The 65010-nt window shown below is 40.2% G+C and overlaps 2 protein-coding genes across 2 annotated transcripts; one reads left to right on the forward strand and one right to left on the reverse strand.

Moving 5' to 3' along the window:
• Nucleotides 1-36087: 36087 nt before the first annotated feature.
• Nucleotides 36088-37624, forward strand: lbx2 (ladybird homeobox 2). Its single transcript, XM_070913652.1, has 2 exons — nt 36088-36412; nt 37161-37624. Exons 1-2 carry the CDS (start codon nt 36088-36090, stop codon nt 37622-37624), a joined length of 789 nt encoding a protein of 262 aa, XP_070769753.1.
• A 5506-nt stretch (nt 37625-43130) lies between these two features.
• pcgf1 (polycomb group ring finger 1) lies at nt 43131-49326 on the reverse strand. The gene is made up of 9 exons (XM_070913560.1): nt 49240-49326; nt 48041-48146; nt 47752-47904; nt 47569-47640; nt 46794-46899; nt 46560-46602; nt 44440-44526; nt 43647-43727; nt 43131-43263 (listed from the first exon to the last, which is right to left on the reverse strand). Exons 1-9 carry the CDS (start codon nt 49324-49326, stop codon nt 43213-43215), a joined length of 786 nt encoding a protein of 261 aa, XP_070769661.1. The 3' UTR covers nt 43131-43212.
• Between the last annotated feature and the right edge of the window lie 15684 nt (nt 49327-65010).

A 65010-nucleotide genomic window follows, 5' to 3' on the forward strand; every position in this document is an offset into this window, starting at 1 on the left:
TCATACAGTCTTGGCAGAATTCTGGCAGAGGTGATAAATCACATCCTTTAGTATCCTGGATTCTTTTCTTGCCGCAGGTTTCTTGTCGCCAGTCTTTAGCAAGCCAAATGTGAAAGCTGTGACCTCGCCGTTGCCCTCCACACCTGTTGTGGTGAATCTCGCTCCCAGTCGAGGTATTAGGCAAAGACAGGACACAAAGACGACACTGAGGGTGAGATGGTAGCTTCATTCTGCCTTTGGAAGCTGCAGCAGCGATGATGAAAATGTTATCTGATGACTATTTTCTTTTATGGTCTCTGAATTTGTAGTTTAAAACAGTGCAAAATCAAAATCAAATTAATTATTTGAGATTTTTGGATTCTGTAACTGAAAAGAGACCAAACTGTATATGAAAGGCTGAATGTTTCCTTTCCTCTTGTCGTTTTTTGGAAAGTTTAGTGAGGCATATAATGCCCACGACTGCAAACTGAAGATTTATCCATTAACATCATTAACACTCACCATTTTTCAAGACTTTTTTCGGTCTCTGGGAAATCAAATTCTGTTTTCAGCGTCCGACGACGAAGCTGTCAAAATAAAACGGTGAAATATTCCCCCTTCTGTTTTTCACACTTTCATACATCAAAGTCATAGAAGGAAGTCTAGTCCGAAGAGGTCATAACCATCTAAACGATTTATCAGAGTGAACAATGGTGTGACTTCATCGAACCAACCAATGCCACATTTGCTGTCATCGCCTCAGCCTTGGTTCCCACACCTCCAAGAAGAGAAAGAAAAGAAAAATGAGTCCTTTGACACATTTTACAGAAAAAAGCGGGCCCAGATTTACAGAAGTCCTCATCCTTCTTTAAGCATATCCTGTTTGGGTGAGGGGGGTCATGCACATTTTGACCCTTGTGAGCTCTCAGGGTTCCTGTCAAGGCTTCTGTTAGGAACTGAATGGCAACAGTGGACATCCCAGTCTGGTATCTCATGTTAAACCCATCCCAGCCATGGATTACAGCATCATTTGTCTTATTTTTAGTTTGTACGAGAAAGGACGTCTGAAGTGCTCTAATTAGTACACACACGAGGACAAAACACTGAATTGCAACCCCATTTATTACGAAAACCTCTATTCTTACATGTATCCTGTAATTAATCCTCTTGTTGATAAATCTTCCTGTAATAATTACCATCACTAGTTTATCAGACCTTAATTACACGCATTTAATTTTCAGACACGCAACGTAAGGCAAAACGATCATACTGTAAATTACCTGGAAAAACTTCTATGGGCATCATTTTGTCCATTTCACAGTTTCCAAGTATCCCTCTCTTTCTCTAACAGCTTCAATTTACATAGAAATGAGCATGCCTCGTGCGAGAGTGATGCAACATCTGTGCTGATCAGAATTAATTGAAATCTGTAATGTTGTGCAGCAGCGCTAATTCGCCGTGTTACTTGCAGCATATAAAGAAGCACTATGCTGTTTAGCTACGTCCATTCACTACCCCTGATTGAGACGCTTAACTGTACTACAGCAGTGATGGCTGCTTCCTTTGTTGGGTTTGTAGTAACGATCACCACGAATAAGAGTGTATGAAATACATTTTCAGTACCATAGACTCTATAATGCAGTCTCATTACTTTAAGGATTATCTGTCATGTTTTTCCTGCAGTGTTTTCAGGAAAAGATGCCTTGTTTCATATTGTCAGAATAATGACTTGCAGCTCATATATAGAATGAACTACACTTTTAACATCTGTATTGATCGGACAGTAGAACAGTAACACTAACACCTTTCCATTTGTCTCATGATGAATGAGATCCAGTCACAATCATTCTTACTCTGCCATTATGTACATAATATGCCGCGCACATGTTATCTGATACTGCACACTGTACTCAGTCTTTGAGAATGGATTAACATTGTCAACAGTGGTGTTAATAATAGTTTACTTGCACATGACAGTGAGACAGGCACTCGTGGATCTTGTATAATGAAAATAAACCTGTCTTCCTTTCTCCCTGGATCATGTGTATGTGTGTGTGTGTGTGCAGAAGCTCAAATGTATTAGTTATTAGCCTGTCCTCTACGAGTGTTAAGTATTACAACAACCTGCTCTTTCTATTTCTGTTCAGATAGATTGTTGCATGTGACTGTCAAAGCAACAATGCCTTGTCATGACTGACTAAAATACACTGTATTTTACAACAATACAGAGAAACACAGGGTGGCGTTTCTTTGGCTGAGTGTAAATCGTACAGACATTGACTTGCAGAGAGCAAGACTGGATTATCAACCAGGTAAATCTGGCAAATGCACCTGAAAGATTCAGCCTTCAATTAGTTTGTGCTAAAATAATTGTAATATATGTATTTTTGAATATGGCACAATATCAACTGACATGATAAAAGCCTTAAAGCGGGTCCTGGTTTATTTCTTAAGAGGGTCAAAATCTAGTTCTGAGACTTATCATTTGATTGTTATATGATTATTTTAGTTTTGTTCTGTCATGCTGTGAATTCTTAAATTAAATCAGACATTGCACATGAGGTCGGGAGGAACGCTGGATTAATGGGCGCCCACTTGCTCATTTTTGCCCCTCCAGCCAAGGCAGAGAGCGTATTAACCAAAAAACAGCCAAGACAAGAGTTTCTTTTTTTCCCCTGGGAAACTTACAGAATTAAGATTAATTAGCTACAGGTGTAAAATTCTGCCAGACTCCACCAGCGAAATTGACAATCCTGTAGCCTAAATGTCCTGTACAATGTTCCTTATTGATGAGAATAGAGAAGAGATTTGATAAAAGACTCATTAGAGCTTGATGAATCTGTATGTTTTACTAACTTGAAACCAGATCCAAGATGGAAGTGTTGATCAGAACGCAGCCCCACCTGTGTTTTAAAGACTTCCATACTGACAATTATAGAATTTTATTTTTACACTTTTTTTGACATAAAAATGCTTTAATGTGACTGCAGCCTTTAAAATAATAATCTATCAAACCCCAGTTCAATGACAAGCCTTCTGGTAATTGCTTCAAGCAGCATATTCATAGACGCACACCAGACACCACAGTAGCGGCAGTATCTATGACACTGTAACACTGTAGGGTCAATGGGACAATTGCACCTTTTATTCCAACTTAATCGGGAGAAGGGGATGTGAGAGGGGGAGTAGAGGAAGGAGGGAAGGGGGCCCACTTCAACTAACCAGATTTGACTCTTAACCCACGTGTGCATTAGGTGGGCGCTGATCTGTAAAGCTGCGCTCCGCTGGGGTACGCTAGCGAGTCTCTTTTACGCCGTGATCTATTGCCCCGCTTTAGCTCCGACGATCTATCACATGGAACTGGCAGTAACGGATGAGAATGATCTGCTGGAAAAACTCTCTCATTTGTCTCTGTCGCAGCCAGTGAACTAGAGGAGACGCTAATACAGGGAGACGGCCCGGGGAGGGGATATAATTATGTCTCGGCACTCTTCTGGTATGGAAGGCATATTAGGGTATCATAAAGCCAGGCCTCGCTTCCCTTCTTTCTGCTTTTTTTCCTCTTTGATTTATTTTTTTCCACTATATTTTCTTTTCACTTGCCATCTCTTGACCTCTGTCTATTTATGTGTCTCTTGTCATTCTCTTACTGTGACTGTTTCCCCTTTTCTATAATCCCTCTCTCAGCCACGAGCACCACTCCCCACTTCCACCGTCTTCCCCTCACTCGCCCTTCCACCAGCGTAAATGGCTTTCCAGTTTAGCTTTTTTATGTTTTCTATCTCCAGAAAAACCTATTTCTACATACTGATAATATTATACAACAAAAACAAAAGCTACAGTGATTCAAACTGTCTTCTCTGGGACTGTAACAAAGTAAAAAGCAGAACAACATAAGTTAATGTGCTTACTCCTCATGCTGTTGTTTGTGTATGTGTGAACATGTGACCTCTCACAGAATAACAAGACAGTTTTTGAATTGTCCAGCTTGTTGCCAGGCTTTGACTTCACAATGCAAACATAATTTGATAATTAAATCATGTGAAATGGTCAGTGATTAAGACAGATCTGAGAAAAACTCATGCTTTGCCGACAAAATGTTGTTGGTGTTTTCAACATATGAGGTCCAAATGTCTAATTCAAGCCACGAATATGTGTCAAGTGCAGCACAGATAGAAGAAGCTTGTAGAAACAGATCCATTCTTGGCAGTGATTCTAACCAAAAGCATGGAGCATTGAGCCAGCTCACATAAGGTAACCTGAGATCTGTGTAACACAGAACTACTAGATAGTCATTGAATCTTAAACGCCATGAAATCTTTTTGCATACAGATGATTTCACTTAGATTGCAATGAATTTACTGCAATAAACAGATAGACTTTTTTTATTTTTATTCTATCACTTTAACTGCATCAATCTTTCATTACAAGATGACATTAGAGGAAGAAGAAAACTACAGCAGAGATTCTGAGCTCTGTTCGGAGTGGAAGTCTGTTATCACTTAAAAAACGGAATTACAGTGGAATTTTTAGTTTACAGATTCCAGACATGACAGATTCACAAATGAAATAAATTCATGACAATCGTAAAGTATTTGCAAATCGCTGAGTGTCTCCAGGTGACCCTGCTGCAGCATGAATGAGGTTTGAGTCAACAGGCTTTTTGGAGAGAGGAACAGTTACACAGGACTTGCAGCCAGCCCTCCTCTGTGTCTGGCCATCCGGCCCGAATTGCATTTCTCTCTGGGTTCCAGTTTGGATTTGGTGATAACTGCTGTAGCCAGGCAGCACTTGGACTCTGACTGTAGGCTGACGGCTGAGCCAGAGCTGTTGCCTCCCATCTGTGTTGGAGTAGACAAGGCTACAGGCATCGCCTCAAACCCAGAGACCAGGCTGAGTCGCGTCAGCTGCAAGCCAAAACACAGTCACATTTTTATAATTTAAGCAATAGGAAATAATTGATAAAGAATTTTTTACTTTTTCTTGGTAGCTGATATGACATTTTTCATGAAGGTTTTTCAATTTGGTGTTCCAGACACATTTTGTGGGTCTGTTCTTCCTCTGGTCCGAATAAAGTGATGCACTTCAAGGAAGAACAAGAGAGCCATATGTCTGAACAGACCAAAGATCCCAATACAATGTTCCCACAGTGCCGCCCAACCCAACAAACTGATAGGTGATCCCATGCAGAAACACCAAGGCAAAGAGCACCAAAGATGTCATCACAATAAAAAAACACAATTCTCACACAGTATCACTGTATGTAGTAAGTTATCCCCTAAAAGCCTTAGAGTTTGCAGGTGTGGATGAAATAATACAAACATGTTGTTGGACTTTTTTGTTGTTTTATAAAGTGCAGTTACTGATGCTGTATTTGGTGTTGCCACATTATCCTCAATTCCAAATTATTTCGCGAATGTTTACTCTCACAAATTATTTAATTTACTCACAAAATAAAATGCAGTTTCTATGGTTACAGAATATACAAAAAAAACCACAATCTGACTGATCTTATTGTTCAACTTCATACAAAACCTAAAGTAAATACAGTGATCTGCCTCTTAACCTTCAAACAGACTAAGTGCCTATTGTAAGTGTCATGTTTGAGGGAAGACATCCGCGGCTTGCCTGGTGAGTCAGCTACCCTGTCGCCTATTAAAGCTCCTGTAGGCAGGAAACAACCACTGTGTTATGTGTATAGTTCCTTCCTAAAGCATGGCACAGAGGCACACAGGAGATCTGCAGGATGTGTGTGTCTATGCATTTGTGCTCAGACCGTTTGCATTTATATGTGTGTATGTGTTTTTCCATGCATACGTGTGTGTGTGTGTGTGCGTGTGTGTGTGTGCGTTTATGTTCACTTCTTCGGCTTCGTAGTCATTCATGCACTTATTTACAAATGATTGCTTTGGGTTTTAATGTGTTTTCAGTGTGTGGGTGTTTCTGCGCAGTATGACTCTAAAACTATGTCCACATGTACAGTACATGTACAGCAACGTCCGTGTTGTTTCTGCAAAATGTTCAATGTTCATGTTTCTTTACTAGATAGTCCTGTATAATTAACCATACTTGGAAACAGTGAAGAGACTGTATCAACACCTACTTGGAAACTCGTCAAAACAAAACATTTTTGGCCGGCATTTCCTCCTAATTTTAATTACTAATACAAAATTGTTGCACATCAATTTGTATGAGACTGAGTTAGCGTGTGTGTGATCAAATGGAGGATATCCTGTGAATCAAAGGAAAGTATGTCACCCTGCCTCATCTGTCATTTCAGTAACAAGGACTGATCTAATCCCCCTGCACTGTTTGTTCAAGTGGCCAATGTCACTGTCAAACTATTCTGTAAAACATGTACTCTATATGTGTATGTATTCCCACAGATGTGTGTGTGTGTTCACAGAACGAGATAGAGATTGTGAGTGAAAGCCAGAGATATTGAAGGCTGGCATGTGTGGAAATGAGAAGAAGAAAGCACACAATATTGAGGAAAACATCAACAAAAAGAGAAGAAAATGGCAATAGGTGTTGAGCTAAAAATGTGTTTCCCCTGGAGTTATGTTTCCCTCAGTGTGTCTTCACCTCAGCTTCATGCCAGAGAAGAAAGTAACTAAATCATCTCAATTTCTGTGGATTTCTGTTCCCTATTTCTGGCTTTTCACACACTTAAACTGCATTTCCAAAACATTTCACGGGAATACTAAGAATGAAAGGAGACTCCAAAAAGTAACCTCACAGGTGCCTTATAAAAATCTGAGCTCCTGCTAGTCGGTGATCTTATTATTTCAAACCATCAACTGATTCTGCAAGAACGTCAGACTATAAATTAGCTTTCTTGTCACTTATTAATCTTATTTGCTGCATGATAATTTCCATGAACGGAAGCTAAATAATAGCGTATACAAAAGGCACATTGAGGACAAATCATTATTTAAGAGATAACATTTTCTGGTGCAACAAATTCATTAATTGTGGTTGCTTGCGTGTCAGAAGGAGAAAGGGGTCAAGTGAGAGTGAAAGAGGTGAAATTAACCAAAATGCCAAAGAGTAGATACAGCGAGGGACTGTGAATCAGAGAATGGAAATACGTTTCAGACAAAGTCAGGGTGAAGAGGATCTACAACTAAAGAGAAAGTGTGTGTGTGTGTGTGTGTGTGTTCGACCTGTTAAACAGCCTTGTTATGCGACCAGCACCGCTGTGTGACAGTTTGTTTGTGGAGTTGTAAACACTCTGTGGTGGTGGTGGTGATGACGGTGGTGGTGATGACGGCAGTGGCTTGCTGGTGGTTTGGAGGCGACGCTATAGACCACCAAGTAACCGCCTGCCTGGAGGCATGCTACCTTGAACGCTCTCCGCTGGATTACTGACTTATGTGTCATGTTCCATCATTCATCTGCATGTCTCACTCTTCTCCAAGCTGTTTTTCTTTCTTCACCCATAAACACCCTCCACATCCCCCATTTCCTTAGCTTGCTGGCGGACTGATATGATTAGTTCATTGGGAAAGTCCTGTATGAATCAGGTTTTGTGACATTGTTAAGTTCTTTATGATGTTTTCGAAGTTACTGCAGGTTTGTTAAAAGTGTTTTTCATTCTGAATGAGATTGAAGACCAGTTCTTCATTGTTGCTGGGAAGGTTGGACATCCAATACTTCCAAGGTGGTACTTGTGTGTACCTTTTTCTTTCACTTTTATCCGAATGAGTACTGATAATAAACATGGATGTCCTGCAAAATGAGGTAACACACCTCATTATAACATGTTCAGAAGAAGGGTTAACCTGATTTTACAGGGTCTTCTATATTCTAGTTTTTATAGGCATCAGCTGGAAACATTAAGACAGAGTTTTGGAGCTCCTGGAGCTAACGTTAGCTTATTTAACTGGCTACAGTTAATAAAATCTGCCAGCAACAGGTGTCCTTTCAGTTGGCAAAGTCAACGGCGGTTGAGAAGCTGCTTTTGTCTACTTCTATCTAAAAACCTATTGTTCCAAAAAATTCAAAACATTTTGAGTAATCTGCCATTGTATTGTATTATCATTGTACACTACCACCATACAAGAATAGAAAGCTTGGCTGGTATGGCAACAGTAACTGAGGGAGACGAGGCTTAGCGAATAGTGGCAAACTGCCACCGTTTGAAACAGAATGCCACTCTAAATTCAGACTCAGAAAGCAAAATGTGACAGTATTTACATGAAACATCTTTTTTGTAAAGTACAATTACAATTGTGGTTAGCACTCTCACTGCAAGAAGGTCCAGGATTGTGCCAGCGCTCCGGTCTGGTCTGTCTGAGATAGATTAGCGACCTGTGTGGACCATGAGATGACACGACACAAGATCAGCAAATAGATAAGAGACGGGTGGATGAAAGGAAGTACAGTCAGTGCAAGGATAAAATAAAGTGCATCTTAACATGGATTTATTCCAACTGAAAGACATAAACAACCAAACATTTCTGTAACTGAACAGAAGAAAATCATATTTCTATGACAGCGCCACATGTGAACCTCACACTGACAAAAAGATCTTAAGAAGAAAAACTGAGCACTACACGAACACATGTTTGGTTGCTAGTTCAACATTGTTCCTGAAGAGGCAACAGCTCTTAGGTAACATGGATCCTCAAACCACATCTCCACGCCTCTGCACTTGACCTGAATGTGTCCTCAGAGATCGACAGTCAATTAAGTTCCCCTTCATATTTTTTTTTATTTTTTTTTGTTGTTTTACCCCGAGAGTAGAGAGGAGCTCAGTTTAGCCTTCTGCACTGCTACTCCGCTAATTGGAACCAGGATCTGTAAAAATGGGAACTTAAGTAAAACATGCCATAAAATTCTGAAGGCTAACCATAAACTAACCAATTTCTTTCATTCTTTTAAAGGGAACTCTAACTGAAACCTCCACGTAAACTTTTACGAGGATCCCTGGGGTCACCCGTAAACCCGTTAATAGAGATGAGATATGAGCGGGGCGCTTGGGCCTCCCATTTCGTTTGCATTTCTTTCTCTCTTTTTTTTCTTCCTCCTGTTCCATTGCATTCTTGGAAGGGGTCAAATGCTGTTCGGAGGCAAACACTGCCAAGACTCCACTATCGTTTTTATCAAAGGGCAAAATGAAAATTCGATCCACGTGGACAGATTTGAGCAGACGAGCACCGACGCGTTCAAGCTGTTGGTCCATTTCGTTCTCCTCACCCTCTCACTTTGACTGAGGCTAGTTTGGTGCAGAGGTGTGAAAAGGTGAAGCTCACACTGTTTTAGTGGCCATCGTGCAGCGAGGTCTTTCTTTCATGTTCAGCTTGAGACAATTCATTAGCTTCACTTACCATGTGATTGACAAACTAACATTTTCAATGACTCAGAGTGTTCAGATTTGTATTTTCGGGATGAAATGTAAAAACAATTTACATTTACTTGCAAATATGATAAGAAGAAACCCACGAACAGCACATAACATCCACAAATAAACACACTAGAACTGCTTTTTCTAAAATGCAACGTATCACATTGTAGCTCAAAATCTGATGGTTAGAATTTTAACTTAAGCAGATCACATCCAGCTAAATGAAAGTAGTGTAAAAGCTCTCCAGACAATAACAAAAAAATAGACAAAGATCTGTGTCTGACTGTTCTGGCAGGCCTGTAATCCTGCTAAAAACACTCTTAAGAGAGCTAATCAGTCTTTGTGGTAGCTTTTGTTGAGTAAAGTCCATTTTGCAATATCAAACACATATTGTGATTTGCAGTTTTATTATCAAACATTGCAAATGTAATTACTGTGACATTTTATTAGTGCTTTATCAAAGATAATAAACTCATTAACTTGTGGTCTCATGGACCTTACAAAATCTCTGTCCAAGTAAAACACATAAGACAGAAAAAAAAAGGAAAATACAAGAGTCCTGGACTGAGTGCAGTGTTGGGAATCATTATCTACTTAAATGCTCCAGCCTTGGTCTCTTTGTTGCTTTACTCAAAGCATGAGCTGTGTTTCATATCCCGTTGAGACTAATGAGAACAGTCTTGGGACCCGTTGCGGTTATTTTGACAAATTGAGCCTGTAGTTGTTTTTCCTTTTACTCCCCTATATATTGCAATCTAAATCACTACTCTTACTGTAATAGAGATGATTTGGATCTTTAGTTTTGTGCTTTCCGGGGCCGGATTATAATACTGAGCATTGTAACCGCATATCCTGGGAGTGAAGTAAGTGGTCACTGACTCATAGCAAATCTATTAGCGCAGGAATGATGGCGGTGCTGAAAAATCTGACAAAACAATTGGTTAATTTTACAAATGATAATGATTTCTTTCAAGTCAGATGGCCCCTCCGGGCAACCAAAATATAGGCCTCAGTAAAACGTCATGTCATGAGAGTTCATGAATCTCTGATGCCTTTGGTCAACAAGACAGACGCCCACATTTTTTAGTGCAGCGCTAACGTCTCAAGTTACGCTGTAGCCCGAGCCAAGCAACGGCCTGAGACCACCCTTCAATTAATCTTACCCTTGTAGCGGCTTATAATTTGCCATTACAAAAGCCATTAAACCTGGGGGCCTGATTCGGAGCTCCTGGGACTGCTTGGGAGGAGGGGACGCGGATCGGACAGGCCTCCAGTTGGCCCCTTGGACCCTGGACGAGCTCCTTTCCAGAAAACAGACAGGTACTTAAAAACAGGGTGAAAAGATCACCTTAAAGAAAACAAGGATGATTAATGGGGAAAAACGAGGGCCCTTTAGGTCGCTTTCATCTGGGTCTGATTCAGGTCTTCAGTGAGCCATTAACCCAAAGGACAACTGTCCACCGCCAACGTGAGAAATGAAGTCCCCCTGCGCCGGTTCAGACAAATGTTTGAGACGCTGCAGAAAATTTGGAGTGGGTGGGATGCAGGGTTTAAATGTGGTTACGTTTGTTCCAAAATCTACTGATCTAATCAGTGATTTAGTAAAATAAAATAAAATTTACAATGATATACATCTTGCTTTCTGTACTTGTATCTTAATCCAATTACACAGACATTTTATATACTGTAAACACATTAATTTCATGGGACTACAGTAGAAGTCAATGTCAAACACTCAACATACTGGAGCAGAAGAAAAGTGGAGTAAGTAATGAATCAGTCAATTCCAGCAAATATCTCTGCCATAAGGAATACACTGTGTGTTTGGAAAAGCTCTTCAATGAGGGACTCGTCTCTCTGCCTCATCCTGTTTTTGCAAACACTTCTCCATTTAGTCCACTCCAGTGCCAAGTGAGGAGGTTTTTGCCACATCAGGCAACCTAGTGCCAGAAATCTTGACAAGTACATGGACGTGTTCAGAAGTCACTTTGCTTCGCTTTTCTGTGATTAATCACTTACTTTGCCTGACACAATATGAAACACAGTGATGCAATAAATCTCAACCATCTGGTGCTACAGCAGGTTCACACAAACACTCAACATATTTCTCAGAAAAATACCATTTCACCTAGACGGAAGCACCACTTAAGCTGTTGTAGTGAGGAGTAAGTTTCTACGAAGTTAGTTAAAGTAAACTATTCCACAAACACATAATAAAAATATTTGAAGAGCTTAGAGTCTGGATGATTTGAGAGAGTACAGGGGCAACTTTGTAAGAGCAGAACAAACTTTTAGGGTAAGCAATCGCAAGAGCGGAGGACTAATTGTGTCTCTACATTTCAGCGAGCAGTAGGGCTCTTTGCCGTCTTCAAAGCTGCTTCCTCTCAGTTTTGGCAGTTTGTATTCTTTATATTAGAAATGAGAGCAGAAAAAACTCCTCCAGATACGACCTGGTAGCGAAGTATCATCCTGTCAGACCTACATAACATCAGGCTACTACTTCCACGCATGGTCATGTGACCACAGACATCACTGTGGACTAAGTTTGGTTAGCATGTGGCTCTCATGTTCTCAAGGGCTAAGAATCTGCCAAAACAGCTGGACAAAATTATGAAAGCAGATTTCAGAATGTGTGAATGTAAAAACTGAATATCACAAATGTGTGCTCTTGAAGCTTGGCTCGCAGACTGGAAATTTTTGTGCTAGCTCATTTATTCATCAAGAAACTTCCATACAGGTCAAACAAATGTTCTACATCCTGTTTTGTCTGTAACATAGATACTTTTGCCATGTATGCATCAGGTTTTGCAGGAAGTGGTATGGTGGACATCCCTTCCTATGCACTTTTGATTTAGGCGTTAGCAATTACGTTGTCACGCAGCCTCCAACGGTGGGTATAAATAATACAGCACTGGATGGGAAGGCCGGAGCGCCGGTACGGTTCGTGGCAAGTACAAAGCCCACACCTGGCCCCGGAGTGAAATCAAATCTATCCTGAACTCTGTCTCTCTTCTCATTTTGCTTTTGCAGTTTTCCGTGAGCGGAGTTCTGGGTCAGGAGTCATGAGGAGTGATTTGAGTTCAGGTCACACTCACAGACAGTTTCACACAATAATGTGTTTCAAAGCTGTTGCATCACTGGCGTATAAGGAAACCACATTAAAATGCTTTTTATTTTTTTTTAAATCGTTTAGATCCCTGTTTTTTAACATAAATACAGTAGCTCACTCCTGTTAATCCACTATTTTTCATAGGGTGAATCATTTACTGTTACAAAGGCGGGACCTTCGCTGATAATGCGCAGTAATCACTGGCCATTAAACCACTTTCTATGGATTAACACCCACTGAATCCTCTGCAAGTCATTGTGTTTTTTCAAGAGGATCAATAAACCAATTCCTCTTGGTTATGTTTTCCTTGTCTACAGCAATCAGTTCAGTGCTGATTAAATCACAGCAAATTATCTCCTTGGGATTTATCTTGCCTAAATTGAGTTTCTTTCACCCTCCTGGCCACGGGAGAGTGGGCAACGCCTGCTGGGAGAGAGAAATAATCATTCATTAACCTCTGACCTGGAAGGAGTGTCAATTGAGTCACTCGACTGTGTATTTTTTTCCCCCCGCACTCCCTGAGCGCCCAGCCAAGGCAAATTGACAATTTACACGCTGCAGCCCAAACTTTATTAACCTGCGCCGCGGTTTGATGCAGTCACTTGATCAGCTGGTAAAGCTGGTGGAACCAGACCAAAGGAAAACAGTGGGTGAGTGGAGGGTTTGCATATGAAAACATAACTTGAGCTTAATTTATGGAGTGTGACGAGCTCAAAGGATGGACATGTACATCATCTAATCTGTCATTATGGTTCTTAGCTGTCTTTCTCTCTTTCTTTCTTTCTTTTTGAACATCACATGGCTGCTGACCCAGTGTGGAGTTTTCAGCCTCAGTAGGGTTTGATGTCTTCATATGGTCACAGTAGGAGTGATAAATTACACAAGACCTTTTTTTTTTCTGTTCACCACATGGATGAGTTCATGTGTAGGCATGCATCTGACTTTTCCAGCTTCAGAAGTGTCCAAACACAAATCACCCCCAATCACTTTTGTCACAGTAAGTTGCGAAAAAATGTTGCGCAGCACTAACTTTCTTTTGATTGAAACTCAGCACCTTCTGTCTAGACTTTACAAAACAAAGGAAAGCAGACCACCAAAAAACTGGAAGGCTGTAATACATACATCTCTGAATAAAACTGCCAAGACTGGGAGCGTTACTGCCGTCGTACATGTACTGAGGTACACGGGAACACGACATATTTCAACATCAGCGCACCAATCAACATGCATGAAAAAGAAAAACAGAAAGGTAAGCCAGAAGAGGTATTCCCTCAGACTTTAAAAGCATTACCTGACATATCGATTGTGCGGCCAGTGGTAGTCTTGTGATATGAGTCATAACGCTATTTCTGTCTCTGCACGGTAGCAATAAACACAACCAAGCTGCCCCGAGATCTTTCCCTCTGACATTATTAGGAACTACAACTGTGTGAGATTCAACATGGTGTAAAAACAAACCAAATGTCAGCACCGTTGCCCAAGCGCCTCTGCTATAGCCAACAGCAAATGTAATGAAAGCTTGGAAGGGTCTGTTAGTACGCCGCTGACCTTTTATACATTTATTGTTCTCCTGACATTTCTCCAAGATGGAGGAGGTGAAAAACAGAATGAGGTGCTAAAGCAGAAATCAGCTTTTTCAACTTCCATCTGCCCCCGTTAGAGAATGACTTTCATCGATCCGAACTCTTGGACTTTACTGAGGGTCGATGCTGTGATTGCCAACACTAACTAACTTGCTGCTGCTCTCTCTGTAGGCGTGATACAGTTTTTATTAGCTTTTGTGTCACTGTGGCGTTACTGGAAAGTGAAAGGGGAAGAACTTCTCAGGCTCTGTTCACCGGCCTGTTTTTCTTTTCCTTTGGAACAAAATACATTAAATTGGCTGGTGTTCTTGTAGGTCTTTCTGTGACATCACTGTAGTGGAGGTTTAGCAGAAAAAAAAAAACATCAGTGAGCAAAACCAAGAGCAGTGACAGTAAGAGAGTAGATAATATTGTGAAGCACACATACACTCCTGCTAGTTTGCGAGCCGAGCTGACCTAGTTAAAATTAGCTGTGCGCAAATATTCTGGTGTAGATTATATTGTTAATCATAAAATATATAAACTATAAAACCTTACATATTTAGCAGTGTCACCTTTCTCAAAAACAAACAACTTTCATGGTCAAATAGCCAACCTTTGTGTCAGACAACATCAATGCTGTTGTGCGTCCATTACCATCCTCTGCAAAAACCTACAGCACCAGTGAGGTTTTGCATCTTGACTGACATAAAGCTACAGTATAAAGGGAGGCTAGCTGGCTCACTTGCTAAACTCCCAAGAACATGAATATTACAGCTAATGTTTTCATATCTATTATAATTTTACTGACTCAAGTTTTGTCAATGCCATTTTTTATCATATATTAAAAAAAGACAAAAGTTGCTGCACTGATATTTTAACACATTTCAGCCAATGAGATGCCGCAATCAGGATTTTACTGTATGTTTGCTTTTGAACACATTTTTGATGTTCCTCTCGTGAGAAGGTTGCATTTATGTGAACATGTGTCTCAAACATAGTCAGACATGTTGGTCTTCTGCAGTATGATTGTGTTTTGTTGAAAGGTAAAGCCATTAGTCCAAAATTGTGATACACAAATGTGGTGTGAAGTGGGCAGTTTTTGTTTTTGTTGTTTTTCTTAACAACCTGTGGTGGATAACGGTGTAACAAACATAATTATTTGTTTATACTGGAAGATTTTTTTTTTCAATAAAAGAAAACAAGAAGTTTGTTCCTCTCATGGTGTCTAATTTTCTACCATATAGACAGTTGTTGTGTTAAGTGTAAGTAGTACATTTTGAGGGCTGGTCTTTATGTATTGGAAGATTTAAATGTATTGTGTGATGTTTTAAACACTCATGGGTGAGGCTTATGTCAGAAAACATCTCGTGCCCGTCTGCTGGCGCTGGGCGGTCGGCCTCTGAAGAGGAAGTGATCTAGCGAGAAGGGGGAAACAGCTGCTTAATAATTCAGGATGCTGAGATTAAAAAGTGAATTTGCTGGGCGTGTTATTAAAAGGCGGAGTAATTACTTCAGAACTCCATGTCACCGCTTCAATAAGAGGCGCCTAATGTGGTTACTGCCACCTCACGTGTAATTGGTGAAGATGAACAATGCCTTGCACACAAAGAGAGGTCTGACCGCACAAAGACCCCACTACACTCCAGATTCAATAAGAAGAAACCTCGGAAAAAAATGATAACTGATTTCTTGCCTGTTATTTGACACAGTGTTAGAGACGATAGCCTGCTTGTGCATGTATGTACAGATCCCTTTATTAAAAGGGAGCATCTTGTGTTGACATCTTTCTTAAGGATGGTGATCTCATTCCGTTAATGTATAGATCTTTTATTTCAATTTAAAAGTAAGCTTTACTTTATGGGGGAAACTTATGGAGAAAATGCACTCACAACTTTGATTTGGAGGATACCGAAGGATTCATTTATTTTTTTAAGGTAATTAAGATAATGGTTAAGGTATTTGTTTATCTAAATGTTGTATAGTATTTTGGAAATGAGCTCATCAGAAGTGCATCACTCAGGCCGGCTGCTTTACTTTAGCTTGACCCTGTCAAATCATCAGTATATGTATGTGTATGTATGCATCCATATTGGGACTGGACTCCTTCCCTCCACAGGCACTCCATCACAAAACAGAGGGAGTTGCTACCAGATGGTTAAACAAACACATCGCCCAACTGCCCATAACTCAAATCCACTTAGCACCCTCTTGTCAACATGTCTCTCACTCGTTCACTACCTCTCCCGTCTTTGGTGTATGCAGAGGAGAGGCGCGAGGAAGGAAGGAAGGGAGGAGGACGGGAGAAAAAAAAATAAATGCGGAAATAATGAGAATCAGCAAGAAATTCCTGGGGGGTGTGTTTAATTTTAATCACCAAGACTATCCATCCTCAGTAGCTCTCATCTCCCCCCCCTCCGTCCCTCCCTTAGGTGTATTGAAATGAAGGGGAACAGCGAGCACCTGGAGTGACAGCTCGTGTAAAGGTCACGGAGACAAAGTCCAAATGTGATGTTTGACTCAGGCTTTTTTGAGAGCTCTCAGGGAGGCGCCCAGGACTTAGGCCAGGGGTTAAGAGTTTGTAGGTCGCCGGGTCACACAATTTTCCCTTTTCCCTTGGCCTCATCCCTGCGCTTAAAACCTCAACGGTGTACTTGAGAAGGTAATTTATTACCCTGAACGCTGTCCAGCTTGGACAAGAAGTTGGGAGCAGAGAATTAAACTTCCCACTTTTGAGGACATAACGTCTTTTCTCTCTCTTTTACTGGACATAATAACATTTTTTAAGAGCCCAAATTCTTTAAATGTCTGCGCATGACGTACAGTACAATGATTCCAGATTCACTTTAGTTGTTTTCCTTTATCAAACGTTAATTTGTAAATGTAACTTAATGTTTCCCTTATAGTCTATCTTGCAAGGATTTATCTTTTCTTTATTATTTTTCTTAATTTGAGGATTTGTTATGTTTTGTTTATCTTTTTTGTCATGTTGGCTTTCTGCCCCAATGCATTGTTTTTCCATTAACAGTGTATTTTCAGAACACGCCTTAAAGATTTGCAGAATTTCTTATTAATTTATATTTTTCTAACTCATCTTGTTTGTAAGACAAGGCAGCACAGTTTTGTTTTTCTTAAAGATTTATCTCATCAATGCCATTCCAACAAGTGTCGTGACTAAGTGCAGGATTGAGGCATCCTGCATGGTATCTTCACCATGTTGATAGCGCAGCCTTACAGCGTTTCAGCACAGGTGAAAAGGTGGAAAGATAAGCATTATCTTGGACACGTAATTGTTAAAGGCATGGATAATTGACATGCATGCCACCAATGTCCAAAAGTAGGCCTGCTGATGACAGCCAAACTGCATTTGGCCCCTGGAATGTGCAGAGGCCGCACTCAGACATCTGAACATCAAACGGCGCTCAGCTCTGTCAATCTAATAGCTCTGGATATTGGATTTATTGGCTCTCACAGGCCAAAAGCGAGACGAGGGGCGAAAGCAAAACCAGATTTTCTCTCCCATATCAGTTTCTCCTCTGTCAGTCATGCTCTTATGAGAGTGCTCGGGAGAAGAGGCGTGTTATATTATTACTTTAAATTAACTAGATTAAAAGTAGTTCATATACATGTTCCTATGCTCAACTACAGTCTGACGAGTATGCAACATAAAGTAATATATAAAACATTTACAGTAACAATGCACATAACAAATAACCTGGCAGACGACCACAGCCCATCATGTAGTTCAGGTTGACACTAAAGGTTGATGCTTAACAACTACCTGCTTCACGGTTCTGCACATTTCAACCAGTTTATTTCACTAAGTCTGCATTGGCAACCAAGCGGCTGATAATATCACTGCTGCTTTTGCTTTCACGTTGAAATAATTCCAGCTGGTCTGTGATACAAACTGCCAATTGTTTATAGATTTCTCTACACTCCCTACACTGCTGCAGATACTGCACTTGCTATTCTTAGTCTTACGTAATAAATCAAAAAGCTTCTAACTGAACTGTAATGTTGTAATGTAATCATCTGAAGCATTAGATGAGAAGTGTGTGTTGACGATGGCTAACATTTGCAAACTATTTCGAGGAGGGATTTATTGATCATCTTGGTGGGTCCTCTGAGATCATGTTGCACATAGCAGAAATCAGCTGCACTCTCGCGTCATTAAACTTTATTCAGACTCGTGACACAAACTCGTCATTAAACTTTATTCAGACTCGTGACACAAACACGAGGTGCAGGGCAAGAGGAACTACAAAGTTTGTTGCTGATGAAAAGGAATGACAGACGGCCAAATATGGGGAAGAAAAGCGGAGAGCCGAGCTGAGGACACGAGTCAGACTCGTCGTCCGTGAGCCTTGATAAAGACGAGGTTCTCACGGAGAAGGATGGAACCAAGAGGAGTTCTATTTATCTCCGTTAGCCCTCCAAAAAACTCCCTATCCCTGCTTAGATAGCCCTGCCAATGTGCCATGATGTCATCCCCCTGGCGTGCAGTGATTGATGCATCCTGGCTGCCAGCTCTGCACTAGTGGGAGGCGGGGGAGTGGGGATAGGAGGTCGAGGTGGGGAAGGGGTGAATTTTCCACAGATAGAGACATCCAAATGTGAACGGAGCCCAGCGTGGGGTCGGTTCAGAGCTCAGGCCAGTACGCCTCATACCTGCAGCACTGCGAATGTGCTGTTTTTAATGTCCCCGCTCCCTACGTTCGGTCAGTTTTGATGTTTCAAAAGCGTTCACGAGCAGGGGATAGTGGTGAGGGTCTTGCTGGTTTGATGGAGACGCAATGGGGGGACAAGGCCCGGCTCTGATTATGTACGTCTACTCCATCTTCCCTCTGAGTTCTGTTACATATCAAGGCCGGGGGACGGAGGGAGGGAGTCGAGAGAAGGATGGGGTTATTGTGAGTGGAAGAGTAAGTGTTTCGCAGATAGTCATGGAGACGTGCTGAGATGAACTCAACGGGGAGCCCCCGTCCTCTTGTCAGCAGGCCAAGTTAGTTCTGGTGCTTTAACGGCTCTATCATATGCTGTTTCATAGCATTTAGTTATTCGTGTCCACGGGGAGATACAGTGGAGATGCAGCGTTTTCCAGGCTCGAAATTGTTGGTTTCCGTGTGCGTTCAGTCATTTTGAGATATTAAGGCATAACGTTTCTCAATCCTCTAATGCTTTTAATTTACATGTTTTATTCATGCATGTAAATGTGGAGGGGAAGGCAGCAGGAAGTGCAACATGTAAACATAAACCATTGGACATGCAAACTCCAAGACCCAGCCAACCTGCTCAGATCTGAAACCAGGATCAAGGAAAATATAGGGCTAACAAGTACAAAAAAAATCCAACCCTCAGCGCTGGATCCTACGTGGAGCTGCAGACATCCAGTTTGTATAAACTGATGTTCCACAAAAACCAAACTGCGGAAAAATACATCATAATGTGAAGTGTTATTCCACCGTATGGATTGTAACATTGTCTGATGTTTCTAAAGCAGCTCAGCTCCACGTCAATGTGCCTTTTTAATGCCGTGTTTCCCAGAGGAAGTCATTATTACCTTTGGATCAATATTTCAAAATAAACATCCACGTTGACAAAAAAGTCAATGATCCTTCACAGAACTGTGTAAATGAGTAAATGCAACCTCACGCTTTTCAACTCAGTATTGACAGATTCACAATTAATTAGAGGCTGTTTTCTGTTCTCTTCATTAAAGGATTACAGAAGATTTAAAGTGGTGTTTATTTAAAACTTAAAAGTGCTTCTAATTTGCTTACAGCTGATTATCACATTTGGTCTTGTGGACGTTGTCTATATAAACTACATTCAAATAGTTTGTGCAGTCGATGCGACGTCTACCTGCTTGAATCACCTGTGTTTTCTAATCTCCAGAGCAGTTGTATGACAAAACTTCCTTACTTTTGGAAGTGATGAGTTTCAAATCTTAAGTTACAACATTACTTAAGAGTAATGAGAGTAAGAATTTTACTTTTTTAAAACTTGACATCTCACCTTCAATTCTTTAAAATGCCATTTAAAAAAATAAATAAAATAAAATCTTAATTGATTTTAATCTGTTTTTAATTGCTTATTGTTTTTGAATGTATTCTAATGATTTTCTTCGTCTTCCTATGTAAAGCACTTTGAGTTGTCTCTGTGTTTGAAATGTGCTATATAAATAAAGCTGGCCTTGCCTATGACTCAGCAATCTCCAGTCAAATTAGCAGCATGTTGTCAACTTGAGATGCTGAGATCTTTACTTTTATATTCCTTTAAACGGCTGCAAACGTTTCACTAATATTTTAGAGTGAGTTTGATAAAGATTTTCAAATTGAGTTTTGAATGGACTGTTTGTTGTCCTGAATCCTAAATTCTGGCCTATTGCTTCTTCAATTTTTATTTTAGTTTTAATGAAATGGTGATTTAGAGTCCTAAAATTCTTCTTGATGATTAGACACTTAAAAACTTAAACATTTCTTTTTATATATATAATATTTACTTTAGCCATATTTAGCTTTGCTGGAGTTTATTTTTGTGAATTTAGATTCAGGTTATGTTTTGCTGCTGTTTGGATGCAGTGTGTTTCTGTTTCTGTGCCTCTGCAGGTATTTAATATGTTTTAAGTGTGGATGTTGGTGTGTGTGCATGTCTTGAATTAGCCATGTACACATTGTGTGCTTGTCTCTTTGTTGACATGCAGAGTGCTGCAGACGTGTCAGAGGGAAGGTGCACTGCTACACAATCAGTATCGGCCCCTGCTCCTTTTCACTGTGGTCCGGCAAGTGAGACTGAACATGAGGCGCAGGGAATTGAGGTGCATTGATCTGTCCTCTACAGCGTCTCCCTGGACTGGTGAAATCATTAACCTCGCTGGCACAGACACAGGAAGCAACAACAGAGTATCTTTGAGAGGTTAATTAAAAATAAAAGCGCACGGGGGAAGGGCAGGGGGTGTATTCACCAGGGAAAAGTGCACCGACTTCCAAATGAGCTCACTCCAATAACTCGGTGGATATGTTTGTGGTCAGTATACAATAAAATATAAGAGGTGCCTGTTTTCTTTTGCTTTATGAAACAAACCAATCAGGTGAGCCCCGGTTGAAGAACAGCAGATGGAAATAATATGAGAACAAGCATGTTTAAAACCTTAAAACTTTTGAGGACTTGACTGAGAAATGAGATGCAACTCATCCATTTTGAACTATACTCAATTATTTAAAGTATTTTACTGACAAGATCAACCAAGTGAACCCACATGAAAACTACAAACTTGATTGACCTTGATTGACCTTTAAACAAACAACCATAGAAACAAAGTTTAATCAAGCTCTAGATGCTATCAACTGATAGTGTATTGCATGCTGCTCAACCCAACAAACAACAGCCAAATAATCACACCACATTAGGCTAACTAGGATGCTAACAATAGGTTCTGCGTACTTTTGTTTTATATCATGTATATGACCAAAATCTACAGTATTTACCACTGTATTTGTTGAATTTCTGTAAGTGGCTCTCAGATTATAAACTCTAATGTTCTACACAGTAGATGAAAACAAGATTATCCTAATATCTACACAGTAACTTCAAAATACAAGCAATTACATGGTCAGACGTTATCCAATGAAATGCTATTCAGCTGAGACCCCCAGTGTCTGTCAGTTCTCAGTGGGTGTGACAGCTTCAAGACAAACAGCGGCTGATGTTTAAATGTCAATAAGATGTCAGATCAACCCGCGTGATGAGGTTTGTGAGTCGCCATCAATAAGACCGCTGTTGAGACATTTTGGACTACAGCTTCACGGGACGGTGACACAAAGTGAACCGAACATTTTTGGCAGACCTCGTCGACAGCGATGGCTCGAGTTCTGCCTGAATTCATACATTCTTTATGAATTTGTTATTGAAAAGTCTCATTATGTTCATCAAAGACATATTGGGACCAACGTTTCTTTACCCAATATTGCGTACAGTACAAGAGACATTATTTAAGACGGCACTTCATTGGATTACATCCACACACAGCAATGAGTTGTTTTATTAGCTTGCTGCTGTTGTTTACAGCATAAATAGGTTAGGTGTTTGCAATTGTGTGAAAATGTGATGTGGATCAACTTGATAGGCCTGTTGAGTGGTGTTATTGCAGTCTGCGGTCCCTGGGAGCACTCGGGAAATGATGCTCCCCCTGTCAGCGCTGCAAAGCCCCTCTGCCTCTGGATCTATGGGTAATTACTGGGACTCTGCTGACTCAGGACACACACACAAACTCATATGAACACAAGAAACCCAACACACGTGCAAACAGCTCACATACGAACACAGACGGACACATGGACAAGCCTACGCCAAATCTCATACACATGCAGAGGACTTTACACTGTCACCAGGACGGATTGTATTGCACAGATGGGACTCAGAGTTCTTCTTTCTCAGTGGCAGAGCTGCTCTGGAGATAGAAGTCATATTTGAATATAAATATGTATATATAGATATATATATGACTTGAACCACATTAGACATGGCTAAAGAACATGCATTATTTGGAGGACACATTATCTAACTAGAAAACAAAGAAAACTAGCAGTGAAGCAACTCTAAATTTAATGAATTAACTCATGGCCACGCAGAGGGTTAAAAGTGTTAATCCAGATATGTCTGTGTCCTAATGGGAAACTGACTACTGGCCTCATTTTGGCCATAAAGACACAGCCCAAGTTCCCAGTTGGCATTGGGCAGATCATAAAAGCTATAAAGGTGCACACCACTCGTAATACGGGTAGTTTGGCTTCATAATTCCTCATTGCCTTTTGCTTTTGACTGACGAGTTATAAACCTTCCTAACATGAGTTCTAGTTCCTCACCGGTTCTGCCTGTGAGACATTTCTGTAAAAGGAAAATTCTACATTTCTATGGTGATAATCTTTTGGAATTGAAATAACAAATTCGCCAACTTCCATGACGACCACCCATGGGACCTCGTGATGTTTCAGTGAGAGAAAGCCCATCCCTTTTCTGAGATGAAATAATTCCCAGGTTTATTAGCCTCTGGAAATTGGCTTCAGTGGGAGGTGGAAAAACAAATCATTTGAATACATACCCGGGTGTCCTAATGTTCATTTCAATGCTGTCACTTAGAAGGGGGGAGGGAGGAGGGACAGATAGAGCGCATTGTGCTGCTGACAGGATTGGCTTTGTGTGTGATGAATGGGGCTGTCACAGACGGTGACAGGTTTGTGTTCAATACATGTGGATGTACAATACGCTCTGCATCCCGTGACAAGCTGGGAGGCTTTTTGTCCCGATAATCTCCATATCGTTTCATCTCCGGCTGCTTATGGCGGATGTGGTCACTGAGGGGTGTGCCATGGCCGCTGCACACAGACTGTCGATCCTGAAAATGGGACACAAAGTTGACTGATGTGTTCAAGTTTCTTTTTTCCTCTTACTGCTTCCAAAGTCACTAAGAGTGTGTGGAAAATGCAGATTGGAGTTTCTGCCTTTACAGACATTTCTTAGGCCCTGTTCACACTTGACACTAAAATGTGATCTGATCACAGGTGAACAGCCCCTGAATACAGGTTACAAACGGCCAAAACACAAAGAGACACTCAATAAGCCTCCTCTGGAGGTTCAGTACAAAGTGGGCAAAAAAACAAAATATGTCAATTATAAATATACCTTGTTAGATATTTTAAGAAATGAGGACCACAAAAAAATAATCTGATACACAAATCACCAAGCGTTCCTCAAGTCAATTAGCCTATTTTGCAAAAAATATGTGCAAAATAATGACAGGAATACATTGTTCTCCAATTTAACAGATGAAAAACATTCGCATTGAATGTATCTGAAAATATTCGTGGACCGCTTTTTTCTATTGTGTATTCCCGCAACATAGCAACTAAATGATGATTAAGGTATGATTAATGTGAGGTAGCGTCTTTCATAACCTCCACATACTTCCTGCTTTTAAACAGAACAGACACACATCTGGATACATGTGGATAAAAAACTATTCTAAAATAGCCAAGTGGCAGATATGCACTGCGAAGTGGGCTAGAATAGTTAAAGAATGAAATGCTATAGACAATAAATTCATTAATCATTATTATTATATATTATATATATTTTCATTCATTAATTTTTCAGCAGGCTGCCTAACTAACGCAGCTAGGGTAGATATCTAAAGGCAACTGTGGCTATTTGAACCTGCAGGATGAGCTAAGCCAATGATCTGTGTTTCTACTTTTTAACAAGAGCATTAGGACTCATGATGTTATTGTAGTTTCCTCCTCTCTCCCCTGCCTTTTCCACTTGGATTCAGTCTAATATAAAAGCTGAAGTTCTTTGGCTCCACCGATTTATCTTTCACCAACCAATAAGACTTTTTCTGCTCCCGCAGTGGCTCCTCCTACAGAAACCTTTACAGGAATAAAAAGGAAGCGAAGTGACGGCAGTATCTGTTTTCTTCATGTGTTTACAGGCAACTTCACATTCATAAAATGGCACTATAATGGGAGAAACATCAGTGTACCAGTTGAGTTCAGTTAAGTTTGCTTAACTTTGGTTTAGTTGTACATTCATGCAACTTTGAAGTGCTTTGTGTGAAACACACACACGCACAAATCTGATCAAAATAACGAAATAAACATCAACAAAACCAATATGAGCAGCAATGCCACAACTGGGATCCACACAAGGATCTAGATGATGACAGCAACTACCTGGAAAATATGGTAAGAATATAATAACATACAGAAAATGAAACGAAGGAAATGGAGAAATTTATTAAAATGGCTCTGCTGCAGGAAATAAAATCATAGAGGAAGTGACTGAGTATGAGTGGGAGGGTGAATGCATACATGTCTGCCGCTCAACAATTTGTATTTATGCAGGCAGACAGAGTGTTATGTGGAACAGGGAGGAGAGTGAACTTTTGAGTTGCTGTGGAAAAAAAACTTCATTCAGTTCATTATACAGCCAGCAAATCTATTTAAAATCTTGAGATTTTATTGGAAACTGACAGTCAACAGTCAAACTCAGAAACTGATTGCTTCAACCGTCGATGTCGTGCATGAGGCTATAAACTATTAACACAATTAGATTCTTGCTTGGTTCCTAAAGCACAACAGAAAATGGTTTGGCTGTTCGTTTTAGATTCAAACTCTGTCTTGATGCTGATTTAGAAAATAAAAATAAAACACAGACACAAAAGGGTTGGCGCTCCGGGGAACGCAGGAGTTTTTCTCCATGGATTCATTGCTCATGGTTGCAATGGTGTGTGAGCCTATTCTCAATATTTATGAACTACTGCAACAGTGTAAGTTATGGACGCAGATCGGGCCAAGACCTTGTTTAGTATTTTCACTCCCTTAATATTTATGCGTCCCCGACAATTTTTTCCTATTGCTATTTTTCCTGTTTTCCTGTCCATTAAAATATCTCAACCTGAGAAATGAAGGAAGTCAAAAGAAAGTATATGAGTGTTGCCTCATGGGAGAGTTTTGTCAAACAAATATAATTTATGAAAAGTTGATAAATCTTATTACATATCATAGCTTTTTTATCATAGTGCCTGACTGTCTAAAAGTCTGTTATATTCTTTTGAAGCTTTTTTTTTATGTATGATTTGTTGTAAAAAGATGCAAATGTCAGAATGGAATTTAGTGAGATGGATCTCCTAAGCATTACAATTTGCTGTTATTTGTTTTGTTATCCTGTATTTGTCTGTTTCACAAGACATGAGTCATTAGTATCATTGCAGGAACTGCAGTGTCTCAATATAAGGGTTTCCCAAAAGTTGCTGACTTCAGCATGACTCACAAAAGGCTTCATCATCTGGCGAATGGTTTTACTTTTGAACTTCCTACGTATTATTATTTAAATATTTCAGATAGAAAGGAATCTCTTCCCAGAGGAGCAGCTTCAATTTAAATCTTTTGTGAAAAACAGGAGGAAATAATAATGATTTAACAGCTGGCTAAAGACATCCAGACGTGTTCCAGGAAGTTCTGTACTGCACCTCAGCTGAGATGCACTTAGTTTAATAGCTTATATTTCATATATGTGGACACGTTCATTATTCCATGAAGCGCATCACAACTGGGCCAAATAGCAGCGTGTTTGCCAATAACTCTTAGTGTTGGTTTTATCCTGCTGAGGTGAGAGGTGGTCTCTGCATCATGACAATTCATATTTCACATTAGGTCTTAATCACAGAAAAGTACACGGTTACATTCACTTTCAAAATGAGTAAAACCTCTGGCAGTCAAGTTGTCCTGTGTGAGTGTCTCCATCCATCTGGGTCGTCCCGAGTCAGCAAAACAAACACCAGGAATTAACTGCAAATCATTTTTACACCTGTTGCTCTCTGCTGGAAGTCTAATCTGAGGTGAACAAATCTTCAGTCTGGAATGAATAATAACGCTCACAGAGTAGTCTTACTTTTAGTACTACTTAACTATTAATAGCATCATATATGCAGTGGATACATCAAACATCAGATAATCAAAATGATCCGAATTATTCAGATACATGGCATGCTGGAGTGACAGTGCTTCTGTAACATTGTGTAAAGATGTACAGGAAGCAGCTGGCACTTTACTTTAACCCTCTTTATTTAGCTTTCATAAGCAGAATATACACAGTGGATAAATGGTTGATAACATACTGTACTGTAGTTGTAAGCAGATATAAGAAGTGTATTTATGTATTTGTCAACAACTATTAATGATGAACAACTCATAAATAAACAGTTGTAATTATATATCATTAACTATGATTACAGCTATGTTATAATGTATTATAAATCATTAATTATCTGTATATATATATACTTTTGAATTATTTATTAGAGGGGTTATAACTGTTGATAAATATCTCACCAGGAAATTCTGGGAATTACCAATTATGAGCAGAAAGTCCAGCAAGAAGAAAGTGTGAAAACTTTAAATACGCAATATGTAAAAAATATAATACATATATAGACAGTATGAATTATTTATAAAATGCCAATTTAAAGAGCATAAAACAACTGTACCAACTGTTGTGCCAATCTACGCTGATAAAACACAACTATAATACATGTGTTTGACTTAGGAATAAGTAGAAGTAAGATCATCTCTATATGATTTCCATTCATTCATCTCTGATACTGAGCTGCACATTATCATTCACTCTACGCCAACTGTGTTTTGTTATAAACGCAAAAGTCCACAAACCAACAAGCAGACGAGGATGAACACTCGTCATGCGATGTTTAAATTCTGGAAGTTTCCCACCACAGCAGTATCCTCTGAATATTGATTGAGTGCAGGTAAAGTATACACTCTGCCTTCACCTCTAACCTCAGCTTTAAATAGAAGATAACACAAACTCAATCACCACATTCCCCCACGGGAATCGTTCAGTAATAGTCAAGGACAAAATGATGGGGCAACGACCACATCCATATCTATAACACGCTTTGGAAATGACCTCATATCCTGATTAAAGGTCATATAAGATGATACGTACCTTTAAATTTGGATCATACGTTCTCCTGAATGCCTGAAAACAGAGCCACCGCAGACTTCAATAACCAGCAGTAAATGCTGCACAGTAAGGTTTGGAAGATAGTTTTGTATCAAAGCTGTCTAAAGCCATTGTTTTGTGCCTATTTAATATCTTTAAATCTGACTTTTCCTGAGGCGACTACTTTTGGCAGAGTAGAAAATCCACTGAAATAGCATTTAGACAATTCTCCACTGAAATCCAGACTTGTCAAATGTACAGTAATTGGCAAAATAACCCTTATATCAAATGTCAAATGTGTGGATTACATTTCGGGTTGTTTTTCTGCAACTGTGGTCAGGAAGAGACCTCCATCCTCCAAAAAGTACATGAAAATAAACGTCTAATATTAAATAATGGCAGCAAATAAACAATCAGTGTTCTGACTGATATTCTTATTTTCTGCAAGCATATTCAAGTTTCTGCTAACACACACTTTGTTGTGGTTGGAATACTCCGAAACTGAACCTCTGCTCCGAATGACATCAGAATATTAATGGGGTTTTAAGTGAAAGCACTCCTTGTGTTCTTCATGTGACCCAATTAAGCATCATAGGTCTTACTGTGTACGTGTTGTACCTTTTGTTGAATCGCTTAACTTCCCAAAACATGATGCACAAGAACACGAGATATAACACACACCACGTCTCTGCAAAGTTCTGCCTCTCAGCACTGGATATGTTCTTATTCTAAAGATTGTTTGACCTTCCCAGCGCCCGGCTATTACTCTCCTGTGAGTCCCCATCACCTCTCCCGACCCCCCCCCCTTTCTTTTTTCCACAGATGGATTTTTTGTTGCATTAATCCCACAGATCAGGTGGGTTTTGTCAACGTGTTAAACTTTAATACTTTGGGTCATTTATCTTTACGGCCAAACCCGGGGTCTGTCAGCGACCAGACGAGCTATTTCCTCATTTGGTTTGGGAGCAAAGTGGCGCAGGAGAGAGCAAAGGGGGAGGAGGGGGGTGGTGGTGGTGATGGAGTGGAGTGGATTGGGGGGGGGGGGGGGGGTTGCTGCTCACCACTTAATGAAATCCTGATGTGAGGAGGGAGAGGAAGACTTGGTGGAGGGGTAGAGGGGTGATCTTGGAGGTCGAGGCGCCACACCATCTAAAGAACATGACGCCCCTCCAGAGAGGTGGCTTCACTTGGTCATTTATGTTTTTCTTGTTTCGAGGACGATGTGCCCCTCATTACCTCTCGGACGCTGCGTCAGGGCCCTGCCGGGCGCCCAAGTGGTCAAGGATAGAATTGCAAGTGATTAATTTGTCGAAAGCTCCCCTGGAACGTGGTGTGCTCTCACAAGCATTTGTCTTCATTTGCCAAGATATGTACAGTGACATGAGAAGATAGGCCTTAGGAGTCCCAAATGGAGTCCTTGTCTTTTTTCTCCCAGTTTAGAAAACAGCAAATCAGGCTTTAGGAAAACATCCTGTGCGTTGGTTGAGCTCATTGCTCTACGTTGTCTCTTACTATTGGTCGAAACGTTTTCTCGGCTCATTTAACAGCTAAAAGTGTGGAACTAATGGACAAATAATGAGAGTCATAATGCTCGTACATACATTTTGTTTTGTTGCCTGCACAGAAGCAAGTGAAATGTCAGTGCTGTATTTCACTGGTGTAATTGCAACATATAAATACAAGTCTGTCAGTGACTCCAGAAAGAGTGAGAGAAAGAAAGAGAGCCTGTATGAGTTTGTGATGTATTCTCAGGGCCATTCACATTATCAGTGAATGTGAGCGTATGTGTAAGTGCAGCAATAGATAAACATAGTAATAAGTTAAATTTGTTGGACCTGGAATTCAAAAGCAACAAAGTGACTTGTCGACATATTATTAGCCTAATTTAACAGCAACAGTTTTCCAGCTGTTTTGAGGCCAAATGAAGACTGAAAACTTCTTTGATATCTTTGCTGTGCAATGTAAATGAAAACAAACAGTAAGAATGTTAAAGTGTTAAGTGACTCAGGTCTAATGAATGTAAAAACCTACCTAAAGACATCTTAACCAGCGTTTCATTTGTAGAAGAGTCTGTAAATAATCCTGAGGTGACGACACAGCACATATCACAGTAAGTAGTTTCAAACAAGCATTGGTTTTTGATGATGACGAGCTGCAGTTTGTATTTGCCTTTTCGTCCGAGGTTATGAAGGTCTTTGCTGTCCATACGGCCTGTCGGGCGTTCGTGTTGTGGTCGTTCCTGATCACAGAGCAGCTCCGTGGCAGACTCCCATCATCACCTATAAATAAATCTGGCCACGTGCTCTCTCTCTCTCTCTCTCTGCGTGTGTGTTGCCAGTATGACAAAGTACAAAAATTTAAGGCTGGTCAGTGACACTTATCTCACAAAAGTGAAATAATTCACAGTGAAGGCTGTGTTTGTTGAAAATGGTTGTAAATTACATAAACGTTACTGTCTTGATACTGACTTGTAGTTTATATAAAAGCCACTGCAATCGATGTTTGCAAATAACCCGAAAAAAAGATTATTATAATAATTAAAAGCTCAATTCAAGATAATGTAAACAAAAGGGTCACTTCACTAACAAAATCATTGTTTTCTTATGCTGTAAAATGTTTGTTTATATTAATGTTTGTTAAGATTTGAGCAAAAAAACTATTATTTTATTATCACTTGAGACATTTATAACGTAAACCCCTTCTGTTATGTATGCAGGTATACTTCAAATTTATTAGGGTCATTATTAAAAACACAAATGACTCCATCACCATGTCCAACAAGGTACAAGCGACCCACAGCAATGTAGTTTTAATAATAATTAGAACAATATTATTGTAGGTTCATTTTAGTTGCTCATCTTGGACAAGCTGGCTTTGGGCAAGAAACGCCACACACACACACACACACACACACACACAGACATCAACAATATAAGCCTAATGTCTGGTATCAGATTCCACGCTGTGTACCTCCTGTCTCTGGGCTAATTACACAGTAATGGAGCTAATCAAGAGTCAAACTGGAGAAACATTCAGCCTTAATGCTGTAATCCTGCTTAAAGCCTCCACATATCCTTCTTTATGATCTTAAATGGGCCCCGGTGGCCCATTACAGAGCAACAAGGACGACCACGGTCCCCCTCCCTGGAGAGAAGGGGGGGGGGGCATTGAACAAAATGAAGCCACAGAGGTCTGCTGGTCTACTGCAGCTTTGTGTTCAGAGGTGTCAGGGCTTGGAAGAGGTTTGGTCTTGCTTGTTTGGGAATCTCTGCAGCCTTGCTGGGAATCCAAAAGGTTCAGTGCACGTCAGTCAGAGGAGACGTTGTGGTAGAGCACACACACAATAAAATCACACAGCTGCGTGACGCTCATACTGCATGGTCTCTGATCTCTGTACTATAACAACTCGTTCACCACGACTGTGACCCAATTATTAACACTGCAAATATACACTGTGCACTGCTGTAGGCAGTTTGGGTACAAGAAATGTTTGCTATGTTTTAGCAGAAAAGGATATAAACTGTGTGCCAACAGATGTCAGTCAAGCTGCAAGGATTTCTTTATTTCTTTGAATTCTGAGATTTTACCGGAACTGTTGTACCACCTGACAGCAACATTTTTTATAATTGATAATCAAGCAAAAATCCCAAAGATTCACTGGCTCCAGTGAAATGTGAGGATTCGCTGCCTTTTTTATCATGTGTGACAGTAAACTGAACATCTTTGGGTTTCATACTGCTGCTCTGACAAAACAATTTGATTTGAATATAGCACCTTCGCTATTTTCTGACATTTTATAGACAAAAAGTGATCAATTAAGAAAATGATCAGCAGATAAATTGATAATGGAAATAATGTAGTTGCAGCTCTGGTGTCATTTGGCTGGGGTACGGTTTTGGCACTAATACATCAAAGCTTGTGAGTCCAGATTGAGTGAAGTACAGATCGTACTGTTGGAACAAAGATCAGCACCGACCTTCTCTCTCAGCTGTTTGATGGGCTGCGTGTCTAAAACCGATCAAACAATAACATCCTGCTGCAGCTTCTCTCTGCTTTAGACGCAACATTTAAAACGTGTGATACTGAAACAGAAGAAGAATGAGGATGACCGATGTAATGAAATGCCTCGGATAGAGACTAATGGCCAATGAGAGCCGGCGACGTCACCGACGATGAACACCTGTGAGTCTCAAGCGATGGTGCGACGTTAAGCCGTGACGGTGCGTTCGAGGGCAGCTTGGAAAGAATCTGCAGGAGGGACACCAGCGGCAACACCGACGCTCTCGTAATTTGATATTAGCCTGATAATAGACGCAGGGATGCGCGCGCACACACAGAGCAGGTGGATGGGTGGATGAGAGGACTCTGAAGGATGCCGCGCGAAATGAAACAAACAGCGAATGTATATTAAATATAGTTTTTCTTTCCTTTTTTATAAAAAAATATATATATATTGTCTCTGAATGAACCTACGTATTCTTATATTTGTTTTCCGTATTGTTGTTTGTATAATTCGTCATTCAGCTTTTCTGCCACTTGAAATAGGCCTGACATTATTTTGATTTTGTTTGCTCCAGCATTACATTTAGAAATGTGTCACGTTTTGACTAGAAGCTATTCGTGCTGTGAGAAAATATTCAGTTTAACAGAAGAGCCGTGGAGCCTCATCAGCACTCACCTTGATCAGGGCCCGCAGTCAGCCGCACTGTGTGTTTTACAGTGGAAACAGCCCGCTTCAGAATGGAAACAAACACACCCACAGCGCCCTGGGCAGCCCTCTCCTGTATCATGTTATACTGAGAGGCGTTTACAGCTGTTTTGTTTCATAATACAGGGCGACACGCTGCGCTGTGAGAGCTGCCTCTTTGCAGCAGCAGTGGAGACAAAAACGCAGCCTGCACGGCCTTTACAGATGAACTGAATAATAATTAACCCCAAAATAAGTGACTTCTTTTTTAGAGATAAAATTACAGTAATCATCTAAAAGGGACTGTAAGAATCTGCAGTATCAATGCTGACTTTACAGTGACCTTATTCAACTTTGTTGTTTCTATCTCTTTATAATATTGCTACGGAGGTTTATTTGTGGTGCTCTCTTGGAGGCCATTTCATTGTATTTTGTCTCCTGTATAATAATAAAGAACTGCGGTGAATCTTTTGTATTAAAACAGTATTACAGACTATTTTTTATTTTATAGATAAATTATGGATGAAAGAAAGAAAGAATGAGCGACCTAAATAAGAATAATTGCATCTATAATCGCTCTCCTGCATATTTTGACTGTATTGCTTTGAAGTATTCGTGCTTTTGGCTTAAACGATGTTCAACTCATTGAAATCGAAAATAAAAACAATCTAATCTTCACTCCAAAACAAATGTGTTGTTTTCTAAAAACAAAACACACCCGAGAATAAGAAGCTTCACAGCTCGTTGCATGGAGAGCAGCCAGTAACGCGTTACAGCACTGTAACAAATTACATTTTCAGGATTATTATTGCAGTTGTTGCATTTGTCATCGCCTTCTCGGAGTCTCCGATGGAGGCGGAATTGGATACTTTAAGCAATCCCTGATATTCGCTCCGGACCGCTGTGAATTAAACTGGTGATTAATGACAGAAGAGCTGACCTTTACCGGGCAGGAGTTTTCCCACTGCTTTGATTTTATCGCGCTCACGGATGACACGAACACTGCACATTTGCCCCCCCCCCTGATTATTAATAGGAGACCAGTGATTTTTAAATGTAAGAGAGGCCGAAATGGAAAACGTGTGGTGCTGTTTGATGAATTGTTTCTCACAAGGAGAGAAATCTAACAATATTCTCTTTTTGGAGTAAGGAGCCCGGTACTGATAGGAGGTAAAAGCGAAGCGAATCATCCAATTAAATCCCTGAAGAGCTGATGATTGATGATGTCAGCTGCTCTGCTTCCAATTAACGTTTAAATTAAGCCAAAGGAAGAAAAAAAACTTTCTGACCATCGCTGCTTCACTTTAGACCTTAAAGCTCATTGGACCGCTGTCTGGGGAGGTCGTCGGGCTACTCACGCGTAAACTACATTTGAGGTTAATAATCTACAGCAGCGTGAGTCCGGATGGTCGACACTGTTATCCCTCTGCATGTCAAATCTATAGAGTTAAAAGTAAAATGAAATCAGCAGAAGGTTTTCCTCCCTCTCACAATCAGACATGACTCCAGTGTGGATGATGCAGGCCTGCAGGGATAATGTTAAAGTATCCAAATCTAATAGAAAAATTAAAGATTTCTTTTTTTTTTTTTTTTATTCTATTAGATCAAACATCTAGTCAAAAGAAAATAACATTTTCGCTCACCTCCGTTGTATTTTCCTTTTTTTTTTTTAAATAATCGTTCTTAATGTGGAAAATGTGAAAAAGAAAAGCATTGCATGTCCATTATAGTTTCTGTTGTAACCCCTTTATATTTCAAACTAAGCCTAAAGGTGTCAAGGTAAATCCCAATCATCGTGATATTAATATCCTCTCAGACCAGCAGACATGTTCAGCTACCTGCACTTTAATCAAAACGATGCACGTTTCTGTTCAAGTTCCCAAACTGAATTCATCCCCACAAACTGCTGCTTGTTATGGAGAAATATATATTCAAAGCAGCCACAAAGGGTGGACCTCCAAGGCAGCTAATAGAATTTCCTGCTGTTTTATAACTCTGTCCCTACACCAATGTCACCATATGCTCCTGTTGGCACAAGACTCTCCGCAGTGGCTTCCTGGGCGGCAGGTTTTATCCAAATGGGTCAGAATAATGTGATTGTATTCAAGAAATGCTAGCAATCCTCCAGCACTTGTTTTCTTCAGCCTCTGGCTTGTGTCAGCAGTTGGCACATGCAATAGATTATTATAAAGCTGCTACAATATAGGCTAAATTTAAATATTGTTTTGTACTGTCAGAGGAAGCTTTTGTTCAATTTCATGCCAGAAAATGTCTATTTCTTTTTTTCATCTCAGGTGTTTTAAACAATGCTGTCATGTACCATTTTTTACAGCTTCCTTTATATTTTTGTCATAACTACAAAATGTATATTTCGTTCGTCTTACAGGTTATATGCAATCTGTAAAATGCATTAAAACGAATAAAGGACCCAAGTGGCGACAACAGCTAAATGCGTTAAATCTGACAAGCCTTAAATAAAACAATGTGTGTTTCCTCTGAGCAGACGTACCTGCTGCTCTCCTCGGTGTTCAACTCGTCCCCGTTTTGTCTCTCTAATCCGTTTCTCTCTTCACATCCTGAACCCCCATCAGTAAAATTCACATTCTCCGTCCTCAGACTCTGAGCCACAGCACGGCGTCACCTTTATTATCCGCTTGTTTCACGCCACCGCATTAAATTACACTGTAACTCTGGATCTTACCTGCAGGGACATTTTGAAGTACGGGTGATATACCAAAGAAAAATAATAGAGCATAAACAAACAGCATTAACAAAAATGAATAAACAATATAAACAAATTCAACTCTGAAATATGAGGGATTTTCTGTATTTTCTTTCTGTTATTAAAATCTTAAGAAGTTGTGGTTTAGTCTCAGAGATGAAGCCTCGTTATTATCTCCAGGTATTTATTAAAATATACATCAAAATATAAAAATAAGTAAGATAAAGATTTATATGCTTTGGCTTCAGGTAAGGAGCAGACAATATATCTGCTGTCATCAAGAACAACAGCAACAAAAAAAATCAAAAATCCGTCACCTGTCATGTTGAACAGTGGGTTCACCTGAACTGCTTCTGTTTACTTGTAGGCAAATCATTTTAATGGACTTCCAAATCAGATCCGTAAATTTGCTCACTGTGGCTATTTTAAGCCAAATTCCCGTGCAACACAGTGCCCAATGCCCACATTACGCATAACGCTCTATGCGTAATTACGCACGAAAAATGACAAAATGAATATCACGGCTGGAGACCATTGTTGGCTCAGTGTTCCTCCAAACTTTTCCATAATGCAAAAATGCTGGTGGCAGTATTTTAATGGCCATCAACTCTCCCTTTCTAGAAGAATACACCAGCAGAGGGAAACAGATGCATAAACATTTCAGGGCATCTTTCTCCTCGGCAGCAACAGACTCCTCCTATTCCCCACGTCCAATTAGTTATTATGGTCCGGCCCTTTAAGACGCAGCAGCGGGTCAGCAAGTAGTGTAGTGTTTCTCTAATTGAACTTCGCCCAATCAACAATAACTCGTTAGCAGTCGCTTTCTTTTTCTTGCTGCCTGAGACAGCTTTTTTCCTCTTGCAGGGATTCACCCCCCTCCAGTCTGTTACTGCATAAAGATCTACATGGAGCTTGGCAGAGGAACTGCGACTCTCTGAGGGGGAATACAGTCCGGCTGCCTTTACAACTACGCCCGAAGCATGGTTATTTTGGAGGAAAGCTTTCCGGCGAGCTAAGTTGCGGTATTCGGCTTTGAGTGTCAACATATAGAGGGGGTCTACGAGAACGCCGAGTACCAGAGGAAACACTTGTGGACGCTTAAAACTGCCCTTTGAATGAAATAATCAACTTTTGTGGAAGCAGCGATTCTTCGGGACTGCGATGACCTCCAGTAAAGACATGAAGGCAGGTTCTGTGTTGCAGTCCAGCGGCGACGAGAGGAGACGGGCTCCCTTGGACCAGCTGCCGCCGCCGGCCAACTCCAACAAGCCTTTAACGCCGTTCAGCATTGAGGATATCCTTAACAAGCCCTCGGTAAAGAAGTCGGTCGCCAGTATCTGTCCGCCGAGAGTGCTGGAGAAAGTGACGGGCTCCAACTCTGCGAGGAACGGGATCACCACTCCCTCCTCGCCGCTGTGCGCGCTGGAGGAGCTGGCCAGCAAAACGTTTAAGGGTCTGGAAGTCAGCGTTATCCAGGCAGCAGAAGGTAAAGACATTTTGTATTATTAATGTCAAATGCACATTTTCAGAACAAAAACAATGTTTTTGAAGGAAAGCAAGCGCAATAACCACCAGGCGCACAGCTGAGATTAGAGCTAGCTGGGTTTGTTTTGACTTTACATGTGGAAATGCTTCGACAGCTGCACAGGAATGCGTAAAATATCAGATGCAGAAAGTGGAAAATGACACATTTACAAATTTAAATGTGCATGCATGTGCTCTATGAACTGCTAAAAGCGGCTAATGTACTGGGTAATATAGGCTACTATACTCCATCAGCCATTATGGCCTCCTCCATGCAGTGCTATGTTGGATTAAAATTGACAGACTGACAGATAAACTTAAATGACACACTGACTGTAAACTTCTGCTGCACAGCAACAATAACGAACCCGACAATTCTAATATTTAGTGAAATTCTTGTTTGGTTCTAAAAATTGTAGATAATTTGCCATTGGGACGAATTATTTCACTTATTGTCAGTGCACATGTGTATTTTGTGTTGACAGCACTTTGAGATGACCAGTTGATTCCAGACAGGACGCTTTTAAAATGTGTCAAAGTCACGTGAAATAAATATAATATTTTGCTTTAAGGAAAAAGACAAAACCAAACACGTAGACCGGGTACAGGCCTGTTTAGCAGTGCCCTCTGTTGCTGCTGTAGTTTGGGGGGGGGGGGGGGAAGTGACTCTTGCGGTTGTTTCATGCGTTTTCTTCTCCCTCCCCTCCAAGGTCGCGAGCATGTGAACTCTTTCGGACAGAGACAGACGTCGAAAAAGAGGAGAAAGTCGCGGACGGCCTTCACGAACCACCAGATTTACGAACTGGAGAAGAGGTTTTTGTACCAGAAGTACCTTTCTCCGGCCGATCGCGACCAGATCGCGCAACAGCTGGGGCTCTCCAACGCGCAGGTTATCACCTGGTTTCAGAACCGCAGGGCCAAACTCAAGCGGGACCTGGAAGAGATGAAAGCGGACGTGGAGTCACTAAAGAAAATCACCCCACAGACCCTGCAGAAGCTCGTCACCATGGAAAACATTGAGGAGCCCCAGGGTGGGGACCCCGAGGCCAGATCACCCAGTATCTCCCCGACCTCCCAAGGACACCGGGCCTTCCCACAGTCCCCCTCCTCGTCCAGAGACCAAACCACGGATGAATTCTCGGAGGACGACGAGGAAATCGAGGTGGACGATTGACAGTCAGCGGGCCTGTGGTTTTCATAAGCAGCAACAAAAAAGAATATTAAAAGGGGGCATTTTTCTTCCCAAACTTTTGCACGGATATTGACAAAAAAGGAGAATATATACATAAAAAACATTTCAGGAAAGTTTTTTTCTCTCCTCTTCCTCTTTTTTTCCCTCCATTTTAATTTATTAATCGGACTTGTAAAACCTTCCAAGTCTGTCGTTTAAGTTTCACCACAATATTTGAGGAATATCTGGTTTCCATTCAGACAGACCTGACTGTTATGGTACAGTAAGACTGAAAATTGTGTAAACATTTCAATTTTTTTCACGCTCGTTTTTAAAGGGGGGGTGGAAAGTTGTGCAATTATTTTTTTTGTCACTTATTCGCATTCTTCTGTTAAAGGAATCGGATCTGCCAATTATTTAAATGAGCCCCCTTCACCCTTTGTGTTGTTTTTCACATGCACAGCTCGGGGGCGAGGTGTCAGTCCATCCCTCCTTGAGTGTAAAATGATTTTTTTTTTTTTGTTCTGAGCGAAAAGTGTTTCTGCAAGCGTGCAGGCCTGTTCGCAGCGCACAGGAGGCATCACTATCAGTATCACTCTCTAAGTTCTGTATATATATCAAACATCCTATGCGATAATTTTATTGTAACATTCTATTTAATCAGCATCTATGTAAATAAAGGTTATATGATATTTCAAGAGGCCTTCGGCGCGATTGGATGTGTGATTGAATTAAAAATGTGAGGGATGACGCTGAGAAATGTGATTCAAAAGGGCAGAAACTACATTAGAAGGTCACAGAAAGTACAGGATTGCTATATGAGACAAAGCCACACTCATATATGACTTTTATAAGAATATAATAACATGGGGACTCGTCCTGAGAGATACATAAACTATTCACCCACAACAATCTGCTCTGCTTGGTTAAAACTTGGCCCTTTTGAATAATTGACCTCTGCTTTCAGCCTTGAAGTGCCATGACTTCAATTAGCAGCCGTCCACTGCCTTTATTCCCATTCTTTCGCTCGGCTTTGAATACATCTTGTCACAAGAAGGTCCCGGTCTGGCTGCGGTGTTAAGAAAAGCTTGCTCCCACCCCTGCGCCATATGTTTTCTTCCTCCTTCTATGAATCGTCTTTAACACAACTAGTCGACATGATTGATTAGGTTAACCCGCCTTTGCCTTACATAAAACAGCTTCCACCGAGCCGTGGGCAATAATGGCACGCATCTGCCACTCCTGACTCGGGTTTGTTTGGAAAGAGAGGAAAAAAAAAAGTCTCCCATGAATAGCAAATGTGTTCGTGTGAGGATCCTAATGAATAAACCTCAATGGGAGGCAGTGGAAATGCAGCGTGCTGCTGCTGCTGCGGCTGACCATTTGCAACAGTTTTGTAACGGGATCAAGAGTTAAGTGTGTGAGTGTGTGTGAGAGGGAAGGCAGGGGTGTGTTATTATTTAGTGATAAAACGTTATTTGTCCCAAAACAAACAAGATTGTTTCGCCAGCGTTCAACGTAAACCGGCGTGCTGGTCTAGTGCTTTTTATTCCATCGCTATTTTGCGCCAAATGACTCACTGAGCCCATTTTAATCTTCATTTAGAGACCCAGACAGACAGGGTTTATTATTTGGGAATTGTTAATTCTTCATTGACAAAAACATGTTGTGGTTATTCGAAAAAAAAAAAATAATAATCAACAAATCAAGTAATTCACGTTTTCAGCTTCTAGACATTGAAATTGAGATTTTTAAAAACAGACTTAAGCTCCGTGGGAATACTGACTCTTAAAAATTTACTTTATTTACTGTTTTATTACTTATGTGGAAGGCAGACCAGCCCGGTATTTAAAATATTTTTCAGATTATTAACAAAACGCATTAGAAACAATGAAAGCAGGAGCCCTCAGTGCTTCTTACTTGTGAAAATACAAAAATCACAGACAGAATGTGAGACTGAAAGGAAACTAAAGGGCTTGTTAGGACCGATTTCTTCTTTTGGGAGGGTGGAGAAACAGAGCAGGCTGGCGCACACAATGGAAGTAATCGGCTGGAATCGTGGAGGTTGAAAAGTCAAGTAGGCCTTTTATTATGGAGCCACTCCGGACCGACAGGAGGAACAACACAGAGGATGGAGCTTTAAATAAAAGTCAGTGGACAAACTCTGCCTTAAACGTCCTGATCCAACTGTCTTATTTATAGAAATATACAGGAAAAGAACATCACTGTTTGGGACCTCCTGGCTTTATAATAAATGAATTGTACCAAGTCTAATAATCCTAATTTTATTCCTTCATCTCAATAGCAATCCTATTATTTTCCTTATAGGTGCTTGTGTTTTATTTTATTCTTTTATTCTGAAATTTAAAACTGAAGGACATAAAACAACTAAGCCACTTACCCATTTTACTCTTAAACTATTATTAATATTATTACATTTTCCACATTGAATTACTGTTTCATTAACTGATTCATTTTCACCCTCACAGCTGTATTCTTCTATGAAAAGGCATTAAATCTCAGATGGTGCTACTTACAGTGAATCTTACACACAAGCAGTCAGCGGCCCCCTCTGTTGGGGCCACATTTAGATGCACATTTTCCCAGTGCATTATGATCAGAAACATTAAAGCCCAGAGGTGCCAAAAACGACGAGTTGCAATCTAACCGAGCTGTCAGGCAGGAACCTGAAATTCTCTATTTTGGCCTAAAGGTCACAGCTTTAGGGGATTATTGTTTTTTTCAACATACAAGTGCCCTGAAGGGACTTGCTCAGGCTTTATAAGGGCAGCTGGGGGAAACCCATAATATGCATGTGTATGTTGTGCCACTGACTGATTTTATTCTTCATTTAAAACATGGCCACAGGAGCCTGATTTAAAACAGCCAAAGGTTCAAATTAACTTGAGGATGTTATTAAGGTTATTGGAAAAATATTTAAAAAAAAGATCTCATCTCCAAACAAAACAGAAATTGGTTATTGAAAAGTCCTTTAAAGCATTCTTTTTGGCATCTCTCCTTCAGTTATCTGGCAAGTCTTTAGTCCACAGCTGCCTTATTCCAGGTGTTTGACCTCTGTAGTAAAAGAGAAAACTGTTCTGCCCTTGATGAACACATGCTCTTCTTTCATATGAAATCTAAACTCCATTTCTAGCCTTTGACCTTTAAGACACATAAACACCAAGCACTAATATTTGTCTTTGTATAGCAGTGAAATAAAAATACAAACCGGCTCTTTAACCTACACAATGTTATCCTGATGTTAATCCCAGCGTTATTTTGTATTTAAGAACAATTTCTCAATATGATATTAAAGCTAGTGCAACTTAGGAAAGTGCTGCTGAAATGTCGTGGCTGCTGCAGCTCAGTCTACTTAGAGAGAGCAGAGGCCGAATAAGATACAAGGCTTGTATATTTTATCAGCGCATGTCAGGTTATCAGCGTCTTTCCTTTCACTCTGGACAAGATCACACACATCAAAGCTGGCCTCCTGCCCCTGATGTATGAGAAGCAAGTGTGCCACCTAGTGCTGATCAGGGGGGACTGCCTTCAGTGGTCAGTGAGATGCTGCAAAGATCAAGGGGTCGTGGGCCTGGACGGACACAAGTTTTTGTTTTGAGTGAAATCTCGAACAGGGTCAAAGTTAGCAATCCATGCCAACCCTTCACAGTGCAGACTGCGAATAGTCCACTAAACTATTTTTCTCTGCAAGCCCCTAAAATGTGCAATAAAATATCACCACAGTTAGTGTGTCACATAAACATTTAAAGGATGAGGTGGAATGCCAGTTGGCTTGAGCTGCTTTTACATTTTGTGATGGCAACTATGCTGCTTAAAGGGGCAGTCGCTCCACTCATTTTACACATGAAGCTGAGTTTACTCATCATAAGGAGCTTACAGCGACCTGCTACAGCTCTTGTGTAAACAGTTGTATAAGGTCTTTTGAGGATGTGGAGGGAGCTTTCTAAAGTCTAAAAAATAACCCCAATGAGTCCACAGATTTATAACCAGAAAACTTGGGTGTGAAGTTTGACAGATGTGGGCATTCATCAGGTATGCAGGATAGAATTAAAGATGCTATTGAGTTGCATTGGAAATGTGGGCTGCAGCATTTTTGGAGCTTGGCCGACACTAGGGACGAAAAGTCAGGATATATCTCGGCCTCTGCTGCATCAGTTTTGACATAAAGTCCCCCAACTTTATGGAAATGCAATGATAAATCACTGAAGTTCCCCTTTAAGTCAACAAAATAACAAACAATTAAAAAAAGATTTAATGAATCAGAATCAGAAATACTTTATTGATCCCCGGGGAAAGTTACACAATTTATTTTAACGAATTAATGAATCTAAATAAGAATATTTGTTGTTTGATTGTCTAAATAAAAACAAGAGATTGATTGAACACAAAATAAACAATTTTTTGCCCATCTTGCTTTGACATATACCACAATCATCAGTTGAATTAAGATCCCAGTGTATAATCAAGGTTTGTCAAGTATTAAATCCACTTATACATTTACTGAACCATTCATGGGACAGATACAAGACACAGTAAGGTCTGTGGGAGAAGAGCTCTAGTGAGGGAGGCCACCAAGAGATCTGTGTGGACACCGAAGGAGCTACGAGTTACATGGTCGAGATAGGACACATAAAAACTGCTGCTGCTGCTCAGATTCACCTGCAACAGCTTTAACAAAACTAACGACCTGAAGCTAGTGTTTGCCAGAGGGCATGTAGGAGAAACCAAAAGGAAGAAGAGTATTATCTAATGAGAGAGGATCTTTTCGACCACCATACTACTCACACACAATCCCTATGAAACTTGACAAGAGACTGAGCAGTTTCATACAGAAGCATCCAGACGTCAAGCTGATACAGACCCATCCACAAACTCAGGATTTTAACTGCCAGAGGAGCTTCTACTGCAGATCACCTTCATTTGGGCGAGTAAGAGATTTGTTTACATTTTCTGTGATGATTGGTATGTCTGACTACATCTGCTAAGATTCAAAATTGTAAAACAATAAAACATGAAAAACTTGTTGAAAGCCACTGCTGTTCCTGCACATTTTTAGACTTTTATTAAAACTATCAAAAATATTTTGTTCACGTGAAAGTAGTTGCTTCAATTTTAACATGTAAAAAGGTAAATGCAAGACCAGGACATCATGTTGGAGCTTGGCTTGTCTGCTTCAAAACGTGCACGGTTAAATTGACTTATCATTTTCCTTACTGCATGTTAGATACTGTGGCACCCGTTATCTCAAAACAAGATCACTAATGTAATCAATACAATATTTCCCCCCCTCGAAAAAATATATATAAAACTGTCTAAAAGGAATGATCATCCATCATGTGACACACACACGCACAGTTAAGATGTTGCTAAGGCTTTTCTGTATATCTCTATATATATGTAGATGGAAGCAAACTGTACTGTAAGAAAGTAATACAAACTATTATTTTTCACATTTTAAATTTATTTTCAAAAATACAAAACAAGGAAAATAAGTATATGTACACAAACACTATTAAAATAGAATATGTATTGTACAAAATATGTACAGCTGTCCTCTGTGAAAACAAGTCCTATCTGGTCCTTTTGTCCTTGATGGTGTAGTGAAGGACTAATGGTTGGGCCTATGGGAGAGAAGATTTAAAATATTATAAGTGGGGGGGCGACTACAGTGAGGTATATGTAACTATTAACATCTTATAAATAGATCAAACTAAAAGTTCATTCTTTTTATTTTTCATGTGTCAAATGCAACATGTAGCCACACCAACACTGGATTTAAAATGATTACTTTCATTTGAAACTATGTAAAACGGATGATGACAGTAGAAGACAATGAATGAGGTTCAGATTATTATTATTATTGAACATTTCTATTCACCTTCACACATCTTCAGTGAACTTCATCCTAATGTTCCAAATCAACTACAGTACAAAGAATAATTTGTTCAAGTGTGAAGGAATGTACGACATTTGTTGGCACTAGTTAACAGGGGCTGTACCGTACCTTGCCAAACCAGTGTGAGAGCCATAACCGTTTCATGGTCATGTGATCGGGCAGAGACTCGTTATTGAACAACATCTGGACCTATAGGGAGACCACACAAACAGATGTGAAGGGGAAACTGATGGATGAAACCTGTTTGATACGACGAGGAAGCAGAAATACTTTTTCGGACTGAAAACAGACTTTCAGTTTCGGTTTCTTTAATGTACTGGTTTTGTTTAATGAACATCATTTATTTTCAAGACAAGAGGAATTAAAATCTCAAAAACACAATGGTTTTATTAATATGGTTGTTCGGATTCATGGTATGCAAGAAATAACACAACTACATTGTTTGAGTGTACGATCGGCCACGACCAATTACCAAACGGAAGGCTGTCTTCAAATCGTCACAACTTTATTATATTAATTTTTAAGAGTTTCTGTGTTCACAGTTTAACCAAAGCTCCAGTAAATTTCACCAGTAAGTTACTTGGTTCTGTAGCATACAGCATAAGTAATGTTGCTATGGTTACCTGCACGTTACCCATCGTTAATATACTATATCTGGCACTGACGAGTGTGTATACCAATACATGAGTTTACCAAACATCTGCTAACCCATCAGAAGTTCTTTTCCGTAGCAACGGTGTGAGATTACTTACTTTGTGTGAACAGTGAGAAGTTGAGTTTAGCCATTTCACACTTTTGTCCTCATTAGCATAGGCTGAATAAATGTTGACACATCTTTAATGTTATGTAATGTGCACCATAATGTCTTCTTCTATCGAATCAGTGAGGATCACCGACTGACCTGGTGTTTCTCCACGTTTAGCCGATGACAAAGCACTTTCCGTAGGTGTCTCACCTCCGCTCGGACAGAACAGCGAACAAACTTCTGCTGCAGAGACAAAATCAAACAAATACACTGTAAAACCGCCACGACACAACTTAGACACGTTAAAATCAAGAATTCCAACAAATCATGACCAGCTGTACGTTTGTGTTTGTTATTACTTACTTATTACTTATTATTTTAGCATTCAAATATTTGGTGTTTTTACAATGCCCATTCAAAGTTCACTGTCCCAAACTGTAACAAAAAGGTGACAAAAAACATTTCCAGCATACCAGAAACGTAAACTAATAAGGTAGCAGCATATCGACAGGGTGTGGCGGACTCCTGTTACAATTAGATTTACAGTGAAGAAAGGCCCAGCTTACTGCTGGACGCCTTCTGCTCCCAACTGACTTATTACAGACTCCTTAGACATAGAGCTAAACTTTCTTTTCCTCCCTGAATGCAGCACAGGATAGTATTTCTTCTTCTGGGGCAGAAATGTGTTTAACTGAATTTCCACCTCAGTAAAAACAGTGGATCATGGTTGGACACGCAGGGGAGTGAGAACAGCTTACAGGTACAAGGTAACATTGGATACAACAATAAACCTTTCACATAGTGGTCAAAGAGGACATGGGAGGATGATGATGGTGATGCCCTAACGCTGGCAGCAGTCACCAGATCACTTCACAGAAACTCAGAATTCACATCCTGATTTGAATACTCTTCTCATACTGTAAAACCAGATAAAACACCCAAAACAACAATATAACATCTACACCATCATCCCATTCAAACTTCTCTATTCTGGAAAATGACTGATGACTTGGCCTGTCGAGAATCTTTAAATTCTGCTATAGTGAAAACATTGAAAACAAACTATATCTGAAATCTTGATTTGAGCCCAAACTTGGACGGGAGACTAACAGTGAACCACAGTCATCTGTTAAACAAGGATGCCCTCTGCTGGCTGACCAAAGTCTCTGCAGTGTGTGTGACGATGTTGGCTGGGCAGCGTGGACAATAACCACAGTGAAATTTGACACGTTCTATGTGTTTTAGCTAAATTGCTCCCCCAGCGATCTTTGCTCAAGACTTGATTCAGTCCAATCTGGGCATTATCCGATCCCACTTCCCTCGACAAATGAGCCTGTCGTGAGGATTCAGCCACACGGGGAAACCCCCAGCAATAACTGACGAGGTAGGCATTCTTTTCAGTTTAGTGGCTTTGACATTGTTCACCAAGCATTTTTTTCCAATACCCACATTCAAATTGCCAGTATGTATAATGTGTATGAATAGGCTCAAGGAAACACTACAAGAATGAACATATTATACGGCTCATTCAGCCATACAACTATCAACGCCAGGTCACCCATCGCTAATTAAACCATCACTGTCATAATTAACGCTTCATTTATGTCTAAATCAAATTTTGCAGGATACCAAGTCGCATTCAACATTTTGTATCTGTCTTTATTGTTCTTTCATGCCACATTTGGTGAGTTTGCCACAAAGAAAAATACTTATGACGCTCACAGACAAGATTCTGTCTACTAATTTAGCAAATTACAATTTGTCTAGCAGCATTTTAACTGTCTGATGTCCCGGTCAAAAGCTATAATGTATCTATTGGACAGAGATATACTGTTGTGTGATGTTTGTGAGTGAGTCAACATCTGGGGCATCTAGCCTCAAGTTGTTGGTTGAAAACACCACAACACTTATACTATAAAATCTCTAATTATTGAGAAATGAACAGTTTGCTTGGGAAATAAAGGATGATTATACAGTGATGTACTTGTTCCACTTATCCCCATCTCTCTGAGTGTGAGGCAGCCAGTAACCAGCTCTGCTGAGTTCTGCTGTTGCTGCAGATGTCATTGTGCCATGTATTTGCTTAGCAGTTAAGGGTAGAAAATTACTTAAGGCTTCAAAAATGTGCCCCTGCAGACATGTTTTGCACGGTTGTGCAAATGTGTGAGCCGAGTCCTTTTAAAGCAACCACAACCAGCTCAACGGTTCAGTTTCAGTACACAGACGTAAAAAACACAAATACATCCAAGGATAGTTTACTGGTATATATGACTTACCTGGAGAGTAAGTTTCGTCTTATCTTTTCCAGCAAGCGACGAACTGTAAAGACAAAACAGAACAGACCGTTTTGAAAGATTGATGTTAGACAGATTTAACTTGAACGTGTGACACATTTAGCAGCATATTTTATTTTCATTCTGTCAGTCGTATCTCATAGTAGATTGTATGACATGAAAAACACACACACACACACACACTGTTAGATGCATCCACCAGAGACAAAAGCTCACCTTAGCCTTTCTAAACACAGCGAAACCTGCTCATCATATCTGTAGAAGTGGGCTTTTGAATGGTCGAAACTTGTGTACGGTAAACCTGTAGCATCGGGTACAGCATCTTGTGAAAAGAAAAAAAAGGTTTTAAATTGACAAATCAAAGTTCACATCAATCATCATGTCGTTGACTGGGCAGGTTGTTGCAATGAAGTCTAACAGACTAACAGTCCAACAGAGCAGCAACTAGCTGCAAACAGCAGGCTGAATACAGATGCAGTTGGAGTCTTAACACCTGCCACTGCCTAACAAACATTGATCACAGCTGTGCCTGGTACTGGGAAAAACCCTGCAGAGCATGTGGTACAGGTGGTGCAGGATGTGGTGTGTTTTGCTTTTCAAAAACAAAACCTGTAAAATGAATTGTCCCACCGTCATCCATACAGTGCCATCTTGTATTTTACATACATGTTTAATTGCATGTGTTGCACAAGGCATTAAGCTTATACATTAGCTCATATTGTCGTTCAGATGCTCTACATGTTCACATTCAAAATGTGTCGATATGTGGCCATTTTGAGCACCAGCTTCAACTTCATGCAAATTCAAGGTGAATGATGTGACAGTACTTGCCACTGTGGTTTACAGTCACGTGACCCGTGAAAACACACCACAGCAGAGTGTATCACCAAAGATGTCACACAGACATGGAAACAACACACTGATCTGGTTCCCTCTTCAATCTAATTATAAACTTAATCACAGACGAGACAAAACTAAATTGAAGACTTACCGTCTCCAGACGGTTGGATGACTCTCTCTAACCCACGTGACTGATAAAATTCCTTTATTCTTTTGTCTTCACCTGCTCAAACATGAACATTAGACAAACATGACAAATACAGTGACAATACTTATTTTAAAATAACAAAAACTGTTCGTAACACTGATACAGAGAGCAGTATTTTTTACGTACTTTCTTGTAGTCCAGGCACCAGTTTGTAGACAATGTCCTGCATCACTCGATCCAGTTTAAGGTTGAGTAAAGGCTGCGTTTCATGGATTTTGATGTTGCACATTGGACAATACTTGCTTGTTTGCAGGTATTTCACAATACAACTTTTACAGACTGTAGAGCAGAAAGAAAGAAAGACATTCTCATTCTGAGGATTTCATAGTCTAGACTTGTGAAATGGCAGGGAGACTTTTACAAGTTAATAACACGAGAACAGATTATCATTTTGTCCATCTCTGTTTAAACTCACAGGTGTGCAAACACTCTGTAATTGTTGTGGCATCTATGAAGTAGCCCGCACAAAGGTAGCAGACAATGTGTTCGTTCAGGTCCTTGATCTTCAACTTGACCTCCTCCTGTTAGGACAAACAAAAAGGTGTTTCAAATATTTTAAAAGTTTGGTTTAAATGTTTATTTATCTCCCCAAACAAAGTTTAATTAGCACAAATCCTCTGCACTGCTTTAAACTCAAAGCACCTCACCTGAAAACAAAAGATATATATCTTAAAGTTGTTGTCCTGTGGGATCGAGACAGCTCAACAGCAATGGACCCAGTGAAGTAAACGGCAACTCTACCAATGTTTGGGTCAGAAGAGCTTTACTTTACCTTTAAAGTAAACTGGATGAGCAGCACCTCAGTTACGATGGGAAACTTTGACTGATTATATAATAAATAACACTGAGTTTGAACTTTAAAATGGTGCTATGACGGCCAGATAACGAGCATCAAACAGCACCGAGGATAATGGAGAAGACAGCTGACCCTGACCTTTGACCTCCGTGTGTAACAAAGGAAGTAAAAACGCCAAGAAATTAGAAATGCTGCTACCAAGAGGACCGATGAGTTATTATACTAAAACAAAGCTAAGTGTGGACGGGGAGGATCGTAGTGGGTCGGGGTTCAAATCTGGGTTTTGGGCTGAAGGGGCCAGTTGAGACCGACGTCAAACACTAACAGCAAATACAACGATAGTGAACAAACAAGTGTAACTAACAACGATGTATTCCCGTCAAACACAAACCAACGGCAGTCCGACACAGACGTTACAGCCAGCCGAGAGACCCCACGGAGAGTAGCGGCCGTTACCGTCCCAGCTCACTCACGTGTCGCTTCAACTACAAGTAAACTCCCGGTGAATACCGATGAATACTGATGAATACAGCTGAACACGTGGACTAAAGTGAGCGAAACAACAGTTAGTTGACGGGATTTCGGCACGCTGCTCCGCCGTTGAGGCAGAACAACACGGGTGGACTCCAACCGTACACGCATGCTCAAACGCGACTCCCTCCTCAGCGCTTCAGCATTGCGCTCCCTCTCTCTCCATCAGCGCCGCGGAGACGACAACGATCTCCCGTTAATGCGCGTTTAACTCGCCTCTGCTGAAGCTGGACTCCCCGTACGTTTCTACCCCAGTGCGGGTGAGCTCCAAGAACACGGCCACTCACCTCGTTTCTCAGCGGGTCCAGTTTGTAGACGGACTGTAGCTGATTTCGTAGCCGCATCGCTATGGCCATCGGACCTTGCTCCGCCATCTTTGGGACTTGTGCTTACTTCCGGGTAAATCGGAAGTGACATTTTCTGTAAGCTGGAGGAGGCGGGTAACTGCGAAATATAAACGCCGAAAAGAAAAATATATAAATAATGTAAGAGTCAAGAAAAATAAGCCACCTCACCGAGGCCCAGAGAAGGAAAACAAATGTTCAAATGTAAATAGTCACGCTGACTGTATGGAGGCCTACATATTCCCTTGACTTTATTTTGTAAAAACAAACAAATTAAAGTTTATTGAGTCACCTAATTAGGAGCCATCAGAGGTTGTTGGGTTGGGGGGGCATCAAAGTAAGGATTGTATACAAAGAGGATGTATAAGTGTGCCATACATATATAAATATCACTTTTGTCTATGTGCAGTTGACATTAGGTCCTATAACTAAAACAATAAAGATGTTCTTTTCTTTCTTTTTTAACAACAAATCTTAAATGTAACTGTTAACTGCTTAATAAACTTACACACTGACATAGTATATTCATTTGATGTGGACTGGCAGAGTGAAATACTAACCTTTAAATGTTTTCACTCCAAAACTGATTACTTTTTTTTTTTAATTAGTGGGTGTTACACACAAAGGCAGACTCAACCATAATCAAATCCCAGTTAAAGCTTTTAAGAAAGACCTCACAAATGTTACCTTATTCACCGTTTCTGATTATGTTAGCCTGTTCTTGGATGTCTGCCCTAATTAACGGATTTACTAGTATTTTAGTATTTATATTCATTTTCATACAAATGCAGTTCAACGGGGGAATTAAAAATGGATGCATCAAAAGAGATGGAAAATAAAGATAAGAGCAGAGGCATTAAAATCAGCAGAGAGGCAAAAATGAATACATAAGAGCACCAACAACAAGATACAATTATATTACTTAATGAGAATGCTGAAATAAATTAAATAGGTCTTGAGATTGCTTCTAAAGGAACCCGTCACCTGAGAGGTCTGGCGGGTTTGTAAATTGAGAGCATATTGTATATTTACTGTGGAGTCAGGTCATTAAGAGCTTTATACACAAGGAGTATGATCTTAAAGTTAATTCTAAAGGTAACAGTTTTTGGATGGCCTATACAGATTAATGCTTAATGCTTAAGCTTTAAGTTTATTTCTTCATTTTTATTGATCACTTTTTACGTCTATATTTGGTCCAGCCCTATGAAACAATCAAGTTTTCAGAGAAGTAAAGCAGCTTTAGGATTAGTTGTGTGTTTAACCACTTGTTAGTCTCTTCTCTTGGCAATAGAGGGCACTGCAGGAACACACTTCAGTCAATTGTTTTGCAGCCTTTGGCATCTGCTGACATTTATGTAGCCTCATGTAAAGCAATGTCATTCAGTCATTCATGCACTCAGGGGTTTAATGTAGTTGTTGAAAAGAAAATGTCATTAAAACATATGGATTCACGACCAAACCAACTTCTTGCTTTTGAGTTGTCTTTGTATGTGCACACAAAGCCATCGTGTCTTAAACCAGCATTCACTTATATGCTTATAGGCATGATATTCCTATGGTTATTGTCTAATTAATTTTCCTGTTTATGTTGTTACTTATGCAAACCCACTTATGATAGGATCATGTAGGCTATACAGTTGTATACAGTACTGTATTGGTATCTTAGAAGCCTGCTGATAAGGTGCACAAATGTATTTGGCTCTGGCCCAGATTAAAATTACGTTGGCAGTGATGTTGTACCATTGCTGGTATTCAAAACATGTACATAACATGGGGAAAGAGTGCTAAGGCTCCATACCTAAAGGTGTTCCAGGACAAAAGATAAAAGGTGAAGTGTGGGAAAAACACTGTTAAACCATAATCCTGAGTAACACACGGAGAACATGGTGGGTCTTGTAACCTGAATCCTCTGATACCTTGAGACCCACAGTACTCAGGCATCACGGAGGGTGGGCTGCTCTCGCCACTGCACGCGATCCCATTAGGTCTGATAAATTATGCCAGAAACCTTGATGGGGAGCTCATTAATATCTAATCAGCAATGTATCAAAAGATAAATCAAAAGAACAAGATGCAGCAAATGTTCAGAATGTGCAAATATACACATTTGACTTTGCAACCCGTATAAGTGTGATGCTATTCAAGACAATGCACATTACGGATTGATATCAGCTAATTTGGGCTGAAACTGTATTTGTTTCATTAATAAACCAAACAGCTAAACTGACTTTAATTGGCTTTACATATCTAATCTTTGCAATGGTAACCCTTTCACTTAGAGGAGCGCTTGTAACTGAAGTGTTTGAACCCCCCAGACTGTTTGGAGGTTGAATGAGTACTTCTCTCCCCTCCCTGAACAACAATCATCAAGGGGCTCTTGAGAAAAGAACTGAACCAGTGGCTCAGTGGCCAGCGGTAGAGGACTGTGGTTGTCCTGGGCAGCTCACAGACCAATGTTTAAATATGTGTGAATATGAATTAGGGTGTTGAAATGAAAGACAGAGTGTGTGGGCTCCACAAACATTTCCCTAGATAATCACGTGGCTTATGTATTTGGGACAATATTATTTAAATCAATAGTTTGTATTGTGTTGTGCTATATTTTTGGTATTTATTCAGGCTTTTGCAGTGGTAAGATGGCTTATATGTGAGGTTTGTACTCAGACGGTGGTTAGAACCAGTTTATTTTTCCAAAAATTACTTACACTTATTTAATTATGGGGAGAATGAGAAGTAATAGTTTTGTGGAAAAATACATTTTCAAATGGGGAAGAAAATGTAATCTTGGTTGTGGCTGCGTTGCATCTGAATTAGCGTCTACCCTGTTTCAACAGGTCGTCGTATTGGTATTACATGCGGAGGTCTCCTTGATCCCTCCCAGAGGGCTTCCAACCTGTGGACCACCCAAAAGCTGTCGTCCTAAACAAAGACTCGCCCTTCATTCATTCTTTTGTAATTTCCCAGTGTAACGGAATGACTGGCAAGTTTGTCTTATTCCAACCACCTCAGTGAGTCTGTAGCTGCTGAAATTGCTATGTGCAAGCCATTTATTGAGACTGTTAAATCTGGCATGAATGCTTTGTTTATGGGTGTCTATCAGTGATAATTAAGACTCATAATTGATGCTGTTTTCTTTGGATTTAAGTGTATGTGCAATACAAAATTCTACAAAGCATGATTCATTCTAGAAAATGTTCCATTTTCCATTCATCCTTTTGTGAGAGAAAACTTGTAACACCTTGCACCTTTCTTCAAATGAAAAAAAAACAAGCACTTGCCAATGTCCAGATCAGATTCAGTCAATATAAATTGGAAAAAAGAAAAGGTACAAGCAATATATTTTCACTCTTGGCAGCCTTTTTGAGTTTGAAGAGCCGTTGTGATCAGTCTCGCTTCACCGAGCCTTCATAGTCAGGCCTTGTGTCCCCTGCTGTCTGCTATTTCCTCTTGCCATGTAACGTCTTATCTGCTGGGTCTACGAGGTCACTGCTTATCTGATTGACAGGGCTTTGACTCCACGCAATATCCAAATAACCTGAGGGCCTGGAGGCGCAGGAGGATCACAGCATGGCAAAATCCACCGGTCGGGAGAGCGAGAGAGAGTGAGTGAAGAGGCAAAAGAGCCGACGAGAAGGGAGAGGATCAAGACGAATCCAAGCCTTTCATTTGTTGTCATTACTTCATGTCAAAATCACGGACAATAGAACCCCTATTTTCTTGGAGTGTCTGCAAATCTGCCAGTTATTTCTCCCGTCCTTCACTTTTATTGGAAATGATTAGTTTATCTGATGGATCAAACACCTGCCAGGACTACAAAGACAGTGCTATTATGAAGAATTTGAGGATTATTTTTCATTGAGTAAGAATGACAGAAATAAAAAAGTGAGAACAGATTACAAACTTCTTCTCTGTGTCTGTCCTTAGGTTGGATGTTAACTATTACTGTGTGTAATGAAATCATGCATGAGGAAACTCCTTTAAACCACGGGGATCTGAATCAACTGAAAACTCACTGAGCTGATAGAGACCCCATTTACCTCTGTACTGGACATCCTGTGCCAAAACCAACCACATAGCCACCCTGCTACTAGAATCTATGTTCCGCCATGCCAAAAAGGAGGCCCCCATACCTCCCCTCTCTCTCTCTCTCTCTCTCTCTCTCTCTCTCTCTCTCTCTCTCTCTCTCTCTCTCTCTCAGAGCAATCAGAGCATGCAGGGGTGGACTGCAGCTTTTGTCTCTTTTGCTCCAGCAATTGGCCGCCAAGTGGCAAGCTAATGACGAGAGCCCCCTTGGAATGACTCCAGAACAGTACAGCTTGCGCTGCTTGATGGGCAAGGGCATAATGAATGATGTAGGGCAAGCCCTTAGGCCTCTCCCTGGCACACAACCCAAACTCCCAATATCACAATCTGAACCCCTTCAAATGCTGGATAAAATACACGCTCAGGAATTTGTCTCAGTGAGAAAATGATGCCACGATTTGTTTCCATTTGAGTCATAATTTGAGTCACGGCATTGAATAGCATGCACTGACAGACACAGTACAGTGAATACAGGAGTCAAATACACAACAAACTGGATCCATTTCATTTTTTTCATTCACTTTATTTGACAGGGACAATGCCCACAGATCAACATGAGTTATCCTAGAAAGCACATTGTCATCTTTGTCATGTTAGAAAGGTTCCATAAAATTATCTAGAATACAACTTGTTAGTCAAACCTAACATGTATGAAGGGGCACAGAAACCAACAGTAGTATGCATGCACCAATAGGAGAATATAGCCACAAACACACAAACACATACATAGGAAAAGATGGAATGGAGCCGAGGAAGATAAAATAATGATAATAATGATCACAAGCAAACTGTTAAAGATGCACCAATAATGATAAAAAAAAAAAAAACGTGAAAACATTTAGAAGGGTTTAGGACAGTCAAGATAAAATAAATTCCAAAATATTAGCAGAGAGGACCATATACATATATCGTAATGTTAAAATGTTTGAAACAAAACATCCCAAAAAAATCTAATAACAAGTCTTAAGAGGTGCCAGCACACACCAACAGAAGCTTAGATTCTGGAGTACTCCACATCTGTCCTGCAACATCCCGCATGGTGTGACAAAGCAGCACAAAACATCTTCACATCCCTCATCATGAGTGAAAAAAATGCCCTGGTTTCACTGAAGCCCAGTGAATTTAGTTGGTTCTTTGTGTAACAATATATCAGTATGAGGAGGGTTTCTTTCAGTTGGTGCGTGTGTGTGTGTGTGTGTGTGTGTGTGTCGTATCTATCCTGCTTGTTAGAGTCTGTGAAACTTTAGAGATACGTTCGATCTTTATCAGGTCTTTGACATCAGTAGTTGTTGCATGACTCTTTTGCACTGGAGTAAACATGTAAATAATGAAAACATAGAGATCTGGCACACGCTTTGACCATCACTATTACTCTTGTTGTTGTAATAAAACCTCTTTCAAACCTAATGCATTTAATTTTACTCTTAAAATGGAACTGTAACTTCCACATTTTCCTGCCTGTGGGCGTCAGGGATGCCTTGAAAACTGTAGTGCTTAGTTTAGATAAGCTAGAGGCCAAATAATGAATGACACGGTTGGAAGATGCTGAGATAAGACGAGTTTGCCAACAAGAACAAGTTGGCCTGCCAGTGTCGGAGAAAGAAAGCTCCGTATTAAATCTTATTAATGTGGCACAATAGAGCTTTGTCTGTCATCAACTGAATTTTCATTAATCATGTGTGTGTGCGTGTGTGCAGCTTTGTGGAGAGTGTATCTGTGTGCTCAGGCCTGTGTGGCGTGTGTGTGTGTCAAGTGCACACAAATGCACACACAAAAAGCAGTGATCCGTGATAACTTTCAAGCGTCTCGGTTATCTCAGGATTATCTAAGGACTTTGACTTTTCTCCACAAGGGGGATGAAGCACGAACCTTTTAATTGTAAAATAATAGAAAAACATGGTGATGGTCTGTTAAGTGAATCCTGAGACCAAACTGGGAACATTTCAGAACAACAGAGCTGTTATATGGGCACTTAAGTATACTTGAGCAAGGCACAGACCGCTTACTGTTTCAGTACTATATCTCTGAATTGAGTGATTCTCTCAACCTCCCTAAAATTGGTGGTAGTAGACTCTCTCTCTCTCTCTCTCTCTCTCTCTCTCTCTCTCACACACACACACAGTCATGCTAACATAAGATGATTTGTTGCATGTACTCATAATCCACCCACTCACAACAAAAAGCATATCATGTTATTTATGGATCAGGATATCTTGCATAACAAAGGATTTCAATAGCTTTAGTGAGGACATACATTTCAATAAACCATCTATTTCTGATTTTCATGATTGTTTCATCTCTCACGTGATGTGACTAAAATGTTACAGGGTTTTCAGAGTCCATTCATGCAAGATTCCCAGCTCATCCTGCCCACACTGATCTCTCTTTGAAATTTAAGACCCACAAAGAGTGGAGACACACTTGCTCCTCTTGTCATCCGCTGTATCTGCTCTGTGCAGGGAGGTGCACGCTCACTTATCGCACAGCCATCTTATCTTCATGGGCATTTAAGAGAATAAGGGCAAAGGGATAACAAACTCAGCCAAGAGGAAGCCTCGCCTAAATCCCAAAGAAGGATGCAGGCTAGGCGAGTGCCGCCGTTACAGGCTGTCTAGGCCAGCATCAGACCGATAAGTTGGTTTTTGTCAGTATTGGACTTAAATCTGACATACAGTGTTTGCCAGTTATGGGGTGTGACGAATATTCCTTGTTGACAACAAAATGAAACACACACCTGTTACAAATTAGGAGTGTTTCAGTGGGTATTTTCCTCTTTATTACTCAATACCACCAGGACTCCCCTAAAAAAACTTTAATACAAAAATATTCAGCAAAACAATGCCATATAGCTGCAACCACATGCTCAAGATCAAACATCCTCAAGGAGACAATTAAATATGAATTTACTCATAGCTATATAAAGGTTTTTGATGTCATTAGGAGCACCTCTCTGTTGACATGCTGTGCACAAGTTGTCCTTTTCGTGCTGTCAAATATCGGTATCTGTCATCTTCAACCAACTGTACCTCGGTCGACTGCTTAAAACATGGTGGCCCTGTAACACCAGCTTTCAACATCCAGATAAATGCACATCAAAGCATCACAGTGCTCCAAGATGAGAATACCACAAGCTTATGTGCGTGTGTGTGTGTGTGTGTTTGTATTTGTGTGCGATAATGGCAATCCTTTGATGCCTGAGAGTGATTTGGTTCAAGCTTTCTGGCGCATTATTTCCCTTCTGGCCTCCTGTAAAGAACTTTGATGAGGACCCAGAAGAGAAGACCCTTATTGCCTGCACTTACTGTGTCAATAATGAAATTGTTTTGGAGACTTCACCCCCGTCTCATCATCCTCTCTTCCAGCCTCACATGCAGGCAGTCTTTCATCTATCTTTGCTATCTCCTTCCGTAGCATGCAACTGCTGAGATCGGCAAGCCACGCCGCCACCTCTTGGAGGAAGCAGAGCACGAGTCGTCTTGATGACGCTCAGCGCTCACTCTCACTGACACGCGCAGGATGGGAGCTGATGAGTGTTGTGTTTATACAACATCTTCATAACATGCATATGATATGCATCATAGGCACTTATGAGTGAAAGGTAGGTATTAAGTAACATGGTACAGATTTGAAAATGAAAATCTAAAACCAATAGATGCAAAAACAAGACAGAGTCTACAGTGATGCTAGCAGCTAAAAGCTAATGTCAGCATGCTAACACGCTCACAATGACAATGCCATGTTAAGCAGGTACAATGTTTACCGTGTTCACAATCATAGTGTAGTGTGACAGCATGCTAATATTTCATAATCAGAAACACAAAGTACAGCTGAGGCTGATACAAATGTCATTCGTTGGACAAACTGAAAATTTGACCTGATGAAAAGTCAAGGGATCATCAAAGTAATTACAATTTATCCTGAGGGGGATATGAATTTCTGTACCACATTTAGTGGCAATTCATACAATAGTTGTTGAGATATTTCACTCAAAACCACAAATGCCAATTTCATGGAAGACTCAGGGATCACCAAATTCAGTAGGATACACCCTCTGGGTACCATGAATGTCAGTCAAATGTTTGGTGCCAATCAATCTTGTAGATGTTGAGATATTTTAACAGGATGAGTGAAAACTTGACCTGCTGGTGGCGCTGGAGTAAAAATGTATCATGGTCAGATTTTTTGAAGCTTGTGAAAGAGAAAAAAAGACACGATTTTCATCCAATAACATCAATAAGCAGCTGTATTTCCACAGCTTTTAGGGGACAGAGTTGAAGATCTGCAATAAATACAATATATAAGATAAATGCAATAAATAAAAATAATTTAAAATTTCCTTTTTAACAGTTAAAACCAACCAAAATGAACCCTTATATTTTACATCAAATGTCACTGTAGTTCTTAGCCACCATTATGTGCAGAAACCAGAGCCCCGTCACTAATTCCTCCTAAAATTAAGAAATTCTTAAAGGCCATGCATCGTTTTTCAGGCCCTGACTAAGAAAGCGGCTGCTTCGAGTAATTACAGGGAATCAAAGACTAAATAGTGCAAGATCAAAGGAAGGCATTCTTCTGTAATCCTGGGGTGTTGCAAATCTTTTGTAATCTGGCCGCTGTGTTCCACCACTGTTTGACATCTATTTACTGTATAAAAAGGAACGGTGCCATCAATTATGGGCCTGCTAGTGCTATTGTTTACTTTTGCCAAGCCTTGAGTGCCGGGGCCCGCTTTGTGAAATATAGATCTCCCCTCTCCCCTGTTTGCTCTTCGCAGTCGAAGGTGTGCTCTCTTGCTTGCCCTTGGCTTTGGGTTGGGGGTTGTCTGGCATCCTGGTCTGTGATGTAGGCTCAGAGATTAAGGGGGATAGAGTTTTGGCGGCTCTCAGGTTTTGTATGTTTGTTCAGTGTTGAGATGTGGAAACTGACATGTTTCTGTCTGTCAATTGGCTGCACTATCCGTTGGGACAATGAATGTGAAAAAGGAGCAGTCAGTGATCGGGATGTTGGCATCAAACTGTAATCTGTAATTTCAGTAAATTGTTATTTTTGCACAGTTAACTGAAATAATCAGATTTAGTCATATTATCTCGTTTTCCCCTTTATCTGCTTTCTAGTTTGAGATGCATAGAATACCAGAATCTAAGAGGAGAAGAAAGTCTTCCCAAGACGAATGAAAGCATCAGTCATTTCTGCAAATGCACAAAAACTACATATATTTATATACAGGTGACAATGACCTCTTGTTTGTTGGGACCAGAGAAGTAAGTAATGTGATGTTGTAGTGTCACAAAGTCCCCTGAAGTAGGAGGTTGGGGTGATTGGTTCAGGAAGACCACGGTTCACTTTGCCTTTCTTACCGACAGTAAATGCTCATTCCAAACGTACAGTCCTTCTCTACAATCAAAATGTCCAATATGTTCCAGTTTTGTCCTTTTCTTCTCACAGCTTGACTATGTAACTGAGATGTACAGTGCATCAGGTGGCAGGTCTTGTTGAAGTGTCTTTAAGCACCTGGAGATTTGGATCTTTGTCACAAGTCATTCCCATCTCTTATCTGTCTCAGAAATTCCATAAAAATGATCTTAAAAAGACGCATTTGGCTCCGTTGGCTGAAATGCAACCATATAATCACAACATCCTGTCTTTTGATCTGGCCTCTGATCCTTGTTGCGTGTCATTTGCGTCTCTTTAAATGATCAAATAAATTCTTTCCTTTATTTGATATGAAACTGTGTGTGTCACAAAAAGACACAGAGATCAAAAGATGCCACTGACCTGGAGTCAGTCTGAGTGTACCCATTGTCTGGTCGTATTCCTCTGCTGTAAGGCTTGGCCACAGCTGGTAATGTTGGAGGTTTGGCGAGGACAAGCAGTCCAGTGCACACATTTCCCCGCTAATGGAGAATTTGTGAGTGAGAGCCTTTAATTTTCCGATAGGTGGGTGGATCAAAGATATGAAATGATTAGAGGAGAACCAAAGCACGTTGTTCCATGTGAACTAAGTGGACAAGTGATTCTTTCAGAAGCTTCCATTACTTGTTTTGTTGTATGTCCTCACCCTCTTTGAGGACTGGGTCATATTGAAACAAGTGATTTTATAACTAAATGTATATATGTATAACTTTTCGCAATGAATTTAGTCAGTCATTGGAATTATTGCTTTCTATTTTTACATAAACGCAAACTTCTTCTGTTGTTAATAGAGCTAAAATATATCACAAGCTATTAGAGTCCTTTGTATGGACAGGGTCATTACTTAACCCTGTACTCAAACCACCAGCAACTATAATAATGCTATTTAATGACCACTAAATGTTTCCTGTACTGTCACTTGTGTTGTGCAAAGTAACAATTCTGAAGAAATTAGTCAAGATTGAACATCTTAATGGCACGTGAAAAATGTAATTTAAGGAAAGAATTTAAGAATGAAAATGTTTTTCAACAATCTAGTCGAATCAGCGAACACGATAAACTCCAAATCCAGACATCAGAGAATAAACAGCACATGCAGACCAAGACTCTGGTACATCTGGTAACATTGCACACACGTAAACCTACATTTTCCAGCTTGTTACTTGTTACACATGTTATGCATGGTTCTTGCATCATTAATGCATTCATACATAATATTTTTTTATCTGTTATAAGTTTTTCATTACATCAGGGTGCTGGTTTGCCTCACCACCTATCCTGCCACACCGCGCACATGGTTACCAATTTAGAGGTGACTATTGACGTCCTGATCTCATGTGAATCAGCTCTTCTGAAAGCGATCAGGGCATCCTGTGATTCCACAAAATGCTCACTTAAATGAGCCTCATGCTATACAGTTACAGCTTGAGTTTCCTCAATTACATGTTGATGACATTACAGGTATAAGTCATAGTTCCCTGGTTTCATGCCTTGTGATTAAGAGTCGTTTATCTGTGATTTGTAGCTTGGGGTAGGAGTTGGTCATATTCCAAATTACTGGCCTTTACAGACAATAAGAAAGATACATTAACTCATCCTCAATTAAACGTAAATCAAGCAACATTCCCGTTTAATCAAAGATCCCTAATCAGCACTCCTGCTCTGATAAGACAGAGGAGCCAGTCTGCTGAAAATCGAGTAAATCTGCTCGACTTGGCGCTGAATCATTTGTAGGTGGTCTAATCATCTCAGCTCCTCACCCAGACTCATCCTCATTGGCATTTCTTCCCCGCGGTGACTTCACTTGAGTCTGTGACACACACACACATACAAACACACACACACACACACACACACACACACACACACACACACATCCCACATATGTGGTGCTGCTGACCCAAGAAGACAAATCAGAAAAGCCTTGGGGCTCGGCCTGCCCGACCAAAGAGATGAGGTCATCCGACAGAACCTCATTTTCCCTCAAATTGCACCTCTGATCAGTGCGGTGTTTCCTGCAACAATTACACTGACCCCAAGTCCTCATTAGCAAATAGTGTGGAGGAGAAAAAAAGGACAAAGACCACTTGGTTTGTGAAGAGCAGGATGTTTAGTTCAGAGAGTTGCAGTGTTTTTCTATCCCTTGTCTTTATCTCGCGTCATGTCTTGAGGCTTCTTCTCAACATCACCCTCTGATTAGTGGCTCTTGGGTTCTGCATCATGTGCTGGAAGTCTGACAATGAGAGCGCTTACAGTAATGTGGGGGTCATGGTGCCACGTCCCTCACAAGAAGCCAGTTTGAGTTTTTGACAAACGGAGAGACGAATTCCAAAAGGAGATTTCTACCCTTTAAAATAACACCAACCATTAGGAATAGATTTGCAGGCATGAAAGTAAAGTAGTGCATTTAGGCTGTTAGCTATTTTGGGGTCTTTACTTGTAAGACTTGAATCATCTACAGCCTATTTCTTTCTTTTTTTCTTCGTTTCTTTCCTTCAAAATTAGGGACTAGTTGAAATGTTAGCTCTCATTGCAATGAATCTACAACTCTGAAAACATGCTACAAAAGTTTTACATCCATTTTGGGGGATCATATTTCTCCTTAACACACACATTCACACAGACAAACACAAACACACACACACACTTTGAAAAGACAGCATGCACCTGGCATCTTATAGGTCAGATACGGGACACCTACGATACCGCGTGTTTATTTTCTAGCCCCACTAGCAGCATGGCTTCATGAATGGCGATGTCGGCCGGTCTCCCACTTTATCTAGACTGGAATATCCACTGTAATGACAACTGTTTGGTTGATTATATTTTATACAGACATTCATGGTGCCCAAAAGATGAAACCCAATGAGTTTGGTGATCCCTTCACTTTACCTTTAGTGCCACCAGTAGGTCTTAGTTTTCTCTTATTAAGTGAAATATCTCAACATTTACTGGATGGATTAGCACATTCCTGGTTCAATATATCCTAAAGACTTTGGTGATCCCCCTCCATGAAGATGATATTTGTGGTTTTGAGTTAAATATCTTACTATTGGAAGGATTGCCATGAAATTTGGTGCAAACCTTCATGTCCCCCGCAGGATAAACTGTAATAACGTTGGTGATCCCCTGACTTTTCCTCAGCTTAAAGTTTCAATTTGTCCAATACTTTGGTTTAAGATCACATACCTGTAAAACTAATAACATTCCTATATCTTCTGCTGTACTTGTGTGTCTGTAGTGATATTAATTAAAGTAAAACACTGTTTTCAGCCAGAAAAATCACTAAATGACATACATTGTGAGTCTCAAAATATTTTTCATAAATCAATTAAAATATCTGTTAGCAGGAGAAAATGACTTTAATCAACAGACAGTATTGTCATCTTAAAATGATGATCACTCTGTCTTTTATTCTCAAACAAAATGAATGAGCAAGTGTCACCGCACCCACTTCTTGTTTGCAGAAATATATGATTTTAGAGCTGTGTACAAAGAGATTTGTTAAGATGGACAGTTTGGCAACGTAGGAACTTGATTCATCCCCAAAACACGGGGGCCCTCCAAGTTAGGGCTGGAAACTGTTATAATTCATTCATGCTGCTCCAGGCCAAACGGCTCCCACTTGAGTCAGTATGATCTACGAGTGTCCATGAGCCCCAGACACATGTAAATGTACACCAAACTAATTGGTGCCGCAACAGTCAGGGGGTTTAAATCAGCAGTTATATCACCTGTTGTTTCAAACAAGAGGGGGGTGAGAGAAGAGAAACACCTTTTGAGATTATTTTATGATTTGTTTCAATTTCTCAGCTTCATATCTATTTGACCGTGTGCCCAGTTTGATCCTGGTATTTCTAGTGATTCATTTAGTTATTATTCTCCTCAAATGAGGTTTTAAAAAGGTTCTTGTAGAGAAGCTGGAAGGAAAGACAGTGATGTACTTATTGCTTACCAGGAAATGAATGTGCAACTGCAAGCAAACAAATGTTTATATAGTTTTTAGCTGTGGGGGTGAATAAGGTTCTAGGGGGGTAAAAGAAAGAGAAGGCAACAAACATTATCATCATAAACATCATTACTGCCTCATTGTTCATATTTTACGGCGTCATCGAATCAAGACTTTTCCTCTGACAGAATTTGACCCCAAAATGTAAAAGCCTGTCAAACACAGTATGCTTTCATTTATCGTTACTGGGTAAACTTGACACCATACCTCAACTGTACATCAGAAATGGGTGGGGATGGATTAAATATTTGACCTTTGCTAAAGAAAATATTAACATATTTCTGTAGTGATCTTGCACTGGCTGCCACGCTCATCAGAGAAAAGTAGAAACTCTCGCTGTTTGTTTGGATGACGTTGAATCTAATGTCCTGGCGGTGTTCTTTGAAGTTTGTGTTAGCGTGTAGAGACAGTTAATGCAGCCCATACCTGATCTGTACCTGAGTGACAAAACATGTTGGAGAAGCTGTCCAGACAGAAATGATCAATAGAGCATTATAGAAGGCAGACACATGGTTGTCCTGAAAATCTCTACACCCCCTTGGTCATTGTAGACTGTGTGAGCACTGTGCACTTCTGTTCAACTCAGCGACTTGTAGTTTATACGCAGTAAACTCTCAACTTTACCTCCATTCTCCACTCCAAAACACTGAGTTGCAGATTGAGTTCCTTCAGCAATCATCCCAAACTAATAGCTAACTAGCCAGCAGGCTAAGCGATCACTGTTTGCTTCCATGCTGCTAATGCTAGCCTGCACCAGATTACCTACATGTATAATTATGTGTGTAAATAAGATTTGACAGCAGGGATTAAAATAGTTAAATACATATTTGAGTAATGAAATAACATATTCCCTTTGAAATCTGGAATTGCATTTGAATTCTGTTGATCTTTTTATGCAATTAAGCATCATAGACCAGCTGGTTTGGCACTATGTTCACGCACTTTACTGGCATGTTATGTAATTCTTAAGTATTTAACCTCTTGCCAGACAAATGTGTTTACAAGTTTACAAATTTACAAGTTTACAAATTACATAGACTTCACATAACTGCCAACTATTTTCCAAATGATACCATTAGATTTAGGATTTTTTCCTTTTCACGCATTTGCATTAATATCAGCACAGCATGAAAATAAAATTGTCAATAAAATTCTTGAAATGCAGTTTTGCCCAGGTTTTGTTACTGTTCCATGACAATTCACTGCAGTCTGCCCTTACAACTGCATTACTGTGTAAAAGCCAGAACAATTACTCATTTTGCACTCAGGCCACATGCAAAATAAATTGATAAATTTGGACTATTGTTTGTCCTATTATTGCTTACACTAAGGATCAGTAAGGGTCAGATGTGTCAGTTTGTCAGTTGGCAACAACATCATCAACATCATTGTCATTTTTTCTTCTGTGAAAAGGCACCAACGTACAGCCTGATGTCCAGCATGAAAACGTTTCTCTCGTATTCTTTGGCCTCCACTTTGTGATGGTGATGGAGAAGGCGAATGATCCTCATTGGCTTATGTCAGTGACCAGTTTGGAACTTTCGTCCAGCCTAAAACAGACCTTTCACACCAATTCTCTTCAAAAAGTCAAGTCCCACCCTAACACGCAGGCAGGATTTCATGCAGAAACACAACTATGAATGAAAATTATGATCTCACAGCTATTTCATGGCACTTACAAAGGATTAAAAGATAGACAAAGTATTTACAGTTTATTATGTCTGAGGCCCTGAACTCTTCTGTTACTCACTCTGTTTTTGTAAGCACTTCTCCTTGATGAAACATACCTTGCTGCTACCAAACATATGCTGGCAAATGTTTGACAACTCTCAGCAAGTCTTCAGTTCCTGCATTGCTTTTTGACAGAACAAATGGTCTCTGAGACGAACAATACAAATGTCCAAATGAGTTGTCACAGTCAAATGCATATGCCATGTTTCAGTCAGTCATCTTGTCCAACGTGTAACCTTAGTCCGACGTGGCAGGCTGACACCACTTTTGTGTTCTTTCAAATTGTTTTTATCCTTTTCTGTACGACTGACACATCAGTTGACTGGTACGCCGATCAGGTGCCTTGCACAAGCTCGTGCTTGCTCCCTGACACACGTTGAAGCAGACTTGCCAGCAAAGACAGCGGTGCTGTCACTGCAGACACCTGAATAAAAAATGTTGCAAATACTTTGCAAGCAGATATGTGCTGGCTCGTTGGC

This window comes from Enoplosus armatus, chromosome 10 (genome assembly GCF_043641665.1).
Source record: "Enoplosus armatus isolate fEnoArm2 chromosome 10, fEnoArm2.hap1, whole genome shotgun sequence".
Lineage (NCBI taxonomy): Eukaryota > Metazoa > Chordata > Actinopteri > Centrarchiformes > Enoplosidae > Enoplosus > Enoplosus armatus.

Coding starts and splice junctions, on each gene's coding strand:
- lbx2 (XM_070913652.1), top strand. CDS start 36,088: ATGACCTCCAGTAAAGACATGAAGGCAGGTTCTGTGTTGCAGTCCAGC. Junction 36,413..37,160: donor CGTTATCCAGGCAGCAGAAG/GTAAAGACATTT, acceptor CTCCCCTCCAAG/GTCGCGAGCATGTGAACTCT.
- pcgf1 (XM_070913560.1), bottom strand. CDS start 49,326: ATGGCGGAGCAAGGTCCGATGGCCATAGCGATGCGGCTACGAAATCAG. Junction 48,147..49,239: donor TGGACCCGCTGAGAAACGAG/GTGAGTGGCCGT, acceptor TTGTCCTAACAG/GAGGAGGTCAAGTTGAAGAT. Junction 46,900..47,568: donor CATCCAACCGTCTGGAGACG/GTAAGTCTTCAA, acceptor TCTTTTCACAAG/ATGCTGTACCCGATGCTACA.